Genomic DNA, 71,909 nt, shown 5'->3' with positions numbered 1-71,909 from the left:
TAAATCAATCTAAGTAAATCTACTGTAATCTATCCTAACAAAAATTCACTAATCAAAGTTTTAATATAAGAAGTCTATTTTGTTTGACATATAACTATTTTCACACCTTAAAATCACACATATCATTTGCAACATCCGAATAATTTTATTTTCCTTAAATCAAACATAGTTATAGCTATATTATACATAAACATTGTTTTCTTGTCACGTGCCATATCGACAATTTTATAACAAGAAAGGTACGCGATGCCTAAAGATAAAATTTAACAGACAATTTTTAATAAAATATGATGGATTGAGTGATAGTAACATCGAGAAGGCGGATCATAACTTGGAAGAAGAGATGGACAATAATCATTCATGTTGGTATAAGGTTTTGTTTTTCCCCTAAATATACTTTAATACTTTAAATTTAAAACATAATTTATTGTATAATTCTTAAGTTAGTTCCAATGATTGGGTATTAAAATGTTGACTTTTAGGATTTAAAGGGTATGCAATATTAGTGTATTGAAAGAGTGGTATGACATAGAAAGAAATGGGGGATTCCTTCATTGAGTGTCTGTTAAAATAATTTTATTTTATAAAATGAACACATTGTATATAAATTTTATTTGGGTAGATAAACGAAATGACATTATCCATTGAAAAACAAACGTACAACTGTAATAGTTGGAGTTCAAATCACAAAATTTAAAAAAATTTACCGGTTGAGTTAAGATTTGTAGATAAATACACAACTTTTAAATGCATGAAAAAATGATTAAAAAAATCTTATAATAAAAACAAACAAAGCTAGTAATAATAAGGTGAAATTTGAGAAAACCACCAGCCACACGGACTTATCCAACAAATTACAATCATTAACCTAGCAACAAGCTAAAGCACGAAAGATTTAATATATTCTACAATAGATTTAGGGTTTAGGGTTTAGGAAAACTTAGTAATTCAATTCACTCGTTGCATTTGATACTTTGCCTTATTTCGACTTCAAAGTGTCTGTTGCACCTCGTCCTCTATTTGAGAAAAAGCATGCAGGATGGTGTACTGTTCGTTAACATCAAAGCCTGGAGATCACATCACGATTTTTGAATTTTGAGGTTGACGAAAACATATATTAATTCTCTTTCACTTGTATTGATCACATCACAATCCAGTGATACAACGATACATCATGTTCCATCCAGGAACAATAATAAAGAAAACATATACTAATTCTCTGTAACTTGAAATAATCAATTACGGATTGATAATAATCAATTATTAGTATAAGTTAATATTATATTATATTTATGGTCTATTGTGTTAAGCACTAATTAACTAATTAGTTGATGAATATGTGTGATTGTGTCATTCTTTTTAAATGGACCACCGTGATGGGTTGGACCATTTAGCTAAACCCAATGAGAGGTCACTGCGCTCAGCCGTTTAGCTATTTCAACGTCATCCCATCAGACGGTTAAGCATTCTGAACAGTACACCTATCGCTAAACGGAATGAGGGTAACTATTCCTCTTTGTTAATGATGATGGCGGTCGTTCGTGAACCAAAACATACAAGATACACAATTTCTTAATCCTTCTTTGTTAATGATGATATGATATAATTTGTATCCAATGATCCTAAGTAAATACTAAATTTTTTTATCAATTGGTACTATCCCTTTGTTATGTGAGTGACGGACATATCCTATCGGTGTGACGTTACTTAACATAATCATTCTGTGATAGAAAAATAGTTGAATATTTATTTAAAATATCTTCATACTTTTGATTCAGCTATCATAATTTATTCTCTATCAAGTGGGAGAATCCTCGCTATGTATTGTGTAACGTGATGGACATACCCTATCGGTATGACATTACTTAACATAATCATCATTTCATAGGTAAGAAAAATACATTATTAGTTTAACTACCATTCTCCACCAAGTGAAAAAAAATATTATTCTTTAACAAGCGAGAACAAATTCTACATGCCAATTAACTATATCTTATAAACAAATATATTATTTGTTTCATAACTCTAAATATAAAATTATTGTAGAGACTTATATTGAGGATATTAATTATAGTCTTTTCTCATAAATTATTATACACTTCCATATCCTTTTATATTACTGTAAACTTATTTTGTAAAAGCAATATGTTAAAATCCTAAAATTCTTAACAACTTTGTTGAGAAAAATTTATTTATACCACTATTCTAAATAATTATAAATGGTATATTTGACATATTTTATTTTACCGTTTTACTATATTTAGACATATCTTATATTATTGCTATTCTTTAATACTTATGGAAGTTTATGACTATTTTCTCTTATATCCTCAATAATAATATAATATATAAGTCTCGTGTATTTCCGCTGCATGTAACCTAATCTTTTCTCAAATGTGTGTGATTATAATTGTAGCATTTGAGTTTTGAGAGGGTTACTAAAATTATGAATAGAGTCACATATCTTATTTTATAATACTAGAGACTTATCTCACTCATATGATGATAAACCTTTTATGTAATCATCATACTTTGTCATATAAAAGTTACTGTATTTATAAAATTCTTTGAAATTTTAATCGTAAAAAGGAGATCTTGTGTTATAAAATTCTTAAATGAAAATTTACATTCTCCTTAATTCTAAATGCCGAATATGTGATTAACTATGAAACTCCACTCTTAATAATCTCTGCCATTGATAAAAGATACATACATGGGGTTTCATAATATTATTGAGTTACCACTTATCTTAATAATTCTGTTATACTGATGTGCAAAATATGTGGTTGAGTTCATGAAACTCTACTAGTTAAAATTACCTAACCACTTATATATATGTGGGATCAGCGGGAGTGTGTACACAACACTATATACTATGAGCTCAAATAAAAAATTTCACTTTATATATATATATATATATATATATATATATATATATATATATATATATATATGAGGTTTGCTAAAACACACCTTAATAAAAACTAGTGGATGTATCATAGCAAACCCCATATATATATATACATGGGGTTTCATAATATTATTGAGTTACCACTTATCTTAATAATTCTGTTATACTGATGTGCAAAATATGTGGTTGAGTTCATGTAAAATATGTTGGAATATGCACAATAACTTCTTAGCATGCAAATATATATTGTGCTTCTCTTTTACCAACATTCTACATTTTGAGGTCATAAATAATAAGTACAATGTACAACATTAATACTTCTATCGAGTATGATATTGTGTTCTTTAAGTACTTATAAACTGAGATAATCATAAATGTTTATTCATTATAGACATTCTAGTGGCCACATTAATCCACATTTTGGTTTATTTAAACTGAGTGTCTATGTTGATCCAATTTGGAGATTGAATTTCCTATTTTCTTATGGATTTTCATACTCAAATTTTTTTTTCTTCTAAAACTTGGATTAATTGAATGTCGTAGAACATTTATTGATTTTGACTAAATATAATTACACTCTTTTAATAGGCTATCCCCGTAAGTAATTACTATTATTATATCTATGTGGATATATGTTTTCTATAAAATTGAAGTTCATTGGCAGAACTACTAACCACAGACTTATATGAGTATTGTAACTCATAATGATTTGATTAAGTCTATGATATTTTGGATTAGTGGGAGTTTGTTATAGCATTTTTAAAATGATTGGGACATTCTTTAATGACACATTCCTTTTAATTCAAATGTGTCACAATAGATTTATCATTTGTTAGAAAAGTGAGTCTTTGATCTGTATGATTTGTTTTCCCTATCGGATTCAATTTCTGCAGCATTAAATCTTACTTCTCTTTTGAATGATTAGTGTTTTGACCATACATATAATTTTTAAAATTTAAATTCTTTATGACACGTGAAATTTTATATTCTTTTAGTAATTGAGTATTGTCATCCAAGTGGGAGATTGTTAGATTAATTATTTAATTAATCAAATATGGATTGACAATAATCAATTATTATAAGTTAATATTATATTATATTTATGGGTTTATTGTGTTAAGCACTACTAATTAGTTGATGAATATGTGTGATTGGGCCATTCTTTCTAAATGGACCGTGATGGGTTGGACTATTTAGCTAAGCCCAATGAGAGGTCCCTGCTCTCAACAGTTTAGCTATTTAAACGTTATCGCGTCAGACGGTTAAACATTCTGGACAGTACACCTATCGCTAAACGGAATGAGGGTTGTTATTCCTCTTTGTTAGTGATGATGGCGGTCGTTCGTGAACCAAAACATACAAGGTACACAATTTCTTAATCCTTATTTGTTAATGATGATATGCTATAATTTGTATCTAATAATCCTAGCTAAATACTAAATTTTTTTTATCATTCTTTCCCTATGTTACTCTTAATGAGTTGTAGATAATTTACTCAACAACCAATAAAAATTAGTCACATAGACAAATTTATAAGTGAAATAAAAACTAGTTTATGGGTAGCACTTACAAATTTACGTATCGATCTAATTTTGAATGGATGTTGGGTTAGTTATCCATTTCTTCAAGTGTAGCTTAGGTCTCACCATCAATTTAATGTTATTATTAATCTCATATACCTCTTTTGGTACAAAAGAGGGAAAAACCCGAGGAAAAAAGAAACAAATTAAGATGACGTTTTTAGACATGTAAGCCCTGAAAAGATCAACAAATAAAAGACTCTGAAGTTCATAAGGAGGAGGCTCCAAAAGATTAAAATTCATAGAATCCATCGAAATGCTAAAATTAGCAAGTCAAACTACACTTCTGTTGCCCTCACGCAATGTATGGTTAATTTGGACAGTCCAACTCAAGTTTAAAAACTTCTGAATACGCCGAACCAACATAGAAATATTCCCACTAAACTCACAATTATCAGTATTCATGTCTACAAAGAATCTTCAAGTCATTTTCTACTATAAGTTGAGCTATATTCCTCCTCCAAGTCATATCCAAACTCAAATACACACTTCATAATTTAACATGAAAAGCATCACACGATTCAATCTTTTCGGTGTAGCCTTTGATCCATCTTCCGTCGGAGTTCCGAAGGAGACCTCTACACCTTGCAAGTGTATCACATATCTTCCATGTTCCATCAATTTTGAGTTTAAACCAACCAATTTGAGTTCGGTCCCATCCAATATATATGGTCTTTTTTTTTTTTTTTTTTTTTTAAATCTTCTACGCATATGATATAGGGTAATATCTTATATATCTTTAATGAATCTATGAATTACCAAAGTTGTGTTGCTTGGTTTTTGAAAATCTGCTTCGAAAATATATTTGTTCCCAGAGGCTGAGCCCTTCATGGGCTGGGGTGGGCCACAACCCACTTGAAAAAGTTGCAAAATTAACGATTATAGATCTATTTTGCGAGATTTTATACAATTTAGTGTCAGTTTTAGGTTTTAGTTGATCTAAATTTTCACAAAGTGGTGATTGTAGGTCTATTTTGCGAGACTTTAAACAATTTTTTTAACAATTTTAATTTTCAGCGGTTTCAAAAGTGACATACGTGATTTATGTGATGCATATATATGGCATGTTAGCGGATGCTTATAAACCTTCAAATTTACACGGGTTTCAAATCTTCCGCATAATGTTCTGTCAACTGAAAATTCTCACAGTTAACAGTTGTATTGTACCAAAAAAGTTTCATAATTTATAGTAGTTGTAAAATATGTAATTATTTAAGTATTGATCTTAGTTTTTTTAGTCAAACACCGTCATTTCAACTTCGTGCTTAATGCTTATTACAACTTTAATTTGTGTTTATGTATTACAATTTATTTTAGTGGCCCACCCGAACTTTTTTTTTTCTGGCTCTGCCACTGTTTGTTCCGCCACACACTCAAGTACCAATATGTCGTCATGAAAGTAGTCTGCCAAATAATTGAGTTATCTCCAATACCTTTTTTATTGAGGCTATTGAAGATCCACTCCATGCATTCAAAAGAGGAAAAGTGAGTTACATAATTAGATGGGAGAAGTTTGAGCCATACCAGAGTGTCATACAAGCATGTTAAGAGTCCCACATCGGACATGACATGGTCTGACAATGTGTTTATAAGTGGGGGCAATCCTCACCTCACAAGCCGGTTTTGTGGGATTGTGTAGGCCCAACCACGAGAATGAATTCTAAGATGATATAAGAGCCTCTTCAAATCCATTGGGCCACCTGCTATCAGGTATCCGCTATCGGGCCACCCACCATTTATGTCCACGAACCAAGCCCAATAGTGATGGTCGTGAGTGGGTGTGTTAAAAGTCTCACATCGGACAGGACATGACCTGACAATGTGTTTATAAATGGGAAGAATCCTCACCGCACAAGCCGGTTTTGTGGAATTGTGTCAGGCCCAACCACAATTTCTAAGGAAATAGTCACATAGTACGTGAACTTATAAGAAAATATGGACAATGTTTGAATAGACACATGTACTCTCATCTATCATTGTTATAAGGAAGAACTCATTTTTTAAATTTATTGGGTTTTTTTTTTTTTTTTTTTTTTTGTCTAGTAGCCTAGTGGCTGGAGCTCACACATTTAAATGTGGAGAAGTAGGCGTCTGAGGTTCGAACTCTGGCCTCTGTATAAATTATGCAATGTCCCTCCCAATTGAGCTATGCTCATGGGGACTTTTAAATTTATTGTTAATTATTCAAATAGTAACATTTTAACAAATTTATTCCCTTTTAACTTTGTTAATTATTGTAATTAATTCTATGGAGTAAATAGGCATGGAGTCATAATGTTAATTAATAAAGGACCAAATGCAACCAATGGTGAGACATAATACAGGGGTTGGACTTTGAAATCTTCAGCACTTTGCGTATTTATATGTCGATGACGTAAGAAAATATTTATAGCTTCGGTTCACAATAATAATATGACCGTGGCTACTGCTCCATTAACGCGTTCCATGTTAAAGTTATTCCTCCCGCGTAATTTCTTCCTCCGATGGAGGAACCTTCCAACCCCATTTCCTCAACGTATCCACACACTCAACCTTGGAAGATGCATTTATGCAACTACTCTTTTTGATCATATTTATAAATAAATATTATTTTTTAGATTTATTGAATAATTTATATATGTTGATTATAATATAATTTAGATATATCGGTAATTTAATAAATTTGAAAAAGAAATTTTTGTTTATTTATGCAAACAAAAAGAGTATATATACAACAATTTTTAAATTTCTAAAATCGTAATACGAATTCAATATTTATCATCACACTTCATGCAAATTTTTAGTCAAATTCTCACATTATCATCTTTGATTCGACTCTTATTATATCATGTTAAATAACTTTTAATTTTGATGTAATATTAAAAGCTAACACATATTATTAAAGTACACATCCAACAAATAGAAAACTTTGACAATGTTGAATTTTAATACTTCATCCGTCGTTAAATATAAACAACTTTTGCAAATTTTACTTTTATTAAGAAAATTTTATAGTATAGTTATTGTGTCTATTTTATATATACAGATGGATGTCCCTAAATATCCCTTGAATATGTATATAGTTTATTCTTGTTTTTCATATTAATTAGAGGTTTATTTGAAAAAGAATAGTTAAATGTATCTTATCATTTAATTATAATTAAAATAAAAAGTTTATATTTAAAGACAATTTTTTTTAACTTATAACTAGTGACTACCTACTTCAAAACATTTATTGGTACCACCTTCTACTTTATAAAATACTCCAATCACTAACAAACAATCACAATTCACACACCCCCAAAATAAAAGACAAAATATACAATAAAATAAAATACAATGCCAAGACATATTCCAAAGTTTCTGCTCAGTTCCTCGGTCACTAGATTTTTATCATTATATTTTTCTAACTAAAGATATATTTTTTTAAAGACTTTTAACTAAAGATATTATTTTTCACATTTATACCGACATATGCCACTTCTACGTCCTCACACCTCACACAAGACAACACCATTTTTTTCTCTAATTTTTAAATTTAATACAGTTTTTTTTTTTTTGAAGGAAAATTTAATACAGCTTAATTACCATTATTATAAAATTAATTGCTTTTTATTTTTTGGATTAGAGCTTAATTAATCATTAATCTTCCTTTCTGACATTTTTTGCCACTTTCTGAAAATTTCTCACTTTTACTATCACCGCAACACGACCTCGTTTCGAATCATTTCTGATTCCTCTCTCTTTCTCTCTCTATAAATAAATAAACCACTTTTCTTTCTAAGTCTGTTAATTCAGTTTATTTACCATGGCAATTTCCGATACACCGGAAACCACTGCAACCGCCACAGCCACCGTAACAACCATCGAAACCGACACAGATCTCAAACGCTCTTCACTCCGACGACGACCGAGCGCCACATCAACCGCCGGTGGTCTCTTCGACGCGGAAAGTGCAGCTGCAGATGCCGTTCGAGATTCAGGCTCCGATGATTCGTTGAACGGTAAGATCAACAACGAAGAAGAGGTTAAAGATCGAAAAACGGATCATGCAGAAGGAATTGTTGACGATGATGATGATAATGCGGTTAAGAAGAATGGTGGTAATGACGTCATCAATGATCGTGAAAATGTTGCTGTCGATTTCAAATTCACTTATCGTCCTTCAGTTCCCGCTCACCGGAGAAGCAAAGAAAGTCCTCTTAGCTCCGGCAATATTTTTAGACAGGTTGGTTTTGAAGTTCTTGTTGTTGTTGATTTCAGTTTTGCATGGCTCGTTTCGTGATTCGTAATCCACTTGATTAACGATAAACCAAATTTGTTAATGTAACTAATCCAGTTTTGTTGCTGATATTAACCGTTTTTAATACATTTTTTAAATATAAATAATAAATGATAATAGTATTAAAAGTTATAGTGTCAACACGACATTTGTGATTGCATTCAATTACGTCATTTTGTGAAATTATTATCGATGTCGATGTATTAGTGTCATGTTCGGTGTTTGCATCTCGGTCCGTGTTTCATAACTCATTAGAAGTATCATTAAGTTGGCATGGTTTTGGAATTGATAAAATTATAAGCTATTTTTTATTTTTTTAGTAAAAGATTATAAGCTATTTTTATTATATTATAAAATAAAATGTAATTTTAAATCATAAGTATTTTATATTATCCATCAAAAATATTTTATTTTATTTTATTTTATATATATTTTTGTTTCACTCTTGAATGTATGCTACATGTTTCTTTTATTGTACAGTATGCTGCTGTTTCATTTCTTGATTAATTTACACTTGAGGTGCTAGCTCAGTAGTAATAGCTTAGCCTCATGAATCATGACCTTACGGTACACAGTTGTAAAATGGTAAAATTTCTTAATTCTTGAAAACATAAAAATTTGTTGATTAACTTCTGTGTTTAATTAAATGAAATGGTACTTTTGAGTTTGTCAAAACTATATATTTTTTTCTCTTATAGGGGATTTTTTAGTTGTTTTGGCAGCTTCTGTTTTTGTTGTTTTATGAATAACTAGTTATCACTAATTTATTAATCAATGAATTACAGAGTCATGCAGGACTGTTCAATCTCTGTATTGTGGTGCTTGTTGCAGTGAATAGTAGGCTTATTATTGAAAATCTGATGAAGGTTTGTCCATCTATCTGCAAAATTTGAATTTCCAACTTGTAAAAAAATGCATTTTTATCTGTTTAAGCAGTTTTGATTTTCTAAAATTTTCATTTTTATATGTAATTATATGTTTTGCAGTATGGATGGTTGATTCGATCTGGCTTTTGGTTTAGTTCAAAATCGCTTAGAGATTGGCCCCTCTTCATGTGTTGGTAATGGGTTTGATGATCCTCTTTAATAGATTTTTACTGTTATTTGACATTCTGTAACAACGTTTATGATTATTTCAGTCTTAGTCTTGCAATATTTCCACTTGCTGCCTTTGTAGTCGAAAAGTTGGCCCAACAAAAACGTATTTCTGAACCAGTAAGTGATTTCCCAAGTAAGCTTTTATTATATTTCATTTCATGGGGAAAATAAGTGTCTTGTAATCACTTCTGTTCCTTGATTGTTGTGCAAGTAACAACAGTTTTAGAGCATAATTAATTGCGGTGTGATATTTTTAGTCATGTGATTTTCAATATTTGACATACATTGGAATATTGATTTGAATGTTGCAGGTTATTGTTCTCCTTCATATTGTAATTACAACTGTTGCGATCATCTATCCAGTTTTAGTTATCCTCTGGTCAGTATAGCCTTAAAAGTCGACTCCTCGACTTCTATCTAGACTAATTCAGACAATTATTCATTCACGTATCATATATAAGCTTCATTTGATGATTGTGTTTTAGTCATGAAATTATGTCATTATCTAGGAAGGAATGTTTGAACATTATTTTTGCATCATGTTAGAAAAGTTCCAAAGCTGTTTGAGGAACCTCATTTTAGTGTTTGGTTGGTATAATGTAGAAGTTAAATTATATTTGAAATTAATATAATTAGAAACACAGAAGGTAATGTCTAGGGAACAAACAATTGGGAACAATTTTGTTACTTCTTCATAGATATTCATATCATGTGATGAAGGCATTTGACAGACATTCATGAAACACTTGCAAGCTCTTAACTGGTTATTTGATCAAAGTAAATAGAGTGTTTCTTGAGCATAAAAGTTGACCACATCTGTGGCATTTATTTTAAACATTGATTTGCCTTATGATGGATATAATATCTATAATAAAAGTTTCTTCTTGGTCATTTCATGGGAATTGGTATAGTGAAGATATCTTATGGATCCATGGCCTTGCTGTGCAGGTGCGATTCTGCTTTTTTATCTGGTTCCACGTTAATGCTATTGACTTGCATAGTGTGGTTAAAATTGGTGTCATATGCACATACAACCTATGATATGAGAGCGCTTGCTGTTTCAAATGAAAAGGTAGTGACTACTATTTTGGTAAATATAAGAGGTAAATATAAGAGGTTACGCTATACGTTCTATGTGTTTAGTTTTTGAACAATAAAGTCCTGCATGATTACACTGTAGTCTGTGATTCTAGTATTCTAATTGTTATAGTAAAATCCATTCTGCTTCCACTTCCAATCCTCTGTTCATGGCTTCTTGCTGGATGGTGATATTAAGCTATAATCTGTTCAAACGAGTGTCTGATAAAAGTTATGTTTTTTCCCCTTATTCAATCATGTTACCTGTGGTATAGGGAGAAACAATGCCCGATACTTTCAATATGGAGGAGTACCCACACAATGTGAGCTTCCAGAGTTTAGCATACTTCATGGTTGCTCCTACATTATGCTACCAGGTAAAATGTTTTTAACTTAAGTGTTGATATATGTAATCTATGAAGCACGAATACGGACACTGACATATAATTTAAGAAAATCACATAATTCAGTGTAATCATATGTCGGGCACCGACGCATGCCCGAGTTCTCCCAAGTTCTCTCTTCATCAGTAGATTTTTTCTGTCCTCCTTTTGGTCATCTTCTTAGCTTTTATTGCCCCTGTTGGCTTTTACAACCCTTACTTCTATCTCAAATGTAATTGGTCTCATTTTATTTGCATAAACAATTTGGCTCCATCTCTTGTGCTAAACGTGGTCTCTCCCTAGCTCTTATCTCTTTTGCCATACGTGATCAAGTTTTACTCTTCTCTGAAGCGGTTCGGGCCGAACTTTGTCTATGTTGACTTCCAAATGGTGTTATGTGAGGACATACATATTTTCCTCTTTAAGAAGATTTTCCTTGTAGCAAGCTTGAAGATTAGTATGCTTTCACTTGAGGTCAAGTGCTGGAATACCTCCAAAATATCTCATCAAATCATCACTCTATCATAAAATATTTAAGAATATCTCACAAGCATTACATTGGTTTTAAAATTTAATTATTTTCATGATTTGTTCTTCATTTAATTAGGATTAGAGTTTTTTTGTTTGTTACAAGAATAGGATTACAGTTCTAGTATAAATATGGGTTATTGTTTTATCTTGTGCTAAGAGTCCCACATTGGATGATATGAGGTCTGAAAATGTGTTTATAAGTGGTGGGTAGTACTAACCTTACAATTTCACCAAAATAAAAAGTCCTAACCATACAAGCCTGTTTTTTCTAAGATGGTATCAAAGCCTATCCAAGATCCGTTGGACCATCTGCTATCAGGTTACCTCTATTGGACCGCTCAGGTCACGCCCCAAATGACCAGTCCTGGGTGTGAGTAAGCGTGTTAAGAGCCCCACATTGGATGAAAGTGGTGGGTAGTCCTCACCTTACCAGCCGGTTTTGTAAAGGACAAATTCTAAGATTTTGTAACATATTTACATCATTTATTAATATAATTTTATTATTCCGAGTATTTCTTTTCTTCCCTCTATACATGGAAGACAAAAACCCAATAACTTCAACAAGTGATTGGTGATAAATTTGTTCTGAGATAAAATTATGATATTGATTTTACTCGTGTAATTTTCCCTTCTGTTTCTCATGTGATGAATTAATGTTATAGCCAAGCTATCCTCGCACACCTTCGGTTCGAAAGGGTTGGGTCTGTCGACAACTTCTCAAGCTGGTCATATTTACAGGAGTTATGGGATTTATAATAGAACAAGTAAGAGGTAGCTGTTAATAAATGTAATTGTAATTTTGATCCTTTTTCCCTTGAATTTTTTATTCAGCTATCTGCAGTTATTCTGAGTGATGACATTATTTTATTTAAATAATTTTTGCAGTATATGAATCCTATTGTCCAGAATTCACAACATCCATTGAAGGGAAACCTTCTATATGCCATTGAGAGAGTTCTGAAGCTTTCTGTTCCAAATGTTTATGTGTGGCTGTGCATGTTCTATTGCTTTTTCCATCTTTGGTATGTATTTCCTCTTTGTTTTGGTTCAACATATATATAACTTTCTTTTAAAAACATATTAGAATGAAATTGCCATAGTTTGTTGTGTTCATTGCCTTGAAGATTGTTCCATGTCAGCACTAATAGACACCAAAACTAGCTGCTTCCCTGGCAATGTCCTAGGATTGTGCCTTTATGTGTCTGTTATTGCTTGATTTTTCTATTATATTGAGGAGTTTGAGTATTTTTGCCGTGAGCTATGAGGATATCGTGTTCTCTTTTTTCTTGTTTCTTGAAATCTATAAAATTATCTGCTGTGAAATAGTTTAGAGTTGCATTCATGCACAAGGGCTATCTATTATGTTTTGATCTCTGTCTTATTTATATATATTATTATTAAAAGTAAAGCTTTTCTTTGATAGTTTTTTCATACTAATGCTTACAACATTTGATCCTTAAAGCCACTGTTGTAATATAGGTTAAATATACTTGCGGAGCTTCTCCGGTTTGGTGATCGTGAGTTCTACAAAGATTGGTGGAATGCCCAAACGGTTGAAGAGGTAGGCTCTTTGTCCTGGTGTGTTCTTTGGTGATTTTAGTTATAATATATCCATGAAGTAAATCCATGACTCATTTTTGTTGAATGCATTTATGCTGCTGCTGTCATCAGTATTGGAGGATGTGGAATATGGTATGTTTCCTTTTCAGTCTTGCTTCTACAAAAATGATATGCTGCTCTAATTTTTTGGATGAAATTATTGTGCACATATTTCATAATTGGGTATCAACCTGAGATTTGAGAGAAATTTTTACTTTATGAATAATTTGTGAGGTTACAATACATGAGTTGCAGCTTGCCTTGCAAGCCACTAGCAAGCCTTGATAGAATTGTAACTCCTAATGATCTGACATTATTTAACAGGAATCACAACAGAGTTGGAATATTCTACAAACTAACATGATTAGAATATTTTAGAAACTCTACACAAGGCATAGTCTTACCCACACAATACTCTATACTCAGTACTCTATCAAAGGATGATATCTAGGCTGATTAACCTGTTATCTAAGCCAGAAAGTAAGTTTCTTTTTTCATCTATGACTTTCTGGCTTACCTTTCCCGCATTTACTGAGTATATGGTTCCGGAATCGGATTTAGAACATATTAGAAATTTTAAAAATATTGTGTAGATCCATTACTATTCAACTGAGTGGATTCTTTCATGTTTCAGCCTGTGCACAAATGGATGGTTCGTCACGTGTATTTTCCCTGCATAAGGTTTGGTATACCCAAGGTAATCAAGCACCCTCCTATTTTGCCGAGTGTACTCTGCATTACTTTCAAAGCATATTTAGACACAACACAAATGAAAAGTTTGTCTTCAGAGTAATTCCATGCGTTACTTTTATAATTTGACATTTTTGAGTAGGAATAATAATGTTACATAAATTGTAAAAATAATAATGTTACATAAATAGTAAAAGTAAATTATCTTTTCATGCATTACTTGTGTAATTTGACATTTTTGGAGTAAGAATGAACTTGTTTGGAAAATGCTTTTCACATCAACCAATTTAATGTTTTCCATTGGTTACATCAATCAATAAAATGTGCAATTTTGTGGAAACTTATGCCCTATTTCATCCAATTTTCTTGTTCATTTACTTTTACCTCAGCTGAATTGTTCATCCCTTATTGAAGGCTTTGTTATCGGTGTAAAGTTTTCAACTGATACACTATTCAAATTTTGCATTTTCCTTCAGATGGTTTTGGAATCTGTACCAGCATGCATTTGCATGTAGATTGACATGATTTAACAAGAAAGTGGTGCTCACTTTATGCCTAGTGTGCTAACCTTGTTGTCCTTCAATTTTTGGCTCTTTGCGTTAAGCTACCTGTCAATAACATTATTGTTTCTCATTTATTTGGATTGGATTATCATGTGTTATAGATAGATCTCTTGTCTTTTCTTAGTTCTGTGTGTATGTGATTGTGATTTTGATCCTATACAGGGTGCTGCTGCTTTGACTGCTTTCCTGGTTTCTGCTGTGTTCCATGAGGTGCATGGTTCATCTCTTTGTCTATATCATCCCCTTTTGCTTTTATTTTTGTTTGATTGTTTAAAAGTTTGCTCATAAATTTTCTTTCATTTGAGTGTAGTTATGCATTGCTGTTCCTTGCCGCATGTTCAAGTTGTGGGCTTTTATTGGAATTATGTTCCAGGTAAAGGCTTAGTGCCATATTCTTCTACAGCCAACTGAATGAACTTTCACCCTTGCAGGAAATGAAAATCTGAAGTGATTGTTTCTATTCTTCTATAGCCAACTGAATGAAAATGTTTACTAGACAACTTGTCCAGTCTCAGTTGTTGAGAAATGTGATATAATCTGTATTTTAGATTCAGTTGACATGATAATGATGAATATTTTTGCGCTCTTTATAGGTTCCTTTGGTCTTGATCACCAATTACCTGAAAAATAAATACAGAAACTCAATGGTATGTCTTTAAATTGTCCTATTTAAGAATTTAGTTCATTAATAGTCTATTACACATTTACTATCTTTTAAGTTGATTTATTGGTTTTCTTAAAAAAAAAAAAGTTGATTTATTGGTTTTTAATTCTTATTTTCTTCATGCCAGGTTGGAAATATGATTTTTTGGTTCATATTTTGTATTCTTGGTCAACCTATGTGTGTACTACTATACTATCATGACTTGATGAATAGGAAAGGTGAAATTGACTGAGGTAGCATTACATCATTACAGTTATGTGGATGAGCTTTTACTTTTGCAGAGCTAAATCGATGTACATATGTTGCTCAATGTTATCTCCAGTGACTATCATCTGCTATGACGGTGGTTCATATGGGTTAAGCATTTCCATGTGATTTGCTTCGTCTTTTTGAAGTTAGTTATCTATGTATTTATTTAACTGAATTGCTTTGGCACTTCAGCAATATGCAGACAATTTTGAAAGCACATGAACAATGTTATGCGCTAAAGTAAAAACCAACAGGTTTCAGATAATTGAGGCATAAGCTGTAAGTGCCTAAATGATTTAGCTGTAGATGATTTATGGAAGTTTTAAATTTGAATAATGATGGCTAGTATTGGTTGAAACTTAAATTTTCTGCAATCATGTTTAAAATTTCATAAATGATTACTTAGATAAGGGTACCACACTTGCTTATCCTTGTGGAAAACATATTTCGAATTGCACAAATATGCACATCTAGTTTAGTTGATCATTGAAACATAACTAGATGGCGCTCCCGTGCTTCGCGTGGGTCAATTTTGAGCACGGTATATGAGCACAATAGATTAAAAGCAGGTTAAACTTGAGACATTGCCATTTTTCTAACTAAAGTCAAAGTCTATGTCTAAAAGTAGCCTTTATGTATTGGGTGACAACAGAATCATTGTTTTCTTATCTAGGCTAACAAAATCTTTTTATGGTTGCTTAAGAATGCATCGAAGATTTGAACAATAATAAGATTTGCGTAATGGTTTTCATAGAATAAACTTTGATACAAATGACATGGTTTGATTGCAACTTCTATGTCTAGATCTAGATGTATAGCCTTTTTTGTAAACTTCAAATATTTTCATTTTTCTAACTAATGTCAAAATCTTACATGTATTCTTTAAATTTTAAATATGTAGTTATAATATTTTTAAAATTAAAAATATATTAATCATAAACATTAATTTTACCATTTTCTCGTATATTTCAACATTTCAAAGTCTTACTTTTCCTTCCCTTCCAAACTCCCATGGCTGCAACGTTTCTTCTTGTTTTCTTTTTCTTCCCAATCTTGCTTCTCGACTGTTACTTTTATCTTCCTTTTTTTTTTCAACCCGATCATGATCTTCTTCTTTTTCTATGCCCCCTATTTTCTTTCATCGTGCTTCCACACAGCTGCTATCAAGCAGTAGATTTCAGAATTTTTTTTTTTACAATTTTTTCCCAATCTGACTTAACAGCAACACACGTAATTTTAATCAAAGGATGTTAATTTTAATCTGCACATGAGTTTAGATGGATTCAATATTTTTTTTTCTTCTGTAAATGTTAATCAACATACTTTATTTCTAATTTCTATTATACTATTATTATTATTACACTTGTGTTATTTCTTTTATTTCATAGTCAAAATTACAATATATTATTATTTTTTACAAAGTAAATATTTTTTTTACTCAAACATTCGTATATATGAGGACCTCTTTGATAGATGATATGTAGGTATATGTATAAACGTTCTTTGAACTTGAGGTTTGCCATGACATTGGTGAACATGTTCAAGAACCTATTTAAAAAAATTCAAATAGTTTACGGGCCTATAGACTTAAAACAAAGTCACCAACTACATAACTAACTATTGATAAAAAAGATAATATTGATAAAAAAAAACTACATTACTACTATTAATAAGAGATAATAAAAGTTGATTCAATTATTATGGTGTTTGATTCATATCCGACAAGGATGTGTTCAACTCCGAATATAGATTAAAAACCTCTTTGATGGACTCATCACTCTTCGAGTTATGAGATATGTCTTGAGCGGTTAACCCTAAGAGTGAAATATACATAAGTGTAAGGTAAATAATGCAAAAATTGTAGGCAAGACCAATCGAAACACATGTTTTTCCGTAAAATAAATAACTATTCCCTAATCCTTTAAAACAAAGGCGTATAATAATTTGTGAAGAACCTTCCTACAACGAAGCACTCCCTAAGATCTTAAATATCCTAAAATATTAAATATAAGAAGAAAAAAAGTACATGTACTATTTCCTAATATTTAAGACCGAAGAACATAGTTTTGAAAACCGGACCGGCCGGTTGAACCGGTCCGACCAGATCGGTTCGAGTTGATAAACGGATCGGTCATGTAATCAAACCGGACTGAACCGGCGTGACTCGGTTAAACTCGGGAAAAACCGGTGAACCGGCGGGTTTGACAAACCGGACCGGTTTGAAGTAAAGCAGAAATTAATTGAATTAATTAAGCCAAAAAATGGCAGCGCTGGGTGTTGTTCACCCGCGTCCCCCAGCTTGCAAGGCAATCACTTATCCACTGCAACATGAACCTCTTTTGTTTTAAAATTACTTCTTATTATTTATATATAATAACTGAACAGTTTTTTTTAGGGGAACGAAGTACACTCTATTTTTTTTTTAAGTAACCAAGCACACTCTTATCATTTAAATATTATTTTCCGACATCTCAAGTATTTTAATAAACATTTTTTTTACAATATTTTTTTTGAAAGAATTTTTTTATTTTACTATATTTATTTGAATATGTATTACTCTCTTCGTCCATATATTTAAACACCCATTTGATTTTATTTTTGTCTTTAAATGTAAACCTTTTTTAAATTACAACACTCATTAATTATTTTAGTTTCTAAAGTGACCGAGTCACCGATTCAATCCGAGTTAATCCGGTTAAATAACTATATAAATTTAATCTAAGGACCGAGTTATCTAACCGAGTCATCCGAGTGGTTCCGATTTAGTCATGCAGTTCGACCAATGACTCAGTGGTTCGACCATTGACCCATTGACCCAGTACCCCCGCCGAGTCGATGACCGAGCCGAGTTTTAAAACTATGCCGAAGAAAGTGCTTCTCATGATAAAATTTATTAATAACTTTATTGAAAAATTTGACTAATAACTATATTAGTCAATTTCTTTGTAAGTAACAGTCAACTATATACATAAATTGCAAACATATAAATAAAATGAAAAACTTCTACCAGTACATTAAAATATAAATGATACACTTTTATTGTGACATAAAACAAAAACTAAATAAAAATAATATAATTTGTGTAATATTAAAAGAAAAAGAAAGAGTATAATGACTAAGTTACAATTTTTGCTTGTATTTGATGGTGCGTTTAAATGTGATAAAATGAGTAAAAACAAATGTGATTAAAAAAACTATGATCAACATGACACTAGAAGCATCTAGTAATAGTTGCTCACAGAAAAAAAAAAGTTAAAAATTTAAGGTTCCCGCCAAAAAATAAGTGTGCCAAAGTAGACCTAAGTTTTACATCAACAATCTCTAATTTAAGTTATTTCATTCTCATTCATTCCCTTATCGGCTTTATCATCATGAGAAGATGAGTCGACAATAGAAGCCGAAAGTTATGCGCTCCGACTCGCGTCTCTTTCGCAGGTCACTAGCAACTGTTGCAGTGCATGTTAACCCAAATTTTATATGTACAAGATAAAATGGGAAGAAATTATTGATGGGAATCAACATTTTTTAATTTCAAACCCTCCATGCTCTTGAGTGCAGTTTCATAATTATTGATATGAGAACTATTTCTAGAAGATGTTACTCTCCTTGGATCTAAAGGTCCACTTTGTGAAATTCTTTGTCCACTTGAATTTATGGCTTTTCCATTGATATCTTCAGTAGCACGAGCACGAAAATTTGAATCAGCGCCACCATATGCATTGCGGCTACTACTACCATGAAGCCGCCTTGATCCACTCGACTCGCCCAAGACATTTGCACTTGATAACTGCATGATTTGACAAAACACATTACAAAATAAACAATGGATTTTATTTTTTTTAAAAGGAAACCAAAGGAAATTAGGGACTTGCAAAAAATCTTACCATAACATCCCTACTAATAGCAGCATCACCAGGGCCTGGGTTTCTCTGGTTTGAAATATTTACAGAATTTAATATGGGTCCAGACATTCTTCGCCTTGAAGAATTTACTGAAACCATACCAGAATGACGCCCTTCTTCCCTTCCTGCGAGATAGTGGGAAGAAAAAAAAAGTAGAACCAGAAAGTCCAAAAGCTCAATATGGTGAAAAATACATAAAAGCTATTAGAAAGACTGTTTAGCTTCTAAGAATATTTTCAGTATTCATTTCAAATAGTCTAACAAGGAGATGGAAGACTCTTATAGTGAATAATGGTGACAAAAAAGGTGGAAGACAAGCATTTTCAAGAACAATGAAAACAATGTTCTAAAAATGCTAAATCTGTTTTCAAATATTGTAAAAGAAAATGCCGGAGGCAACTCCAGGCGAATATTAAGCGCATGGATATAAGTTATTCCAGTAAAATGTTGGATCTATATTATTTTATGTTTATCAGTTGAAGTGAAAATGAAAACATAAAATGGAAAGTAAATGGCTATGAAAAATAAAGACAATATCAAAGCAATAGCAACAAATAGGAGACAAAAAATTAAGCCCCTTTTACTTTCTAATAATATTTTAAGTTTTCATTTTTTAAATTTATGTTCATTTTAAATATCAAACAAGAAGTTGAAAGACAAATGTATGTTGATTTTTTAAAATGTATGTTCATTTTAAAAATCAAGCTAGAAATAATGCATTTTGAGAAATAATGAAAAAAATGTTGACATTTTCAAAGTTTTGAAATATGCTAGATCTTTTTAAAAAATTGTAGTAGAAAACTGAGGAAATTGGAAAGAGAAAAAAAAAAAAAAAGAGCCCTTAGTTATTCTTCCCAAATAAATTGAATAAAGCTAAATAATATTGGTGCATGCAACAGAGAGACAGAAGGTTTAAATGCACTAAGAACAGTAAGCTAAACATAAAATGACTTAAATTTTCTAAGGAAAGCATCCACACACGTATTGTACTAAATTGAATACCAAAAGGAAACAGAAACAACAAAGAAATTACCTGTGTGTCTATTAGCACTAGCCATAGCAGGAGGGATTCCAGAACTGGTTCCAGCATTAAGCCCCTAAAATACAAGCATAAGAATTATATCGATTGCTAATGGAAAAGATCCCAAATGAGAGAAAAATAGAGAGAGAACCACTTACAATAGCACGTGCTGGAGGAGTGATTAGCTGTGCTTGCTGATACTTCAAGATAGTCCAATCAAAGATGTAATCAGACTGGAACCCTGTTCAAATGCCAATATAATAATGAATCAATTTGCAGCAATAGATTGAAGAGCAAATCCTGCAAGCATATATAAAATAAACTTGAAGATTCACACCAAAGGGGTGTTTTTATTTTTTATGAGAATAGTTTCAAACCTTCACGAATAAACAGGTCACGAAATATTCTTTTGAGGTAAGCATAATCTGGCCTATCATCAAACCTTAATGACCGGCAATAATGGAAGTATGATGCAAACTCTGTTGGATAACCTCGACACAAGGCCTGGAATACACAACAAGGCATTGGTACAATTTAAGATATAGTGCATATTATGTATTCAAAGGCCAATTATATCAAACCTACCCACCTCAATCGAGGTAGAAACCTTCTTTTCACTGATCTTCTCGTACTTTTCTCTCTTGGTTCGTGCTTGAAGCCCTTGCCAAGGAAGACTGCATATAAAATGAGAATCAAGCCAATGGGTTTCAACAAAGCACTAGCAGAAAACAAAGCAAGGTAGACAGTAATAATCACCTTCCCCTCAGGAAGTACATCAAGACATAACCAACTGACTCTAAATCATCTCTTCGACTTTGCTCTATAGTAGTGATCATAAAAACAGTACCAAGCAATATAAATTTGTTAGATAATACCACTTTGCTGCACATTAAAATGTTAAGTAAGTATTAAGAGATCGTATATACCAATGCCAAGGTGGGTATTCATGCTAGCATATCTTGCAGTTCCAGTCAAATTCTTATTTTCCCTGTTGTTTCAAAATGAAATATTTTTTTTTAGACGTCATATTCACAATAGATAATACTAAAACAACAGCAGCTAAAGTAGGCTATATAAAATTAGAGTCTAAATATGGATGAAATATCACTGAAAAGAATCACAATTTATCCTGAAAAACAAAGGTTTGATGAAATATAAATGCTGTAAATATGCTATGTACACATAGTTAATTTTGATATAGTTCTTATATCACATTGCCCTTTTTATTGGTGTTCAATTTTATACTTGCTTGGAATAGTAATCATTAGGGTATTGATTAAGAATTAAATATATTGCAAACTAATGTTTTTAATTTCATGGAATTGAACTCAAATAGCAATACCCAATGTGGTTCTAATCGCATCAATCGTGTGATTCGATACCAAACCATGAGAAATCGAAACGAATTGCATAAAGAATTGTTTTCATCATGAATCTTGTTAATTGTGCATGAATCTGATGAATTGCAATTCAGCTCTGAATCGTGTGATTATGAGCCTGAGTTGCGCACAATGAAAGAGTCAGGCGCCTGACTAGGTGCCAAAACAAACGCTTTAGGAGAAGGGGTGTCGGAATATTCCCCCTCCAAAGAACCCCAACTGAGAACAATGAAGAAAAGAACCACGTTTCATCCCCACTCTCCTTTGGATACATTTTTTCTGCTGTGAGCTTTGTGCCTCCAAAAAATGTTTGGATTCGATTAGATGGTTTGGTTTTTATACTAAAATAAATAAAATGTAAAAAACTAAATAAGATTAACATATACAAAACCAGCTTGTAAGGTGAGGAGTGCCTCCTCTTTATAAACTCTTCTCAAGGGTGCTATCTATCTGATGTGGGGCTAAATCCACCCCCTCAAAGCCAACACAATGAAGGTGTTGGAGGCTGCAATGAAGGCTAACCAAAGGTCGCAATTAAGGCGACGAGGGGCGGACTGCAATTAAGGCGGAATTTCCAACAAAACCCTCACGCTTCAGCCCAACCCAATGGGCCTGAAGCGTGGACAATGTGGAAAGCCCAACGATAGATCTAGGATAGGCTCTGATACCATGTGAAAATTGAATATTATATTTCAGAAATAAATAATGTACAACCACTAATGTGTTTATATAGGCTATTCGAACCTAATAGGCCTGACTAATGACTAATGGGCCAATTACAAATTACTAATAATAATAGTAAAACTTCACTATTTACAACAAAATCGAATGGATTATTTAATTTTTACACTACAACAACTGAAATGCAAGTGTAAATAACAATAGTAATATATAACATTCAACATACCCTCTCAAAAAAAAAAAAATCAGCATGTTGCTGTCAAAAACACTATGAAGTAACAAGTATTCCTTACATCTCAAAATAAGTGTCACTTGAGTTTTTTTTACATAAAATAGCAAAATCAAACGATAAATGAGTGTAATAATTTTACAAAATTAGCCTTATTAACTGTTGAGTATTAATCATTGCGATAAATAGCAACTATTTCTGTGCTAAACCGATAGTTATTTTGAGACAGGGAGTATGATGAACCAAAACAACTTGCCAAAAATCATTTGATTTTGATAATAAAATAATCAAAACCAATTTAAAATACTTAGTTATTGAAACCGATCAAATTTGCAAAGATTAAAGAAAATCGTTTTCTAGTTGGAAAGGCTTGGCGGTTGTTTTAAGAAACTAGTTTAAACTTAACCAGCTCTGGAACTGGACCAGGTTTTAAAGCTTCCATCAAATCTCTAGCCATTCCAACTGCCAGCCTCCAATCCCTTCTAAAGTATAGTCTAATGAATAGACCGACATTCGGAGCATCATCATACAAGTCAAAGACAGACAGTGGGTGGGCGTTCAAAACAATATTAGACAAGCAAAGCATGATTGGTTTATCTAGTTATGATAATACTGACACAAAAATGTTTTATAATGCAAACTTTTAATTGCATAATAATGAAAAAATCATACATATAAACCCTCCCTCATGCAATTACATTGCTTAGATTTTTCCGATATGAAGATTAAAATAAAATAAAAGTATTATGATAAATTAAAATGTTACAGCTATATTGGACGAAATTATTTCAAATTGAGTCATGTCAATTCCACTATGCCATTGAGGTCTAACAATTAGGAATAGCCTAGTTTACTAAAGCATTCACAAACCAACTAAAGCATCGTACCTGTAAGGAATGTGTTGATGGGTCGTACTATCTCTATATTTCTTCGCTAAACCAAAATCAATACAGTAAACCTACATATAAACCAATATATAATAAATACCTGATATATGAACATGAATATACAATACATTAGAAGGCCATGTAAACAACTTAGCCACCTGATTTTCCCGCTTTCCCAAGCCCATGAGAAAATTATCTGGTTTAATATCCCGGTGGAGAAGCGATTTAGAATGAACAAACTCAACACGTTTGATCTGGCATAGAAAAAAAACAGAAGGACAAAAGTTTTTTAAAGGATTACGAAATACTACCAACAAAAAAAGAGTCAACCACAGTGATAACAATTGTAATTGTTAATCGTAGTTACTAACTTACTATTAGTTCATTAGTAAGCAGAGTATTTAGCAAGAAAAAAAAAATATTTGTATAAATACGACCCACCATTTGCTCAGCAAGCATGAGAACTGTCTTTAGTGAGAGCTTTCTGCTACAGAAGTTAAACATCTCTTCAAGACTAGGTCCAAGCAGATCCATTACTAGAACATTGTAATCTCCCTCGACTCCAAACCATTTAATATTTGGAATCCCGGCTGCCAAGATAAAACTCGAGTTAGAGCCATTTATAAATTACAAATAAGATCAATTATTCAAAAGCAGGGTTTGTTGCAAAAAGTGGAATTGAAAATAAATAATAAAAATATATATGCTTATGAGAACAGCCATTACGCTCTCCCTGCAGCATTCTGTACAACTTGGACTCATACAGCAGCTGAGGATTCTTTGTCCTGACATTTTCCTAAATAAATAGCGCAGCGAGCAACAAAGAACAGAAAGAAAAAAGTAAGAAAGTCAGATCTAGAGCACCCAGAATGTAGTAATTAGTTAAAGAAAAACAATGCTCAAAATTACAAGCAAAGTTCGAGTGTAGAGGTCATATCAGGAATGAAGTTCAGCCACATTAGAATGTTACTCTATTTTAATAACTTAGCGGAGAAACAAGTATTTGATTTGACAGATAGTGCATTTCACATATAAGGATCTTTTCACAAACTAGCATTTCAGTCTAATCATCAAATTTTCCAATGAAGCATACGTTATTTTGTTAGGAACTGGTTCTGCTACAGCTATTACTGGCAACTGATGACCGCTTCGTTTTGAACTATAAAAACTAGTTATTTTCATGTCTACTTTCGACACACATGGTAAACCATTTAGTGATTAACTAATGAATAAATTAGAGAAACTTGGGTCACATGTTAACAACGGTTCATTTTCTTTGGTTCTGGCAGGGAGGAAAGATTATTAATTACAAGATTAAATAATCATGTCATTTCTTCCAATCCAGTACCCAGCCATAGATTCTGAGATTAATGAATGAGAATTTTGAATAGAAAAGAATATGCCAAGAAATTTCTGAGGAGATTGATTGATAGTATCATGCAAGGTATGTTTCACAAAAATAATAACAATTCATTAACTGGATAGAAAACATTATGCACAAAAATACTTGTTTTTGTCAGGCAGCAGGGTGTTAGGAACAATTCAACAAATATGAAGAATTTCCATTCCAATGCCACATAAAATTTACACTAGTCCACTTCATTTTACAGTCAAAAGGAATTGAACTTAGATTCAACTAGCACTGAAATGTTAAAACAAGAAGAACAATACCAGTACCACAAAGTGGCAGTTCTGTTTTTTTAACAATAGCATACAAACACATCATTAATCATTTCAAACCTACTGCTACTACATAACCAGAAAATCCTTACTCACACCAAAAGGGTTTGGGGAGTGCTAAGAACACTATCTTTTCAACACTCTCTCAAACACTCATTCTCTAATTGAATGAAATCAATGTGGATCCCGCCACTTTTTGGGGGACCTATTTCCGAAGTGTGTCACACATGAATTTTACTCGATAAGAGATTGAGTGTTACAGAGAGTGATGGAAAGAGACTGTTGCTAGCATTCCTCAAAGGGTTTTCAAAAGAAACATCCTTTTTTCTTAATGCTTGAAAATATTGGTCAGAAATATGTATAACCCTGTCACATTTCCCAAAAGATAAGAAAAAGCAACAAGCTCAGTGAACAGTGAAGACATGGTCAAAGATGGCAAGAATAGAAAATCACGACATTCTAGAGCTATGAAGCACTAATACAGGAATCGTACACGACACCAACACAACACGCCGACACTGTAATTGTTTGAGAAAATGACAAAATTGCTCGTGAATCAGATGCGTCAGTTTTGGACACGGAACACGCCTTCAATCAGAAGTGTCGGCGCTATCAATGCTACCAATGGCTGATGGTGGAAAGCCAAAAATCCAACATACTGGACGATATATGGCGCCACCATATCCGAGTATGGCGCCGTGACATCGCCATCCTTCATAAATTGGTCATACCAGTTTTCCAAAAATCTTCCACCGATATCTGCCATTTGACAACACAGGGTGCTACAGCGTTCTTGAGATATAAAATTGGTTTTGTCATGTTTTGATGTTCTTGAGTAGAATTGATTTTGCCTCTAAAATTGATAACTTGAAGCTAGAATCTGTAGTTTTTATCGCTAAACGTGATTTTTACACTCAAATTGTTTGTTCAACTCACTTTTACGTTAACTTATTGAAACATAAACCACTCTACCTCTGAAACACTAGGACAAAATGCAGCACAAATCCAAATCTCACTTCACATTTAACCCAATGTTGTCAATTGCATATCGCAGAAAATAGTTGTTTGTTCAAATTCCGCTACACAACAGTGTTATAGTGCTGCTATTTCACAATATTTTGCACTAAATTGCATATCACAGAACAATAATGATCTGTTCAAATTCCGTTGTGCAATAGTGCTGCTGTTTAACAACATTGATTTAATCACTGTTCCGGAATGGGTCTCAGCCCATGTCGCCGACCCAATACATACGGACCAATAACCCATAATTCCTCGCCACTTGAGGCAAGACAGAAGACTTCATGTGCTCCTTACCACACAAGAGCACAGCTCCATCAAACAGGACCGTTGGTATGATCTCTAACAAACTCTCACCTTCCCCGCCAAGTTTGACGGAGTTAGTTACAGCTGGATCCTCTATATAAAGGTCCATTTTCACCACTTTTCCAGCGATGAGCCTACCCTATACTTTCACCGGAGAACATGCTCAACCGTGAATGAGAATAGTTCCTCCGAGTCGGAAAGCTTCTTGTATACACTACATTGATTGAATGTACATCAATTTGGTTTACACCAGATCAACCACCTTTCCTAAACCCTGATTCTCATCCACCATAGCTAAACAATAAACAACTAAAGCCAATACAAAAATCTAACAAATTACCCTATTCTTCATAATTCAAGTTCAACAAACAAATAAAGCATAATAAAAAAAATTACATAAAAATAAAATTAAATATGATTAAAAAAGAATCAATATCACTTACAAGCTTAATTGCAACATCTTCATTAGTTACAATGTTAGTACCTGCAATTCAAAACAAAAACAAAAAACACCAACATGATCAATAAAACAAGAAACATAAAAATAAAACAAAAAACCAAACAAAATCATAAGAGAGAGAAAAACAGAGCAACCTAAATAGATCTCTCCGAATGAGCCACTACCGATCTTACGACCAACACGAAACTTATTCCCAACGCGACGTTCCATTCAAAATTCAAACCCTTACGCTAATTTCAACGCTTAATTCCAAATACAAGAGAAATTTAATGCTAAAATTTATTCACATTTCACACCAAGAAAACATGTTCATTGATCGGATTATAAATAAAAAAATGTATTGAAAATGTTAAGAATTTAAAGAAAAAGGAGCTGAAAAAATGGAAGAAAAATTTAATCTTTGAAAAAAAACGAAGATGAATAGTATTTTTGACGTGGCGTGAGATATAGGTAATTTTGTTGGAAAGGAAAATATAGGTTAGTTAAGGTTAATTAGGTTAAAAGGGAAATGTAATGATGGTTATGGATATGGCCAACAATATAGTTTGAAACTCACTTGCCAATTAACTTGTTTATTTTTTTTATTTTATTTTTTAATATTTAAATGGGTTGGGTTTTGAAAGCTAACTAGGATTAGGATTTCTTTAAAAAAAAATTAAGGTATGTTTCAAGACTCGAGAGCGCTTCCTTACAGAAGAACTTACATATTACCTAATAACAAAAATTGCATGCAGACGATGGGATTTAAACCACATTTTTATGTGGGATAAGGTTTCAACTCTTTATCAACTGAACAAACTTTTATTGGTTAGCTCGTTGAACTTGGTTCATTAAACAAATGAATCGAATTTGAGTTGAAAATTAAGTTTGTTAACTAAAAGTAAACCATTAAAAAGGGGGAGAATTTAGTTGCTCCTTCAATTGTTTAGTTTAGATTTTGATAATGATGTTTGTTAGGTTGATGTTATGTGTTGTGTTGTGTTGTTTTGTTTTTGTTTAATTGCTTAGTTGAAATTGTGAAAACATCCTAGTTAGTCTCTTTCTTAAAATCGTCTACAATGGTGTCTTATGAGCCATTGCATTGATATTAATTTAGGTGTTTATTGTTATTCAAGTTTTCTCAAGATTTTATGTTTTTAGTGATTTGATTTGATTCAAATATTGCATTGCATCTTTTGAATCAAAACATTCAAGTTCTCGGGTATTTGGCTTATGAAAATTTGTTCAAAATCTATTTTGTAATGATTTAATTCGATTTATATATTGTATTGTATATTTTGAATCGAATCATTCAAGCTCTGAATTGATTCAAATTATCTTGAATAGATTCAAATCTGTTATGAAAAGTTTTTATTCCATTCAAAGTTTCTTTGATTTTATTCAATCTTCATGTCAACTCTGATTTCATATTTTACATTATTGAATCGATTCAATGTGTCTCTGATTCGACTCAAATTCATTTTTTTTTCAGTGTTATTTTGGATCCAACTTACTTCTATCTCACTTACCTATATATAATTTCATCAACTTTGCAAGATCACTATAAAGTCTTCAACCTCTCTTTCAACAAACTTCTTCATATTAAACCTTTTTTCTAAAAGCTATTGTAGGATTTGAGATCTAGATTGTTAGGGTGTTATAGGATAACTATAAGTGTGGTTTCTTTCAAGGATCTTGGTGGAGCATCAAGGATCTAAAGGAAAAGTAGGTTCATTTCACCTCTAAAGGTAACTGTGATGGTTGTTTCTCAAACATTCAAGGTTCAGGGAGATTGAAGCGGAGGTATAGTAAAGAAGATTTATCATAGTAGAAGATCAAAGAATTGCATGCAAGCTTGAGGTTCAAAGACCTTATGGATTGTTCAATTTCAAGAGAGCTTGAAGATTAGATTCCATGTGTGATTGCTAAGCATTGAATATTGAGAATCGAAGGAATCTTTCTAATCGTACTCTTAAACAAAAAATTTCAATATTGTAACTCCATAGAAGAGCCATTTTCTTCTACGAAGAGTGGATGTACCCTTAGTGAAGATATTTTTTTTACCGTTACAATTGTTACATTTTTTTTTGCGGAACTATTTCAATATTTAATGTCACTTTTTTTTTTTTTTTTTGCGAAATGACACGTTATTTTTGTGTGATATATTAGAATTGGAGAGAATAAGAACAAGGACAATAATTTTCTCCAACAAAAAAAAAATAAGAACGTTACGTTTACCTTCACTATATATATTTGTATAAACTATATTTTATTTATTGTTACGTTTAATATCTAATTTTTTTAGGCAAATGAAAATAAATATAAATTAACATTTAGGAATTAAAAATTAATTTAATAAAAATATTAAATTAACAATTTTTAATTTTTAAATACTTTAAACATTAATTGATATAAACTTTATTATGAATTAAAAATGTCTTTTTATGTAATTTTACAACTATCAGCTAATTGAACCACTAATTTTACTAAACACTTCAAGTAATTTATCAGGTACTAGTCATCAGCTATAAGTCATAAGCTATCAGCCATCAGTTAGTTTATCAATCATCTGCTATTTTTACCAAACAGAATCGTGGTTTCAACACAATCTTGTTCAGTTAGCTGCGTCCATAACATTCATGGCTACAATCATCATACATATTACTGATTAAACTACTTACAAAAACATCCAAATAATAATTGACTTTTTGAAAAGGAATACAAATAATAATCAATTAGAAAGTGAAATTGTTATGGGAATATTAATTGATTAGCTAGGGGTTGAAGTAAGAAGTGCCACACATGCATTTCCAACCTTCAGGCTCATAATTAGCATACTGAACACCAATAAGATGTTTGTTGGTTGGCTTCTGAGTTGGGTTACAAGGAATGCATCCTCCACATTTGTGTTCACATCTTGGTGGGGTTGACCCAATCCTACTACCAACTCCCCTCAATGCTTCTTCATATTCCATCATCACCTTTTCTCCCTTGAATTAAATTAAATTAAATAAATTAAAAGTACATATAAAATTATGTAGTGTTACTTATTTATATTGTAAAATTACATGCATATATAAAATATGAGATATAATATTTAATTTAAAATATTATACAATCATATTCTGTCAACTATCTCAAATTGGGTTTCATTCTCTTTATTTATTTTTCTTTATTATTTTTAACCATTAAAAAGAGTGAAAAATATCTAAAAAATTATCAGAAAATGGATTATAAAAATATCATTACACTAAAAATATATGGAAAAACAAACATTTTGGTTCTTTGAAATTGTATTTGTCAGTCAATTTAGTCCCTCGAATTTGTGAAATAGGAGTAGTAATTTAATTTGGATATAAATAATCGTTTGTTGCATCAAAACAAGCATATATAACATTTAAAATTGTGGTACAAAATTTAAGAAAATGAATTGATTGATATTTTTTTAACTCAAGAGACTAAAAATTACTATTTTGCAAATTTGAGGGATTAAATTGACCAAATTTTACAATTTCAATATAAATACTAGTATTTTTTTTTTTTTACAACAATATAAATACTATATAAGAGGTATAAACCTGTGTAGAGTCAAAAGGTCTTTGAACATCTTGTATTCTATTTGTTGAATCAACTTTGAAGAATGCTGCTGGTAAATGTAAAAAAACAAAAAAAAGTGAAAGCAAAATGTTATAATGTTTCAAATAAAACATGTTTTGAGCCCAAAGAAAAACCTAATTAAGCATAGGCATGTTGATTTAGAGTGAGGTGAAAGTGTAAAGTTTACTAACCTTGTTGATTTGCAGCAGCAGAGAGCAACAAAGGCTTGCTTATTACACAAACCAAACTCCAAAGTAGAGTTGAAAATGTTAAGATTGGAATGTAGCACATTGTTCTCTTCATACTTGTAAATGTTAACAATGATGACAAGCTTTATATTAGAGATAGAGAGGTAGATATGCAATAAGAACTAACTGAGTTTGATAAATAGGAATAAATAGCTGACAGATAGATATGCCAGAAATCTAGCCATTTGGTTCTGTTGCATATTCCTTTTACCAAAGAGAGGCCTTTTATTTTTATTTTTATTTTTTTGCTTTCTTAATTTTATGCTTTTCCCAACATATTGACTTGGTAGAATTTAATATAGGACAAAGCTTACAATTATTCAGATGTTTTTTCATGGTTCTCAACTATATATATATATATATATATATATATATATTTTAAATATAACAAACTTTGAAAAAATAAAGGATTTGAGAAGATTACCGTGAATTTAGTTAAGAACCATACGAAAAACACATAAGAAATTGTATTCAAGTTTTTTCCTTTAATATATCAAGCGGATAAAATGTCACTTTCCAGTTTCCACCAAAAATGGAAAATTATTTAATAAATTTTTAAAATAATTTCATTATCTACTTTATTTATGTAAAAGAAAAATTTAGATGAGTTAAATTTCAGGATCTCAATAGAATTATTAGGACTGAATTAGGATAAACCGATCATAAGATTTTAAAAAATATTGATAGATGTTATATGTGCCAAAATGAACTTCAATCAGACGTTGAAACACATTTTAAACCAAATAACTTTTAGATAAACTTACAATTACAATGTTATATTGACAGGCTTATTTACAAATCACTCATCAACACAATTCTTACAAAGACTGCATGACACACCCTTAAGAGATGAGTTAATTTTTTTCATCAACTTAATCAATTTCTCTTGGCGATCACTTTATATAATTTTATCGATCTTAAATCTTTACATGCCAAAATAGTTTTGAAACAACATTAAGATTGTTGTTTTTGACGGGACATTAGACCATCTACAATGGAGTATCCATTTTAGATCCTTAAATGGGTCATGTATGTATACATCATACATTTTACACATTATAATGTTAATACTGAATAAACATTCAATCTCTCAAATCTAGCACCTCAAAAAAAATTACTCAATTGATCCGACCATTAACAATAAATCATTAAATTTCAATAAAAGTCTTTTATATTAGTACTATTTATTTAGGGGGGTCTCAAAAAATTGGAAAAAGGGGTATCAAAAAATTGGAAAAAATAGAGGGTGTTACCATAGTCCCCTTTCTCTACAAACAACATATTTAGTTACTTTACAATTGAGGTGTCTATTCAACAAGGTGTTGAATATCTGTCATCGTAGATGATCTACAAATTGTTGTTTCAGTTATTATAATTTCTTTTTTGAAACAAGTTATTATAATTTTTTTTTTTTTTGGTCAAGTAGCCTAGTGGCTAGAGCTCACACAATTTAATTGTGGAGAAGTGGAGTGTCCGAGGTTCGAACCCCGGCTCCTTATAACGCAACTAAAACAATTTAAAAGGAATCAACTGTTACATTTTTTTACATAAAGAATTTATTGTTAGATACTTCTTTATCAATTAGGTATCATTTATTGGAATTTCACTTTCAAAGAGAGAAATACAAATACTTTTAAAATAATAATTTTTTACTTCCCTTTTATTTGAAAAATGAATTTACTTACTATTACGGGTCATATTAATCGGTATTTTCATAAGATGACATTTAAAAAATATTAGTAACTTAAAACTGACACGTTTTAGATTTTTAAAATATTAGCTGAACAATTTTTAAATACTAAATTCCTAGAAGTGCTCGGTTATAATTTTTAAATACTTATTAAGCGAAATTGAAAATTGATTACTGCAATGTCCCTCTGGACTGGGGTACTTGTGCAGGTCATAGCTACTAGCTAGTATGCATTGACTGCAGAGCCCTTTCTTTCATAACTTTTGATTTCAACTGTTTCTCGATTGACTTTTAATTTGGATAACTCAAGTTTCACAGTTAAAATTTAAAATATAACTTTTTAATCTTTTTTTTTTTTTTTTTTATTTCTTAATCACAAGATAACAAAACTTTACATTTGAAATATCTCTTCAAATGGTACTAGACACTAGTAGTATATATTGTGTAAGTAAGGAATCTAAAAAAATATATATCTTAAAAATACAGGTCATAATGCTTGTTAAAGTTATATTTACTCATTTTTCTATTTTAAACAATATTCTAAGAATACATGTTAGTAGTATTTTGCTTTGAAATGTTAATGAGACATTAATTATTTTTTTGTATTATTTTTATGAATCTCTTTAAATTTCCATCTGGCATCTACTAACATTTGAATCTCCAAGACCAACGTCCAACAGTGTTATAAGTCAAAGATGGGTTGGAGCTGCAGTCTGACTGAGTGAGATTGATTCATGATGTTGATTTAAGATCTAAGCCATTTTTTGCTCACTGACTCAATTGTACTCTAATTCACCATTTTAAGTTTAATTAATTAATCAGTTATTAAATCAAGGGTACGTTGGAAGCAACCAAAGAAAAATCTTGCTTTGATTTTGATTGGACATAAACACCATGGTGGGGCCTGCCATGCAACTATCAGAAAAGTCCATGCATCATTTTAGAATATTTGTTTATTCTAAAAATAATTTGTACTACGTGAATTTTCTACGTACTGAAAAGAAAATACTAGTATATGTACATTGTACAAGGTACAAGGCTATGTCATTATTTTTCATTTGGCAAAGTTATCGATGAAAAGGGAAATAAAGAGGTATTTTGCCTTGTAGAAGTACAGAAAAAGCAGGTTTGAAAAGTAATATAACACAACACAACACAGTGGAAAAATGGAAAGTATTACTGATGAGAGATAGATTTTGCAGTGTACTAAAAAATATTTTGATAGTGATGGTTGATGAGTTTGAGTACTATAGGAAGAAAGATCAGATCGGAGTCCTTCTCCTCTGCAGCTCAATTGCTGCCTATAGTATTTCACTTTCACACTGCACTATGCATGAAATCAGTACAAAAAGCTGAAAGGGGATATTGCCCTAAAATTATGTTAAGACTTAATATGATTTGATGATTCACTCACTTTCTCAAATTAATAATATTCAATAAAGTCAAAGATCAACTAGAAATGAAATGTCTTCTTTATTTATTTCACCAAACCATGATACTACCAAAATCGTGTTTGCAATTTGTATAAAAGTTTGATGTTCTTTAAAAAAAAAAAAAGTTTGATATTATAATTTCATGAGATGGAGTATAATGCAACAAAAGAAAGAATTTTTTTTTTTTATTACCCTTATGAAATTGTGTTTTTCTTTTAATATCATCTTCTAAACAAAATTCAAATTATCTTACATTTTAAGTTTAATTTCTATGTGTTGTCAATGTAAGACGATGTGCACGTTTGGGGAGTGGTTAAAGTTAAGTGGAATGGTCTCTTGACTTACTTTCAGGATGATTTTTGGGTAAGAGATGTTTCATTTAGGGTGAGAAGCTCGAGGTTGTTTCGGACCTCGGTCCATCAATCCTTGTCGATTGGTACAATGAGTTTTTGGGTCAATGGTGTGTGAGAGTGAGATTTTAGGTGGAGACATAGGTTGTTTGTTTGGAAGCAGTTGTTAGTGGTTGAGTTATTGGTTGTGGCGGATGGGAGGCAGTTGTCGAAAGGAGTGGATTCTTGGTCTTGGAATCTCCCTTCAGACGGGGTGTATTCAGTTCAGTATGCGTATGGTTCTCTCTCAAATGATACTTTGGGGGAATGTGGCAGAGTGTCGGAGTTATCCCATCTATTGGTGTGAGTTTGGAGGAGTTAAGCTCCTTCTAAAATCTAGGTTTTCTTTGTTGAACCAAAATGAATTTTGTACAATGTTTTTGAAATTTTGATGATAACAAGGTTAAAAGAACAATTGAACATGTTAATGTGTGTTCAAGTATGCATGACTATAGAATTAAATTCTAACTCTTAAGTCATATTCTGATCCTGAAATATGAAGACCTTGAATGCATAAAGTAGCATCTGAAGCAAAGGATAAGCTTATATGACTTTGAACAAGATCTGAATAAAGGTCAACTAGAAAGGCAAAATTCTGATCATAAGAGGAATTTCGTTTAGAAGCATCTGAAGGAGGTGCCGTTTAGTTTGGACATGTCTAAGTATTGGTCCATAATGGACCAAAATTTACGGCCATTGAATTAATTTGTAATCAAAATTCTTCAGATTGTAGACTCTAAAGAATGGAGCCTCTGAGGTGACGTCAGAAGTTGAAGACTATGAACAATTTTGTCGTCTTCTGAAGGATTGTCACTATCAAACTCAAAGTAGTACAATTTGTCTAAGTTTCACTACCATAAACTCTTTTAATTGCTTTTATAAACAAAATAAATTTCGTCAATTTCTAAGTTGAACAGCGATCTATGTGAAGACTATAACTTACTACTATATTACTTGTTCCGATTTGGTGCACTTGTCAATTCATCCATTAGTCACTAATGAACCAGATTACCTTTAAGTTTCATTTACCCTATTGCATACCGCAACATTGAAATATTTTTCAGTATAATGTGTGATAGGTATGATACCTTTGCACATGTTACTTACTTCCAACATATAATTTTGATTGGATATGACTTAATCTTGTTTTTTGATTCCATATATGAGTTAATTTGTTGTATATTTTTTAGCAACATTAGATCCACACACATTTACCGACAACGATAAATATGTTACCATGATGAATATTAGGTACACAATATATCATATTGAATTTGATATCAATGACATAAGTTTCAGACAAGAATTGCTATAGTTATCTTTTAAACTTTGATAAGTTCTCTGCATATAAAATCATTGACGAACTTTTTAGACATTGATTCAAAATATTTTATGGTTATCAATTTGAAAATCCTTCAATAATTCAACGTTAATTTGTCTAATGCCTTGATCATTTTTTGTTTTTTATTTTGCCTTGTGTGATCCACGTCATGATTTTTTTTATAGTTTCTAAAAAACTGGGTTTTGTTATTCTGGATCATGTTGTTTCTGTTTGTCTATCATATGCTTTAGGTATATTGCTGCTTTGATCATTCATTGTCTGCATGCTAGTTAATATTAAAATAACAATGCTAAATAATGTAATTTTGTCTAAGACTTTAAATTTAATTTTTGTCATGATAAAAGCTTCTCTATTTATAGTAAAATAAATAAATATAAAATTAGACGGACGTTGTTCGTCAACGTCCATCTGAGTACTAATACAATATAATACCATAATTTTTGTACTCAAGTTACAATAAAGAATTGTCTTGGTATCCTTCGAAAACCCTAGGGCCATGAATCATTTTTGGGTGAATGATTCATTGTGTCTTAGTAAAAGGCTGATATCATGTTTTATTTCCTTCAAAAAGGTTCCATAAGAACTACAAGAGAATAGGTCCTCTTAAAAAAAAAAAAACTACAATAATAGGTAGATTTTGTCTAAACATGTGTTCCAAAACACAAACAAATATCTATGAGAAACCAAAACCCCTAAAAGAATAAAGGAATAATCAAATTGCAAAACCCAAAAATAAAATAATAAATAGTTAGTCTATATATTTTCATAACAAATTTACTAGTTGTGTTATCTTCAATTCAAGTGCCACCTTAGGTGACAATTTTTGTCAGGAATCCTCTCCCACTTCAGTAGTCAAAGGTCATCCGTTGAATTCATCTAATAGTTAAGAGATCAATGCTATTAGACACTCAATGAATCCAAAGTTTGATCTCTGATCGAGGAGAATCTAGTGCATGAGATCGTTGACCTTAGTTCCATCGATACTCGCCTCAAACAGGAATCGGGGTTCTTGGGCTAGGTAACCCCATGTATGCAAGCCTAGGAGAAATCCTAACTTTTGGGCTTGGCCTTGGAGAAGGTATTGGGCCATAGCTATATGGTCTTGCAGAAGCAGGTCTAGGTGACAAACTAACTTGCTCCAATGCCCTTGATTGAAGGTGTTCAGGATAGTCACGTACACACCCAATACGAGGTCCAGCTCCTGTAGACCACTTGCATGATAATCTCTTGGAAAAGTCAAATACTGGGACCTCAAATTTCTTGGCATTAACCTCTGTTGCATTATTAATTTTGATTCCTTTGTTGCTCACATTATTGGTAGATATTGATTGAGAAGTTTGAGTAGGGTCCATAGTTTGTTGTGATTCATTAGTTTCAATAAATGGATTGGTCCCAATGAATGAAGGAGCATCATCATCTATAGCATATCTCTGAAAAAGGGTAAAAAAGCAAGTAAGATAATTTATTCCACATCCAATTTACTTTTTTTACTAGTATTAGTTAGATGAAAATTCACCTTGACATTAGAGAGGTCTACTTTGTGCTCCTCAAGAAAACTAACAAATTCTCTGAAGTTCTCTTCAGTTGGGTGATAATGACCACTATAAGGCCAAATAGCCTGCAAAGTTTATACAATAAACACTATTTGTAAGCAAAATTGCTTATGCAAAATTATATAGTCATGAGTTTCAATAGTTGCGAATCTGGACCTTCAGATGAAGGTCGGATAATTTTTGTATTTATGTTGTTAGGTTTGATTTAAAATACAAGTCAAAAATACAAATCATCCGATCGTCATCCAACGATAAAGATTTACAACTACAACGAATTCAGATCGATTAAAAAAATAGGGTTACGTGTTTTTACCTCGAGTACACCTTGTTGTGCCACTAATCTTCCAGCAGCTGTGGTTGCAGCCCCAGATAGAAAGCTAGAGTGTTGAAAAGCACCCTTTTGTTTCCTTCCAACATACAAAGCCCTAGTGGTGCTAAGAACAAATATCCATTTGGACTTTTCATCGGTCTCCACAAATTTCCCATCTTTTCTATACACCAACTTTCCCTTTTCAACAATTACTTCATATTCTTCCCTTTCTTTCTGCAATTATAACATCAAACATACGCGTTAGATTATATACTATCATCGGGGTCTAATGCATGTGGTTGATGCGCAATGCATGTGAATATTATAAACCCTGAAGTACCGAGTTCGATGTATACCTAAAAATTTATTATCATAATTTTGATTACAAATGTGATATAATCTATTGATAACTTACTGGTCCAAGATATTTAATGCACTGGCGTTGAAGGGTGGCCCTTGGACATTTCTCAAGATTAATTTCTTTACCATCTCCAACATCCAACCTACAAAAAATTTACCATCAAGATTATCAGCTCCAATAGTTTTTACTAGCTTCATATAATTATTACAATCAATAAGATATAAATGATTAGGTACCATAGGATAAAAAGCTTACCAATAGAAAAATGGTTGAGTACTTTGGCTATCAAACCAAATATCATAATATAAGTGCAAATTGTGTCCATAGCGATGACGTGGGTCAATCTGTGGGGAAAAAAAAATTGTTAATACTATAAGATTAGATTAGATATGTAATATTATTTTAATGTTTGTTAATTAATTTATAATATTATATTAAGATAAATAACTTACAGCTTCAAGCCAATGTTGGAGGGCTAATTTTTGTGCTTTGTCATCCTTGGACAAACCTTTCCCAACCTGTATGAAAAATAAAAATAAGCAAAGACACCTTAAAAATGAAATGAAAAATATGAATAAATTTAGTTTAATTTTTAGAAATTAAATTGAATTTCAAATGGAGTATACCTTAGCTGCTCTAGTTCTTGCCCTTCCCCACCTTGATACTGCAGTTTCTTGTTTATGTTCATCAAAAAATGAAACAGAACTTCTTCTAAGAGCAGCAAAATCCAATGCTTTCCACCTTCATATCATTTAAAAAACATCCATTTAATAACATACAAAAAACATCAGGCTAAGAAGTTAATACTCTATACCAATTTAATATCTTAAATTATAATCTTGAAATTAAGGAAATTTCAAAATCATTACAAAAATTGAAAATTTTCTATCACATAAGTTTTTTAGGACAATATTAAAGACTAAATTGACCGATGATTGAAAATTTTCAATTTCATGAATAGTTTTCAAAGTATTGTTAAATTCAGCGACTAGAATCAAATATAAAAATTCGTATAATTTCAATGACTAAATTGACTAACCATAGTTCCTCAACAACAACGGCACAATCAGCAAGATTTCTTCTAGTTCTATAACTCTTATAAACTTTCTGAACCTTAGTTGCTGCAGCATCAAGCTCAAAAACAGGTTTTGGAGAAGAGAAAACAACTTCTTTAGGCAAAGAAAGCAAAGGCACTGCCTTATGTTTCAAGTTTTCATCAACATTTGTGTCAAGGTTCACATGTTCTGGTCTATAATCCTCTAACCTAGTTGAACTTTTTGTTGTTGAAGTTTCTGATTCTCTTTTGTTGAAACTTGTTCTCAAAATCATAGCACCATCTTTGGAACCAAAACTATAGTGGAATTGAAGACCAAAGAGTGAATGCCTAACAATTTCTTCCCAAGCTGATGATAGTAAAGAAAGTGATAATCCCATAGAGATGTAGATTCACACCAATTTCAATTTGTTTGATGAAAATTCAATACTATACTTTCTTGAATCCTGTTCAAATTACATATAAACCATCATTAATCAAACCATACATAAGTCGAATTTTTTGAGTATCATTTGTGCACAACTGTGAAAAATATTTTAAATCACTTATGAGATAGGACAATTGGATCAACACCTTAATATTTTTTTTTGTTCAAATTTAATAAAAAAATTTATATAGATGATGAATATATTTATATAAGAAAAAACTTATGTAACCAAAAAAAATATAAGAAAATATTTCATTGAAAGCAAAGGGTAAGAAATTCAAACCTTTGTTGTTGAGCTTATGAAGAAGTATATATCTTAAGTTATGAATTGAAGTGTGACTTAGAACAAGAGATTATAGAACTCAAATTGAATGAATGAATAAAGATGAGTCTATCTCAATGGTTTATATATAAGTATGGTATTCAACAAATACGTGTCAAAGCTAAAGAAAGAGAGAGAAAGTAAAAGGGTAGTGTTTGAATTCCACAAGGAATTTTCTCAACACGTTCGATTGTGGAAAAAAAGGTGTGTAAATTATAAAGTTCCAATTTTACTTGTGTGTGAAGACCTTACAAAAAAAAAAAAAGTCCAATCCACGTGTTTGTTAGAGTTGTTGAAAACGTTTTTTGGTTTGTAATAAGGAGGAGACATAACATAACCCCTTATAAAGGATATATGACTATAAATTATAAAGTATAGTTGCATTTGTTTTCTTCTTATAAAGTATATATGACTATAAATTATAAAGTATGGTCGTACTTGTTTTCTTCTTATTCTAGGTCCATAAAACGATGGAACCATAGAACAACAGGAAAAAACAGGTGAGTATGGCTGCCAGTCAAAGAAAGTAAGCTTCTGCGATATTCCATGAAATGGAAAATATTTTTTATCGACTAAATAAACATTTTAGTCTTAAAATTGTAGCAATTTAATTCCTATAATTAAATTGAAACAATATCAATTAATTTACTTCTTTTTTACAATTTTCCACCAATTTTTTTTTAAAATATTTGTTTTGACGCATGAAAATATTATTTAAGTCACAATGTACGTCTTTTATGGGTTTGGAAGGATGTTTACTAAAGGAGTATTTTAACAGAGGGATTAAATTGATCACATTTTTTTAAAATGTAATGGGTTATATTGGCATTTTATAATTTTAAGAGATTAAATTGATTGACCCTTATAATTTAAAAATAAAATAAATAAATCTCCATTTAGGGTATGTTTGGCAAGATATGTGTTGAATTTGACTTCAAATTGTGAATATGTGAAAGCTCAAAATCGCGACGTGATTTTGATTGTGTAACGCGATTTTCTTGGCAAAATGATTGGTTCCTTATGGTGTCAAAATCATAACGCGATTTGTGGATAATGTTTTGTACTTTGGGTGGTACGTTACAATCGTAATGCGATTCTAACAACCACGATTTTGTTTGTTCATGTGCACTATATAAGCTTTACAATTCAGTTTTTTGGGGAGAGCTTCACTAGAGAAAAACTTGAAAATACAAAGGAAGTAACTTTAAGGTTGATTGTATTTATAGTAAGGTTCTCTTGAGTTGGAAAACATTGCAAACACAGTGGGTGGGTGAAAATCATTGAATGTCTTGTTCATTGTTGAGATTGGAAAATGGTAGAAATTTTATTCTTTGTGAGCTTGTTGAAGCTAATTTCTTGTAACTCTTTTGTAACTCTTTGTAAGAACTCATTGATAGTGGATTGTAGAGATCAATCTCTCCCCTAGAGTAGGTCAATTTGGACCGAACTGGGTAAACATTTCTTAATATGTTTGTTTCTCTTCTCTCTTTATCATTTGCTTGTGGTTTTGAGTTGTTTTCACTTAATCCCTAAATTAAATCTAGGTTTATTATTGTTGTTTGTGGTTACTTTGATATTGGTTACTATTTTCTCTTGCTCCACACACATCATAGTTTTATTGGTGCAATTTTGAGTCCGAATTCACAACAGTGTGTTTTTGAGCTTATAGCTTATATCTTATAAGCTCATTTGACTAAAAGATATATATATATATATATATATATATATATATATATATATATATATATATATATATATATATATATATATATATATTTTGTTAAAAAAGAAAGACAAGTAGTTTATGAAGTAGATAAAATAGTCACAAGGAAGGGGGGGGGTTTGAATTGTGACCCTTTTAAAAATAATCCTGAAACTTAAAAATGATTCTCAAGTTGTTTACTTGGAATTATGTTAACTTTCTGACTTCAGAATGTTCTGAAGTTCATAAACAAAATTGTTTACTAAGTATACGTATAAGTGTGTGTTGTGTATACTGTAAATAAAAGAGTATAGAGAAGAAAGAAAGAACACACAAAGAGTTATAGTGGTTCACCCAATGTGGGCTAGTCCACTCCCCACAATCCTGTGAGAGTTTCCACTAAGATGCTTGAGATAACCTCTCAAGTCCTGCACCTTACAATCTTGTTCACCTGAACAATTACAATCCTATATTCTCTAAGCCTCAGCAGGCTTGCACCTTCTTGCTAAGTTAACCACTTAGACTTTTACAACCTTTTCTCAACCTAACACTTTAGGACCTCTAAAAGCTAGATGAGACTTTGTTACAATTTGTATGGAAGTTGGGTGTTTGTAAAACAAACAATGGAAGAAGAAGAAGAGGTTATCCTACAGATAACAAGAGTATTGATTTGCACTAAGTTGATGAAAGACTTAGAGATTGATCAATTTCAGTTTGCAAAAGCTTCAAACAAAATCAGAGTTGTTTTCTTGTATGCTTTGCAATGGTGCAAGTTTTGCTAAGGCCAAGCCCTCTATTTATAGAGTCTTTGGGCTCATATAGCCGTTGTAGGGTGTCCAATGGTGTTATGCCATGTGTCCTGGGTCCCACAAGCTTTAACTTGAAAATCTGGGCAAACATTCTGATCTCTGATGAACATCAGAATGTTGTTGTGTTTATGATGATCTTCATCTGGGTTCATCATGTTCTTCATCTGGGTTCATCATGTATGAATGAACACATGAAGTTCTGGGCTATGCATATGCTTTTCATATGAATTTCTGGACAATAACCAATGTATGGACTTTTCTTCATACATCAGAATGTTCCTTTCCCAGATTTTGTCTTGGAACCGGTGCAGGAGGATTTAGTGGGATTCTGCATCTTCATGCCCATGCTTTGAGAGATTGTGTTGTCCTTGTTCAGTACCAACTCTCAGACGTGTCTATCTCTTGTTGAGGATGACAGATTTGCTTTGCTTTTGCTTTTTGCTTTTCACCTACTATACTGTTCATAAAGTAAGCATGAGCTGAGCTTGAACATTCTGATCGTCAGAATGTTCCATCTGTTTCACTTAGGATGATTTGTAAGACTATCATTTGATGTAATCAAATCCTAATAGTGAAACAATAATGAAGAGCAGTGATAATAACATCTAGGATGATATTTCTTTGTGAAATATTCCTAGTACATCAATGTTCATAGTCTTAAATGAACATTGAATGCCTTCTTTGACATAACCCTTGTATATGCCTTTATTGCTTGATTGATCCATGCAAATGTACTCTTCTGGACGTATACCCATGTCACATGTGCCTTGCATGACCTTTGATCAAAATTCTTGAGACTCTTGGCTTGTTTAAGAACAACCTTCTGATCTCTGCTTGAACATTCTGATCTTCAAGCAACGTTCTGATCTAACTTTCTGACCTCAGTGTTAGATCATGAATTCAAATGTCCTTTGATTTCTTGATTCTTGGTATGATTTAAACCTTGTTCCTGTCTTAGTAAAACACTCAAGAGCACAAGTTAAATACCAAGGAGTTAATCAAAGTCCATTAATTCTTTAATCATATTGGTTTATTATCTTTAAAATTAATTAGGGATTTTGCCTCAACAGTTTATAGCTTAAACATTATAATTTATCACTTTTTATCTCAATTTTACCATGCAATCTTAATTAAAAAAATAAATATTAATTAAATGCATATTTATAAACTAATTTTTTTTATGTCATTTCATATTTATAAACCATTTCAACCGCTAATTTTATTTTATAAAATACTATAAATTTAATCCGTTAATTTTTTTTGTGGTCAAGTAGCCTAATGACTAGAACTCACTCAATTTAATTGTGGAGAAGTGAAGTGTCCGGGGTTCGAACCCCAGCCACTGCATATAATATGCAATATCCCTACCAACTGAGCTAAGTTCACGGAGATTTAATCCGTTAATTTATCCATTATAGACTAACTCTGTCTGTTTTTTTTTTTTTTTTTTTTACCAAATAGAATCTTGTTTTTTCCTTTTTAAATGTTCATTGCAATTCAAATCAAGTGGTATTAGATATAAAAAAAAATAAATGAAATTTATTAATGCTTATACTCTCAATACTCAAATTTGAGATATCAATTTAAAGATTTGAGTTTTTTTTTTTATTGACAAAAAAGTATTGAAAATTTAACAAGATTAGTTGAGTGGTGCGTTAGTAATTTTCAATTAATTGTGAATTAGTATAGGAGTATTCAAATAATATTTTGTTCAATTAATCTTGTTAAAATGATAATCATATGTGTCCAATATATATTTGACGAGATCCATATGAATTTCAACCAATAAAAACGAGTGTGTTGAAATATGTGTGTTAGAGCGTGTATTCTTAATCCACCTCCTATTTATTTTTGGGTTAATTAAGTAAATGATCCTTATAAAATATTCAAACTTTTGTTTTTAATAGCTACAGAAGAAAATCACACTTTTTATTTTTAGCCCCTGTAAAATTTTACATCAGTATTTTTAGACCCTGAAAGAAAATTTGTCAGCATTTTTTGTCCCTAAAAATGGTAAAAGAAAATATTACAAAGACTAAGAAGTGCGGTTTTTTTATAATGACTAAAAATAAAATTCTAAATATTTATAGGTCTCATTTAACTAATTAACTCTTAATATTTTGGTTAACGCAGTGGTACATTTGAAATTTAGTTGAGCTTGAATTCATCATTCAATGACATATTATATTTTTATATTAATTTATTTAAAAATAAAATCAAACATTAAATGAGTTTTACCTACATAATACATGTATATACCAATCAAACTTTGAGTTACTTAAGAATTATTATTTTTTAAATCATTCATCAAAATAATGAAATATCCGTATATTATTTTTTAATACTTTTATACTTGATTTAGTGTGTGATTGAATATACTTAGATTGTGAAAAATAACTTTTTGTGAGATTACATGTCTATGATATGAAATAAATATTCCTATTTTTCTGTTTTATTTAGCAATAAATTGATGTTGAATTCGTGAATCTATACTTGTGTTACGACACAATTTGCTAAGACCACCCTCAATGGCTTGTTGAAAGCAATTTTTAATATGTTGAAATGATTGGAGAAGGGTATTGAAAATGAGGGAAGAGGAGAGAGGTGATGGAAGGATTAAGTATGTTGAAAGTCTGACGCAGGGGACACGTGGCGCGACGCCGTTCGCCAAGTTGGGCGCGTGTGGGACACGCGCCGACAAGGCCCGTTGCTGGCGGGGGGGACGCGGAGAGAGAAAAAATTGTGGATAAAGTTGTGACACGTGGTTTGTTACAATTGGCTGCTTGAATTTTTATCTTCTTAATAATTTGGACTCAATTATTTCAGTGCAAATTAATTTTTTTTTTTTTACCAAAATTCGTGATTTTTTTTCTCTACAAATCAAATTTTTCACTCTCTTAATCTTAATATTAGCATTTCTTTTGAAGTTTTAGTCTTTGTTTAGTGAAATGGATCCCAATAATAATCAATTCAACACCCAAAATTCTTCTGAAATTTAATTTTATAATTTAATTGTTAATTGTATTATTTTAAAACCCAAAATTCTTCTGATCCAAAAAAACTAAAAAATAAATAGTTAATTGTATTATTTTAATTTAATTATAATCGATAATTTTAGGTAATAAAAAATTATCTAAAATTAAATAAGAATAAGAAATAAAAGGTGGTGAGGTATGATGTTGAATGAAAAAATCATTAGAGAGGTAAAAATTGAATGAGTGTTGAATTATGAGAGAGAAAATGATGTGGAGTGTTGGGAATTGAAAAAGTGGATGTTGAAGGGTATTGAAAATTTGTAAGCATTGCACATGGTCTAAGTTAAAATGTGTCTTGCGTGGGTCGTCCATTTAATTAGATCCGATATGCATTATTCACCCTAATTCACTTAGTATGACCTATCGCCCACACTAAACCTCAAATCAACTACATCCATTTTATTCATTTCTCTCCCTAATCTCTCTCAAACTCTAACCTCTCTTGATCGTTTTATTCATCTTTCTGCCAATCGAAGGTTGTTTTGCATTAAGGGCTACCACCAACATCAATAAAAAATCTAACCATCAGAATCAAAGTCAACACCTAACTTAAAGTCTAACCTCAACACCTAATAGTACACAAGAGACACACTTAGCTTGAGACGCAAGTTAAGGATTTTAATTGGTGTGGGAGGATCAGAGACAAGCTACAAACTAAAAATATCTTTGTATTTATGTTGAGGGGTCAACCTCTGTTTTGTTCAAGGTCAATCCCCGCGTTACGGTAGAAAATGAAATGCGTTGTTGACATCCTAAGCGAACTGACATTCGTGACTTTACTGTCTTGGTTTGCTAAAAAGAAAGTCTTACTTTTCCAACTGCATGCGTTTAGTTTTGGAGTTATGTAGTGGGTTAAGGCGGTTAGAAAATTGATGTGGTGCATTTAAAATTTACATTCACCCTGGATAACATATTAGATATTTTGAAACAATAGTTAATGTATGATAGGATGTCAGTCAAATACTACTCCATACAATAAATAAATAATTAATGAGTGTTGCTAACGAGTGCTTGTCAGTATTATTTAAACATTTTTAAATAAATAATTATTTTTTTAAACAATAAATATTTGATTTCAAATATATTAAATATACATATTTTCATAAATATTTATCACTTATGATCTTTAAAAAATGTCTCGGATGCACTTGTTTAGATTTCCCATAACTTATTTAGTTTATATTAGATCAAATGCATCTAAAGCTCCTTTAAGTTTTTCGTTTTTTTCAAAGTGGTCCTTTAAATTTCAAAAGTCCCAAACAAATCCTTTAAGTTTCAAAAGTCTCAAACAAGTCCTTTTAGTTTTTGAATCGTTTCAAACAATTCTGTTTAGAGGATGATGATGATGATTCAGATGATAGCAACAAAGAACATTATCCACCATTTTCCATGCTTAAAAAGATGACTAATTTTAAGTGGTTGTTAGGAGTCAAATTTGGTACCAAAGATGAGTTCAAAGAAGCAATTACCAACTATGCTATCTACAATAGGACTTGTTTGAAACGATTCAAAAACTAAAAGGACTTGTTTGGGACTTTTGAAACTTAAAGGACCACTTTGAGAAAAACGAAAAACTTAAAGAACCTTTAGATGCATTTGACCTTTATATTAAGAACTAAATACATCATTTGAATGAACTTAAAAATGAAATTTATCTTATAATAGAGATCGGAGGAGGATCTACATAGAATAAAAAGACTGCTAATATTAATTAAAAGAGTTATTACAAATTGTAGTAATGGATATCTCTCCATTTTCGATCCATCAGGGTCAATTAAAGAGTATTAGACGAACTTATGGGCGGCTTTATTGTTTGTTCTTTTGGTCCAAACAAACTTACAATAGACCCGTCCTTTTTCATGACGACCTATTTTAGCATGCTACACATTTTCACTTGAACCAAAAAGTCAATTTTTGCTTTTTGAAAAAAATTAATACATAGGGATAAAATTGTAATTTACTGATATATTAATTATGGAGGGGCCATCTCTTTCTCTCTCTCCCCCCCCATTAATTGCTAATTGTTACTTCCTCTGTTTGTCAATTATAAGTAAATTTTGATTTTTTAGGTACATTCAATTAACGATGTATATGATTTATATAATGGAGCAGACACATCATTAATTGAATGAACCTAAAATGTAAAAATAACGGAGGGATTACTTTGTTTAACAAAAATAACCTAATTATGAAAGAATGTCTTCCTCAACCAGCCTTACTATTGAACTAGCTAAATAGCGTTGGTGGTGTCTGTGACACCCTACAAGGCGGAAACTTTGAAATTGGAAAGTTGAATATGAAGCTTCACAGATAAATCGACCAATTTCACAAATGTCAAATCTCGAAATCAAGATTCCTCTATTTTCAAATAGAATGTCGTTGATCCATGACCCAAAATCAAGTTTAAATCCACTCAATTTCCTTTTGTTCTTATGAAATCATCAAGTGAGATTAAGTGATAGTGTAGAGTGGGAAATGGTGGATGGTGTTGGATGACTCCTACTGCTTGGAAAAAGTGGAGGTGAAGGAAAAGCTTGAGAGAGAAAAGAGACAACGAAGGAGATTAATGTTTGTCCTTAAAAAAATTAAGATTTTCCAGCACTTGTTTACCCCTAACTTTTTAGATCTTGTGATTTCGGCCCTTTATTAAAAAGATGACAAAAATGGTCCTTCATGTGTTAACCCCTTTTGCAAAAGTGGTTTCTTCCTTTTAATTTTAACCAAATCTATGCATATGTGACACCTCACTTAAGTGAGTAGGAAGACATGTATGTAATTTTTTTAATAAAAATACCACGTTTGTATTGATGAATAAAAAATAAATAAACAAAAAAGAAAGGAAAAAGGAAGGGACACTTGATGATGGTGAATTACAAAGGTGCATGAATGGTCTTGAACATTTAAAGGAAAAAGGAAGGGACATTTGTATTGCAAAGTGAAATGTTTGAGGGCTTTTTTGTTGTTCTTGGTTGGTGTTACCATTTAAATTACAGGGTGCACGAGTGGTCTTGGGGTGGGATGACATTGGCTTATCTCTACACCCCGCTTTCGGAGGCTTCGGTCGCTACGATTGGCTCCATTGCCGGATACATGTCTCTACTTGAGTTAGTAATTTAATCTTTTGTATAACATATTATAGATGTGTTAATATGATTGTATTTGTATATAGATCTGAAAATGAAATGTTTGTTTGTATTTGAAGGCATGGGCTCTAGAGCACTTCACCAAATTATATATGTGGAACCCTAATCCAAATTATGAACATGCCAAACGTTTTCTTCCGACAAGGGGCCATGTTTCAGCGAGTCACCACCGAGGCTACCTAGATCGGTTAGTGGTGGAGGATGTCATATTCATCCTGTATAGTGATAATCATGATGTTGTGCCTTTTCGTGATATATTTTGGTGCTCTAGTTGGATCATGGCCAACACTACGACAGAGTGCCGTCACTTGTCGGAGCGGGTGATGAGGCACTACATGTGTATGAAGAACGTGGCACCTCTTGACCCACCCGAGATAGCCCATACCTTCAAAAAATTTATGATTCATGTCATACACCTTATGCTGATCGGGGTTCGGTGGCAGGGGATGCATAGTGGACTAGAGGGAAGTACATATCTTGGTTCTACCATGTCTCTCATCCACTGATGAGTCATCCAACAAAGGTTGTTGAGGAGCCACCTCATAGGTCTCTTAATCGGGAGATCATTATTGATGAGGAGTATGTGAGAGAGTGTCTCAACCCACTCCAGGTTATATGGAACATCTACGACATTACGAAGAAGGTGTTATGTGAAGGCGAACCACATCCATACTATCACAGTATGTTTATGACGATCCATGATGAGAAGCACCTAGTGATTGAGCTACTGATTGTCGTGATGAGGATGAGGAAGGATAACAGGAGAGAGAGCTAGAGTACGAAGGAGGAGGGATAGTGGTCGATCGTTTTTTTAGGATTTTTTTATTGTATATTTCAGTTTTTTATGACATTTTGGCTACATTTTTTATGTTGATGTAAACTAATGAGATTTGGGTATTCACATTTTTATCTATGACATTTGTGTTATTTTGGAATTGATTTTGATTTTGATTAAATGATTGAAAGAATGAATGTGGTGAATGAATGTAGTGGTAGTCAATGATTGATATTATGAAAAATGTCAGTTATGTGTTTATGTGCTTAAAAAAACAGCAATTCTGTCAAGAATTGCTGTTCTGTTAGCAGACATAAAACGAGTGCAAGTTAATGTTAGAAATTTTTGGTCTTCCATTGATTTATAAAATTAAACATTGGTTGAATGGTATCTTCATGGTCTTGGAATATCTATATTGTGATCAATAGATATTAGACATCACATGGTAGGTGTACTTGAATAATGTAGCCTATAGTTGAATGAATCCATGATGGGTGGAACCATTCAACTCTTTATGAAAGGGTATCGTTTGATACCTTGTGACTATTCATGAAAGAATTGGTAGAACCATTGTAACCCTACATGAAAGGGTAGGTCCCCTCTCCACTTTCTCTATAAGTGTGCGTTTGGTTCAGCTTTGGATATAATTGATTCTGACATAATTGATTTTGAGAGAATTGATTTATGTTTGGATACAATAATGCAGAATTGATTAAACAAACTGAATGTTGTTTGGATAGTTTTTATCAAAATTGCTTTTGAATGTATAAGTACTAAAATGGACATAGTTAAATTCAAGTAAATGTGCTTAGTCTAATGTATATGTAGATAAATACTAATTGTAGATATATTATTTAATTTAAATAAATAAATTTTCTATATATTAATTTAAAACATAAAAAATACGATCGTTAAACTATTTTTTTTTTACAAATATTTGTTCATATATTTTATATTTTTTGATAAAATATATTTAAGTTAAATAATACTAGAGTTAGTTGCCAAAAATGATAAAATATAGCGTAAAAGAAATGTAAAAGAAAAAATACAGTAAATTTGAATGGGGACATCGTAAAGAAAAATTTAAAATTTGGTAAGTCATGATCATAAATATTTTTCGGGGGCTAATTTGGTTCATCAAATTAAATTACAAAGCAAAATGAAGGAGAATTGATAAAGGGCAATAAAGGAAAATAATAGGTTGTAATAATCAAAATAGAAAATTTAATGTAGAATTGATTCTAGAAAAGCTAGAAGCTAGGATTTGTAGCTTTAAAGATAATTGCTTTTGAAGGATAGAATCAATTCTTAAAAGCCAAACTAAACACCATTAAAAACTCAGTTTTTCACTTTTGAAGGTTGTAGAATCACTTCTTGGTGTTGAAAAGCCAAACCAAACAGACTCTAAATATGTCTTGGGGCATATGCAAAAGATTATCCATATTATTACATACTTACCCATCAAAATTTGGGAAAGAAGGAGAGGAAGATCCTATCCAAGATAATTGAAATTCAAGATCGTCAAAGAGCATGCATACACGTTGATAATCAATGGCTTCAAGAGGTAAGTTATAAACCCTCTTATTTAATTTTAATTGTGTCCTAATTCATGCAACTATGATCAAATTTTATTATACATGATGCAAAATTATATTTCATGATATGTGATGAATATTAACAGTTAATTCACGTTGAGATCAACATGAGTTAACTTCCGTTAAAGTTTAGTACAAGTTAACTCACGCAAAATACAAAATACCGAGCGAAAGTTAATTTGGGTTGAGATTATTTTTGTTGGTCAAAACCATTGGTTTATTTTTACCAAAAACCGTTGGTTATTATTACACGTGAGTGTGACTCGATGACAGGTTGGCATCTCAATCCGTCGTGTCGTATACTTTTGCGTGTCTCTTCTTGTTCTTCTTCCAACAACTGTAACAAACAAAACAACAAACGCATCAACAAAAAATCCACTCTGGTTACCATGACGAAAACAACAAATTCTCCATCAGGTATCAATTCTATAATCCTTTTCCTATTTATTTTCGACCATTCCTTCAATCAAATTTTATATGTTTTCTTCTTCTTACAATATCATGCTCATTGACTTTTATTTAATACTCTTATTGGCAGACCGTAAATTCGGATTATACGCATTTTGGTCGTTAAAATTGCATGTGTCTAGTCAATTAAACTGAACGTTATATGTAAGAGGATTGATTTTGCCATCCATAAAGATTAGCGGCGAGTTTTCCTTCCATTTATGTATAAATTATAAGTGAAATGTTAGAAGTTAAATTAGCCAAAAAAAACATAGTCCTTCAAATTTGCAAAATAATTCATATAAGAGTCAATAAAAGTTCATGTATCTCGCTTCTTAAAAAAAAATTGATGTATCTCGTCCAAATGTTTGTGAAAATCTATTAACATGGTCTTTTTCTTAAATTTTTCACCAAAATTTTTGAGATTCCTTGCTTGTTTTGATGCATGGGTTAAGAAAATGTCCAAGTTGAATGATATTTTTCAACTTAAATGACCAAGTTACTATTTCGCAAATTTGAGGGATTAAATTGACAAAAGTTTATAATTTCATTGACTACAATGGCTAAGTTTTTATTTTTTATGTGGTAGGGGGAAAATCGTATTTTCTATGAAACATTGACAAACGATACGTATAGAGCTTTGGTAATTTGAAAAATAGAACTGAAACCCATGTGTCGTTTTTGTGTCGATGCCAGACACCAAACACACCTTTAATCTAAAGTGTAGGTGCTACATATGTTTGCTTTTTGTAGTGTGTGTGTGTGTGTGTGGAAGTTATGGAAACTATGAGATGATTTTGTCATGATGTTTTATGCAATTAGTTAAAGAAGCAAGAGGACCCGATTTGGTTGAAAGAGCAAAGGAAGAATTTGAGGCTATATTGCATCCTCATAAGTCTTCAAGTCATCATCACAGGGAAACTCATGGTAGGAATAGTGACATAGATGAGAATACCTCGTTGGATGATGTTAAAGCTCCAAATGTGTTTGAACGAGCAAAGGAGGAGTTTGAAGCCATTGCTCAAGTGTTCCATCACAACAATGAGGCTTCAACTCACGACATAAGGTTGAAACCATAACTTCCTTATACCAAAATTTTATGAAAAAATTGACAAGCAAAAGTCGATAATTTTGTATACAATTTCTGATTTCTACTTGTTTTATGTTGTCACATAGGGATGAAAATCAAATGGCTGAGTTAAAACATAAACAAAATATCTCAAGCTCTTCATCAGGTATATCTTACTTTGTGGGAGTGCTTATTTTTCTTGGTCATTTTGAGATTGCGTTCATAAGAATATTGTGTTGATGCCTTCTTTAAAGTAACGTTCATCACTGGGCTTCGTCAATTTCGTGTATTGGTTCTTGGACTTGCATGTTGTTGTGGAATTCATTTATTTGTTTTAACAATGATTTGAGGAACTTGTGGTGGTTTTCTTTTTCGTCGATGCGTCCATTGCCTTGTATTCCTTGCTCTATATACAATATAATGTGAATGATAGTTCAGAGACATCATAATTTGTTGACTTTGATACATGACATTTTCTGTTGACAGAAACAAAAACAAAGAAAGTCAACATATTTGTGAAAGCTAAGGAAGAGATTAAATCCATCATACATCATGATAAGTCAAAACACCATCATCATGATAAAGAAACTCATGGAAGGAGTGATGATATTGATGAGAATACCCCTAGCAGTGAAGTTAAGGGACCAAATGTCTTTGAAAGAGTAAAAGAAGAATTTGAAGCTGTTATCGAAGCAATACATCCAAAGAAAGAAAAATGACCATTTTCATACCTTACAATGGAATGGTTGTTGAATTCAGTTTGATATGTATTGATGCGTTATGTACATTAGATAAACAGTAATCTTGCTTATACTTGGATTAGAATTTGTAGTGTTTGAGATGTTTTCTGTGGGAATGATAGTCTCCTTTAACATTGCACATATAGATTTGAGTGAAAATCACTAATGTGGTAACAATATTTACTTTTGAAATTGGATTGGACACATAAGATCAAGACATTATGTTTTACTGATGTGATGTTATTCATTTCGGCAATGACATTGTACAATTTGTTAATATTGTAGAGTGTGTAAAGGTTTTATCTCAGTCTTGGTTGTATCTTTAGGTTGTAAAAGGAACACCGTTCCTAATGTGTTTTTTTTATCTTAATAAATCTGCCACGTCGATTTTGTCAACCTTGCTTCCCAATGTCATTTGCATTGTGATATATTATGAAGCTGTATTCTGAACCGAAGCTTCTTCAGTTCTGTATAGAAAAGATGTGTTGTGGTGTACTTCAGTTTGGGAGATGCACACTTACTTTTTGAGATTCATTATCAGTTTTAGGTTGCTGTTTTTTTGTCAATTCGGATTTCTGTCATGATGATCATAGGTTATGATTTTGTAATGTTTCTATCACTATCAGTAGTTTCTACTCAAGCCTTTTTTTTTCTTCTTTCTTCCCATTGTTCTTTTTTGTTCAGTGAAGTTTTTGTATTTTGGAAGGTATAGTAGTAATTCTTGTTTTGATTTTTACAATTTTTGGCTTTGAATATATTGTTAAGTGGTTGCATTTTCTGCAATTGAGGTTACAAAGTCATCAAACTCTCACTATTGTGGTTTACTTTATTTTATTTTTTGAGTCCATTGTAAATTGTAATTCTGGGAGCAAATCAACATGCAAGTCTAACATGTTTACAAATAGCTTAAATTGTATAGAATTAATAATCAATTTTTGCTCGAATAGTTTAGTGACAAACCTTACTTTCTTGCTAACCAATTTCCTTCCTTACAAAGGAATGGTGTTGAATTCAGTTTGATATGGATGGATGTGTTATGCACATTAGATAAACAGTAAACATGCTTATACTCGTCTGTATTTTTGGGTTTTGCAAGTTCTTTGGGGAGTGCTCTGCCTATATACGGCTCCCGCCTTTCTTGTTCGTTGTTTTTTGCTAGCCTTGCGCTTCTTGTGCTGGCTATGCCTTAATAATATTGGCTTTTTTTTTTTAAAAAAAAAAACTCTGATTGCAATCTGTAATGCTTGAGTTGTTTGCGGGAATGATAGCCTCGATTAATATCACACCTATTCATTTGAGTGCGAATCCAAAATCGCCAATGTGGTAACAATATTTGCTTCTGAAATTGGATTGGACTCATAAGATATAAACATGATATTTCATTCTGCAGTGACTTGTACATTTCGTTAATATTGTAGTCTAACCGTGTGTTTAAGCTCATCCTACTGCAAGAACAAATACACGATATATAGAAAATATGAGTTGTGGTCTACTGCAATTCTGTATTTTAGCTTCTTCAGTTAGGGGGATGCACACTTGCTTTTGGTTGCTGTTCTTTTGTCAATTTAGAGTTCAGTCATCATGATGATTATCTGTTATGTTTTTTGTAATGGTTCTATGACTATAAGCTATTATTTTTACTAAAGTTTTTTTTTCTTTCTACTAACCTTAATTTTTTAGTGAAGTTTTTGTATTTTAAAATGTATTGTTTTTAGGCAATCTCATTGGATTGTGATCCTTATTTTGATTTTCACAATTTTCGTCTCTTAGTATACTATTAGGTTGCTGGATTTTCTGCAATTGATTACTGTTGAATTGTTTAAACATTTATTTTAATCAATATGCACAATTTGTGCATAAACATTGGTCAATCCTTATCAACAAATTGCTTTGTTTAAAAGAAACTTGTACTTCATTTATTTCCCACATTATTTTCGTACGGAAATGATTAAGGAAAATGGACAATTTAAAATGATTAATTCAATGGATATTTATAATCAAAGGTTGTTAAAACAACAACCAGTAAAAGAAGAATAAAGAAACGCAAATCGCAAACAATGGAACACAATTGTTTGTTTATGCTATTCAGTCAATAGTGTGTTTGGTCCATTTTTATCATGCTCCAATTCAATTCTAACATGATCTGATAGAAGCTAATAACCGAGCTTCACCTAGACGTGCGTGCTGCCAGTTTCACCTAGACGTGAGGTGCTGCCATGATTTTGTAGTTTTCCAAACATAGGCCAAATGTGCTGACCTCTATGATTACTGCGCAGTTGTAGTTCCGTATATTACTTGAGTGAATTGCGGTTTACAGTGTTACAAGATATATATGTACCACACAACTATCACACCCACGCCCCAAAACAAACAGTTGAGCCTGTAACGCATGTCTAGGCCAAACACAAGGGCAGGGGTGAAGGCAGCTTCACAATGCTGTGCTAGCTCAACTCCCTCGACTATTGACCCTCCTCTGTTCCTATGAGTCATACTCAACAAAGGTCAATGGTTTTGCCGACCTTCGAACATTACACGTAGGCTTTGTTACTATAAAAGTAAGCATGCATGTACATCTTCAATATATCACCACAACTATCTTCCACTTTACGTCATTATGAATGCAGTTTTTTGTGTTCAATTCACTCTCCATGTAAAACAAGTGTCTGAGTTATGATGTACAAAAACATTAATATATGCAACCAAAATGCAGCTTTTTTACGAGTAGAGGTACAAATATTAAAGAAGGAAACAAACCGGTGGTCATGGCCTTCGTCATCAGCTTCTACTAGCCTCATCCCCTGACTTTTGAATTTTGATAGCCATCTTTGTTCCAAAGCCATTAATTAATGCAACTCTAACTGCCTAACGTACCACGGAAGAATTCAGCTCTACACCAAAATAACACTTTTTTCTGGTACAATCCAAAACATCACTTTCTAATATGTGTCAAATCTCTTTATTCAAAAAATAAAATAAAATATGTGTCAAATCTCTAAATTGAAAAGTATGGGTGAGATTAAACCCACAAAAAGTTTGGGTGAGTGAGTCCCTCACCAAAGGTAGGAAACTGAACCTAGGGGTGTATATGGGTTGGGCAACCCAAAAAATTTACTCAAAAAAGGGGGTTGGATTGGGTGATTGGGTGAATATGGTTTTAAAAAATGAAAAAACCATAAAAAATAGAGCATTACTTTTCTCATCCTATGCCTTTCCTCGTGTGCTCTATTTTTTTTCTTCCAAAATTACCCTCGGAGCATTCCGGATTATATAATCCGGGGAATAATGTTTTCTTTTGTTAAAAGGTGAAAAAATGAGTAACGGATTTTTCCGGATTTTGTAATCCGGAAACTTTAAAAAATAGGGCGCGTTACATGATGTTTCCGGATTACATAATCCGGAAACCCCCTAAACACAATTTTTCAAGGTAAAACAGTTTGGATTATATAATCCGAACTGTATCAGCACAAATTTTAAACATGTTTGTAACATGGATAGTCATTTTAGAGACAATATTAATCTTCCTAACTCTCATAATTCTGTTATGCGGCATTGTTACCTGTTCTTCGTCAAAAATCGGGTTTTCATCGTTTAGACCCATGACTTCCCAGAAACTTCCCCAGAAAATCAGAAAAAATTCAAGGACCATGACTCCCTTAGAAGAAACTTCTTACGGGACTCCGCCCCTCAAAATCCAAAATTCCATCGTTTAGACCCATTTTTTTTTTTTTTTAATTTTTCATATTCTCAGAAAAATCTGAAAAAATTTGCATTAGTTTTATTTGATTTTTAGAATTTTTTGGTGCTATTTTTATGATTTTATTTGACAGGTTTTTAGAATTTTTTACTTAATTTTTTTTGTTTTGTTGTTTTTAAAAGCAAAACTCAAAACTGCTGAAATGTGAGAGAGTCTGATGGCTGATTATACACAAGAATTGTTCGGATTATAAAATCTGAAATAGTAAACATGAATCCGGATTTTAAAATCCGGAATACCCAAGGGCATTTTTGGAATTTTACAGGGCGCGGGAGAAGGCCATAGGGTGGGAAAAGTAATAGTCTAAAAAATAACAGGTGTTAGGTAAAACTAGACCCAAACCCAATAAACCCACTTACCCAATAATGTTCGTATTTTTTTATTATCATTTTCATAGGGAGGAAGGAGAATAACAAAGGTCTTGGTCATAAATCAAGTCTAATTTCTAAAATTGACACAAGACATCCTCTGTATTGAAAATCAAAACATGTTATAACTACAAATTATGATGTTGTTCTTTTAGTTATTTTGATGCTGAAACAATTTTACATCATCCAACTTTAGTTTGTTGCAAGTATTTTATGATGAAATTTGTTATTTAATACTATAATTTATTATTTTATGACGCTAAAATATATTGAAAATAGGTTATACAATTTTCTTAAGAAAATAAAAAATTGAGTAATTTTTATGATAAAAAAATATAAAAGCCTCCTCATTTAGTAATTTAATATTAAAAAAACAGAAAAATAATTTGGGTAACCCACTACCCAATCCAAACCAAACCGAAAATTAGTGAGTTTACCCAAACTCACCCATTAATATAACGGGTGGACATTACCTCACCGAAACCGGGGTACCTTATATGGTTTGAGTCTTGGGTTTGGCCAAACTCAGCCCAAATCGACCCACGTACACCCCTAACTATACCATATACCATAAAATACAACTCATTTGATTGGTCAGATGGTATTGGCTTGAGACATTTAAATGTACTCCTATCAAGATATCATATTTGATTCATGCTGGTATTAATTTTAGTGAGTTAGTTTGACTTAAAAAAAATACATCTTAAGTTGTGAAAATAGTTTTCTAAGAAAAAGGAAGTCATGAAATCTCCTAAAACGGAAATGATTATTATAGCAAAATGTTGCATTGCAACGGTTTCCGAATAACGTGGCAGTATGATATCCTTTGGATTTTTCATTTACGGGAGAGACCGCTTCTTTAAGAAAAAAAAAAAAAAATCAAAACAACACATCCAATGATTTTCGAAAATGGACAAATTTAATTGGCTCAATGATGTTTCGCGACTTCTTACCCTGTTTTTTTGAGTAATGATACATAGACACCCTTTATTCCCATACACCCTTGTACACCTCATGCATTAGGAAGAGAGAAGAGGAGAGAAAAGAGAAAGTGTGCTTGTGCGGGATCCACGTGACTACGTGTCAGATTTTTGTGTGGGTGTCAAAGGGTGTATTGCCATCTAAGGGTGTCTATGTATCATTACTCCTGTTTTTTACACAATAGGCTATTTCTAAGACCTGAACCCGTGACCTTTCAATCATTTGACAACAACTTTATTAGTTGCGTCAAGGTTACCCCTTTACACACATATGATATGAAAAAATTGTATCAAAACAAAAGTTGATTTATCCGAACTTTTGTTGACCAAACTTTATCTTTTATATAGAACCAGGAAAATACCAAATACTCCTCCAACTTATTTCTCTCTTCCAAACCAAATACAGCTTAAAAGATAACCAAAACAAGCGGCGGGAAGATCCATTCTAATGCGAAAAAGACACTTATCAACTGCATGAGTGCACGTACGTGCAAGTTCCAAAGCTATCGGTTGTGATCTAAGCAAAATGAATGATGAAATGCAAGTCAACAACAACACACAAACACACAAAATCCAAATCAAATGATGAATGATGATGACAGATTCACAGCAGCTATTAAAGGACAACAATCATCCATTCACTATATACCATTTTTCAGCTTCAAATCCTAACTCAAAACCACTTACTTAAGCACACAGACACTTCTCGCATTAAGCATGTCCCAATGTCAGACACCCATAGTACATCTCTCACGTGTCCACACACACACTCTCTCTCATCTAGTAGGAGTATATAATTAAAGACCCTTGCTCATTCCCTTAATACATACATACACTCACTCTTCTTTTTACAACACATCATCATATATCTCATAGTAGTATAATGATGTACTTGAGAAGTGGATTCTCTGAATATTCAAACGAAATCAGCAACAATACTAGCAGTGAGTTATGCTGCACAACAGCACCAAATTCAACCATTACTGCTTCACAAGATGTCATCACATTCACACAACCACTCAACCGTCTCTCAGACAATCTAGCTTCAATACTAGATGATACAGGGTTTGACTTCTTTTCCGACGCAAAGATCATCGCCAAAGATGGTCGAGAAGTTTCCGTGCACCGGTGCATTTTATCGGCGAGGAGTAGTTTCTTTAAGGATGTGTTTAAGGGAAAGAAAGAAACGACGCTGCAACTGAAGGAAGTTGCTAAGGATTATGATGTTGGGTTTGACGCGCTTAACGTTGTTCTGCGTTATTTGTATAGTGAGAGAGTTGAGGATCATCATTTGTCTGCTAAAGATGTTTGTGTTTGTGTGGATGATGATTGTTTACACTTTGGTTGTTGGCCAGTTGTTGATTTCATGCTTCAACTTCTCTATGCTTCCTTCACCTTTCAAATTTCTGAATTGCTTGCTCTTTACCAAGTAAGTATTAAGCACTTATAGATGGTATATGCTGTTAATAATAAAAGATGAAAGAAAGTTAAAGTAATTTCATAGGGGTAGTCCGGTGCACTAAAACTCCCGCATAGGCAGGGTCAGGGAAGGGGTCTCATCATTTTGGTATATTGTACGCAGTCTTATCCTGTTTTTTTACACAAGAGGCTGTTTCTGAGACTTGAACCTGTGACATTTCAGTTAAATTAATTTCATAGAATTTATTAAAATAATCTTAAGACAATTTCTTGACAGTTGATTTGATTACTTGCAGGATCATCTACTAGACATTCTTGACAAAATGGCGATAGATGACATGTTGGTGGTTCTTTCTATAGCAAACATTTGTGGTAAAACATGTGATAAACTACTAAAAAGATGTACAGATATAATAGTTGAATCCAATGTTGATATAACCACTCTTGAAAAATCACTGCCTCAATCTATAGTGAAACTAGTAACATACAAACGCAAACAACTAGGTTTAGACATGTATGAAACCGTAAATCTTCTAGACAAACATGTCACCAGAATACATAGAGCTTTAGATTCAGATGATGTAGAATTAGTAAGGTTGCTTTTGAAAGAAGGACACACTACTCTAGATGAGGCTCATGCACTTCACTATGCTGTTGCATATTGTGATGTCAAAACCACTACCGAGCTTCTTGATCTTGGACTTGCTGATGTAAATCATAAAAACCTTAGGGGATACAGCGTGCTACATGTTGCTGCTAAGAGAAAAGAACCGAAAATTATTGTATCTTTGTTAACGAAGGGAGCTCAACCTTCTGAACTCACTATGGATGGCAGAAAAGCTCTTCAGATTTCAAAACGTTGTACGAAAGCTGTGGATTATTATAAATCTACTGAGGAAGGAAAAGTTTCTTCGAATGATCGATTGTGCATAGAGATATTGGAGCAAGCTGAGAGAAGGGAGCCTTTACATGGGGAGGCATCTCTTTCTCTTGCTAAGGCAGGGGATGATTTGCGTATGAAATTGTTGTACCTGGAAAACCGAGGTACTTTCCTACATGTTTATATTTTTCGATTTATTTTCTTTTTGTCGAAATCTTTTGAATCAACATTTGTGTCGCCTTGACATATGTTACTCCCGAATTTCACGTATCTTCAAATATAAATTCTATTGTTGTGAGTCTCATATCGACAAGAAATATGATTTAGAGGTATTGCTTATAAAGCTTTGAACGTTTTCAACTTACAAGTCAATTGAAGTACATCTCCAAGTCAATTTAAATGCAAGAAATCTAAATACCTCGTTTTGAGTAGCATGTCATTTGTCAACTTTGAGTCTTGAATCAATTAATATTTAGGAAATACGAACTTGATGATCTTTGTTTTTAAACAACTTGTTGATCAACTGACGATTCATTGTTTTTCAGTTGGATTGGCAAAACTTTTGTTTCCCATGGAAGCAAAGGTTGTGATGGATATCACTCCAATTGATGGCACATCTGAATTTACTCCAAATTTGGGTGGTTACCAGAGGACAACTATGGACTTGAATGAGGCACCTTTTAAAATAAAAGAGGAGCATCTAATTCGGATGAAGGCATTGTCTAGAGCAGGTAATATATACATTTTTCACATCTTTCCTTTTATTTTTGAGTATTTTTCTAAAGGTTAGTAATTCTGAATTTATTTTTTCAATTTTGCAAATTGATTCTTATATTTTATTTTGATTTTTTGGTGATCTTGAGCAGTGGAGTTAGGGAAACGGTTCTTCCCTCGTTGCTCGGAAGTGTTGAACAAGATCATGGATGCCGATGACCTATCGCAGCTTGCATGCATGGGTCATGACAGTCCTGAAGATCGACAAGTGAAGCGCAGACGATACGCGGAGCTACAAGAAGTTCTTAATAAGGTCTTCCATGAGGACAAAGAGGAGTTTGATAAATCTGGCATGTCTTCATCATCCTCATCCACGTCAATAGGAATGCCAAGGGCTAATAATAGTATGATAGCCATGAATCATTGATGAAGATAATAATAATGTACTCTGAGGTGTATACTTTCTTTTATAGTGATTTCATTGGTCTTAAAAGGAATAAAGGTGTGAAAGTTTTTACATCATGGAATCATTGTTCTGTCAAAAAAAAGAATCATCGCTGTTAACTATATTTATTGAAGTGTGTCTTCACAGCCATTTGAGTCTTGAGATAATTAGCAGAATTTTAAACTAAGAACTAATTTCATTGGTCAAAACGTCGTCGGATAGGTGCATGAAACTTCGACTTCCACCCATCCTCTTACTAAGTTCATCAATCATAGTAACATAATTTGCTGGGGTGAGTAGAGAACGGTGAATTGGTTCATGTGAGTGACATTCATATCAATGTTGATGCCAATAAAAGCCACTTGGTACCTATCTTTGATGTGTTCCTTAATAAGCCTTTTAACTCTGCCAATAGAATCAGTCCCCAATAAGTTCGGAATCATATTTTTTTATTAAGAATATGGAGGTCACAGACCAAGGAAATTTGGTAGTGACTATCATATGATTCCCAGACCTTAAGATCAAACCTACACAAATTCTTTCCACAATTTCATACAGTGCTCCCTAGCATCTATATCATGTCTAAAATTGTATTGCTCTAACTTTGGACAAGATCCAGAAGAGATAAATGGAATTTCTATGGTCCCTTGTACTAGCTCTAATGTTGTTGACTCATTGGCCTAGAGTTTAAAATCCTGCAGGTATGACTGAAGCAGCAACTGTTTGATTTGCTATGTGGAGGGAAACTAATCCTCCAGCAACTGAAGAGCAAGGTTCGAGGATATCGAAGCATTGATCTCTTGTTGAAGTAGCTCGAGGATTCTTGCACGGTACTCTCTAATTACTCGTGCATGAGGTTCAATTCTCAGCCATAGACCACGAGGTTCACTCGAATTTAGTTCTCAACAGCAGCACCATGGAGAGAACTCTCAAATAGGACTTCTGTGACAATGAAATCACCAATATAAGAGGTGTTGATTTTAAAGAACACACAAGATATGCATGAATACTCTTGGAATTTCAAATAATACTCAATGCAACAATTAAAGTTGAAAATAGCATGAAATGCAATCCATTTCTTAGATCCTATGACATGAATTGTAAAGAATGAATCCAAGTACACTGGATTTAAGGGAAAACAATACAGAAAGCTTAAGACCATGTTTACTTTGTGAACATATATTTGTTTTCATTTTCTAAAATTTGTGCTAATTTTCCTCACTATCAAAGAGAAATATATTTGTTTCCCTTGCCACCACCATCTCTGTAGCACTGGCAAGCCGGGTCTTCTTGTCCAATAGATTGTTGTCCGTGGTGTGGACTCACTCTTCCAGTTTGACGGCGCAGGCTGTCAACTTCTCTTCATCAGTACTGAACTCTTGTTTCATATGTAGAAATTTGCAATGTAAACATCCAGATGAATTGTCAAGAAGATTGAACATAGGCCCACATTCTAAAAAAAGCCGAAAGGAGAATGATACAATGACATTCAAAAGTTGCTAATGTCAATGATGCCTATATTATGTATAAAGGCAACATCTTACAAACAAACCAAATATATATAATGGAATAATAAAGTTAGAACAACATATAGTAGCATCTTAAATCCCTAATTGGATACGCCATAAACAAATTCAAACAAAGTTTCCTAAATCACATAATTAAGAAAAGGGGTTAAAAACAACTCCTTACATGTAAATCCTTTGAGAAAACAATGAACGCAGCATTCGCAGCCCACATAAACGATTGGTATTCTACATCGAACAATCACTCTTCCACCACCATCTTGGATCCATCGTATTTTGTGTTCAAGAAATCCAGTCAACCGTCACTCCTCATTTTATTTTGCTTCATTATGTTGCCTCTGCTGCATCGAAGTTTCGGTCGCTTCCTGTTGGTGCTAAGCTTCGAACGATGCTTGCAAGCGAAATTGAAGAAAGGGAAAGACGATCATGAACTTCCTCGGTTATTGTTGTAATGGCGCATTGGAAACATTTTTAGCTTTAAATGTTGATGGAAACAATGATACATAGTAGGAGGGAATATCAGATTTTAATTTTGAAATGAAATGGAGGGAACTTAATGGGGTAAAACCGTCATTAGAAGTTAAGCGTAGGATAAGGGAAGGAAAAATTAGGTTTAGTTGTAGCTTTGTCTGACAGCGGTTTATAATAAGAGATGCCGAGAACCTATTTTAGAGTTTCCACTTTGTCGGACAAATTTGGTGATTTACTTGAGATTTTCTGATGTTTTTGTCTATAGACGAAGTGACAAACATGATTATGATCTCACACACAAAAAAGTGAAAGATTGTGAGTTTGAACTCGAAGCACCACAAAAAATATTCAATCTAACAATGTCAACATAACGGTTGTGTTAGATCTTACAGATAAGTTACCTAAAGTTTTCTAAATAATTATTTACCAAAAATTATAAAATATTAAATTTTAAAAAAATGAGCTTCATAAGAGTATAAAAGTAATAACAATTCACCCAAAAAAGTATACATATTTGAAGTTATTTTGTTAAGGAAAAAATTTGAAGTTTTTAATCAGTACTAATTTTTTATTCGAATGTCATAATGATTATGATTAGAATAGAGACATAAAATTGTAATGAACGACGTATAACTATTTCTCAAGATTGTTTTGTAAAAAAAAAAAAATTCTCAAGATTGTTTGTGAGTTTTGTGAATAAGTTTTTTTTTAAATGACAAAAAAGAAAAGAAAGAGGAGTCCCACATTTTTTTTGTAAAGAAGAATCCCCTGCTAATATATATAAAGAAAATGGTCACTCTTGACTCTGCACCTCGCTGTCACATAAGCCGCTGACTCAGGATTAAATACAAAGAAGTCTCTGACTCTGCACTTCCGTTATCACTTTAGTCTAAGACGTTAAATAATTCTGTTAAGTGATGATGTGACACATGTTTTAGGATGACAAGGCATATGAGGTGTCACACGCACTAAAGTGAAAGTAAAAAATGGTCAATTTGATCCCTAACCAAAAATTAATATCCCTAAATTAAATTTCAAATCCCTAAATGTCATCCCTATATATATCCCTTAAATTGAAAATCTCAAATCCCTAATTTATTATCTTATTTGACAATATTAATATAACATTTTTTTTTGTCAAAATATAGCGTTATTTTATTTAAAATTAAGAAATAGAGATTAATACTATCAACATTGTTTTTTTTTGTTACACAATTGGTTGTTTAATACTTTGGACAAAGTTTAACCGTTAAGCATAAAAAAAATACATAAAACCTTCAATACAATTTATATAACATACAATATTCACTATATTTGAAGAAAAAAAAGACTACAATATTTTAAAAAAAAAGTCACATTTTTTTTTTTCAAGAGAAAAAGTCACATATTAGTGTATATTTTTTTAGGGATTTAGGGATGACATTTAGAAATTTAAAATTCAAATTGGAGATATTAATTTTTAGTTTAGGAACCAAAGTGATCATTTTCTACTTTTACTTTAATCCATGTGACACCTCATATGCCATGTCATTGTAAAACCAGTGTTACATCATCACTTAACATAATTGTTTCACGTCAGGGACTAAAGTGAAAACGGAAGTGCAGAGTCAGAGATATCTTTGTATTTAATCCTGAGTCAAGAACCTATATATAGTGAGATTCATTTTTTATTTTTGCTCAATATATATATTTTTTATTTTTATCAAATAGTCTAATGACCGAAATTCATTTTAATGTGAATAAGTGAGATGTCCAAAGTTGGAACACCGACCTCTATATATAATAATGAATCATCTTTATCAATTGAGCTTGATACTGACAAATAAAATGACGTTTTAACCCTTCTATCTCTCCATATCTTTATCAATTGAGCTATATTTACGGGACCACCTGAATTTATTTTAACACATAAATTCTTTCATTTATTATGGAAACCAGCTTGATCCTACACAACAAACAAAATGACGTTTTAGCCCTACAATCTCTCCATTTATTTGTTGTCCTTTTCGCACAAACTTGTTGAGTAAGGAGTCTAGTTACAAAACACTACTCATACTTGTTACCATTCTTATTTTCCACTATTACTCTCTTCTCTTTTCTTCTTTTCATCTCTCAACTCAACAACAATGATGAATGATCTTCCAGATTGGGTCCAAAAGTTGTTGGTGCTGGCTCTGGCTCAACCCATCATCTGGTTGGTCGAGCACTCGGCACTTGGGGATGCTACTCCAGAATGGATCAAGATAATATCTGTGACGGTTATACCCATCATCTTCCTCTATATTGGCCTCGCTTTGAAGCAAGTACTTGACCCAAAGATTGCCAAAAACATAATCCGATTGGTGCTGCTGATAACTCTACCCTTCTTAGCTTTGCAAGGGTTGTCGCTGTTGACATTACCCTATCCTGGTGTTGTCAACCACGTCCCGGAGAGAATTCTTAAGCCCATCCGCCCACATTTGGAATATATGAAAGCACTGAAAGAAATGGAGAGAGCTGCTAAGAAGCCCTAGACTATTGTGTTGTTATCTATCTATCTATCTATCTATTTATTTACCATTTCTTCAAGGAGTTGGTTAGTTCAACTCCATCCATTGCTATTATTTCCCTTTTTAATTTCTGTTGAAAAAATCTCCGACTCTGTAGCTGGTTTATGTATTTGGATCTATTAAATATTATATTTATTAATATTAGTTGTAGTTCAAGGATTTAATTTGTGCTTGAACATTGGTCGATCCTTATCAACGAATTGCTTTGTTTAAAAGCAACTTGCACTTCATCTATTAAAGACAATATTTTAATTAGGAAATGATTAGTTCAATGGACGATTTAAAATTTATTCTCCATACTTAAAAGGCCAAATAAATTTCAAAATAGAATTATATTTAGATAGGGTGAATAAAGAGGAGTGTTATGGACATTCTTTTTCTAACACTCTCTCTAACATTCATTCTCTTGTTTGGTGAAATTCATGTGTACCACGCTTTATAAATGGATCCCACATAAAGTGTTAGATATACACGCGTTTCACATAATATAAAATTGAGTGTTCGAAAGACCGCATTCATAACATTTCCTAGAAACTCAAATTACAAACAATGGAACACAATTATTTGTTCACGCAGTTGGATCAAGTGTGCTTACCTCTATGAGTATTGAGTAGTCGTAGTTCCATATACTACTTGAATGAATTGAGGTTTATGATGTTACAAGATCATATGTATAATACTACCGTTATACATCTAAACTGTACCGCAGGGGACTATCGCCCTCGCATCACAGCCGCCTCCCAAACAATTAGACCTAACACCACGGGCGAACCCATTAGTGGGCGTTGCTAAAGCCACACATGCAATTCTCCAATTTTTTTTTATTATTTTTTGTATAAAAATATAACACAATTTGTGACTCTTTCTTTTCGGGCGCAAATTTTTTTATTACCATCTATTTTTTTCAATTTTCCTAGTCTTCCTTTTCATATCAATTGTAAATATATAAAATTAATGAAAATTGATTTTATAAAATAAAATGTAATTTTAGGCTAGACAATGTCAATATTATTAGACTAAACATCTTCACCGAGTTTATACTTAAATACTTGATATCGAATTCGGTTCCACAGGAGAAACAATCCTCTTTCACCCTAAAATTTTCTACTGATAAAAACTATTCCCCTGAATCCTGATGATACCATTACAAACTAGGAAAAATAATGATTTGGAACAAAATAAATGTTTGTTGATTACTCTGATTTCAATAAATTGACATGGACTGGTATAGAGTACATGGTAGAATTGGAATGTTGGATGCCGTGAGCCTGAAGAAAGGCCACAACCTGTGTTGGACTTGGCATGTGAGTGTCATCCATATCAAAAAGTTCACTCACTATTGATTTCCTTTTCATATATTTATACAAATGAAGTAAAACCCCTTTTGCCAAATGAAGTATGAGTTATGCTAAAATTTGATCTATTTTTTTATATAGGGTTTGGTAAATAGAAAAATGGCAGCATGGAGCTCAGATGGTCCTGAAGGACTTCCACAAAAAGTATCTGTTGGTGAAAACATATGTCAAAGACGCATTGAGGTTGATATGATCAAGTTGCATGAACATGTTAAGGAACTAAATGCTAAGCTTCTCTTGTTGAAATTTCAGGCCATTATGATGATCATTCTACTTTTGTTGAGTTTCATTGCAATGTTATTTTACATATTTTGGTAAAGTTTACCTCACACAGTTGTTCATCAACTTAAAATATAAAGGGTAAATACCTCTTTTCGCCCCTGTAATATTAGCGAATTCCGGTTTTAGTCCCTGTAAAAAAAAAGATTTAGATTTTGTCCCTGTAATTGCATATTCTTCCACTTTTGATCCCTCATTCCACCATGTAAGCAGAATCTGCATACATGGCATGTAAAATGAGGGACCAAAATTAGAGGAATCTAAAATTACAGGGACCAAAAGTGGGAGGAATCTGAAATTACAGGGACGTAATTTATGCAGATTCTGTTGACTTGATGAAATGAGGGACCAAAAGTGGGAGAACCTGAAATTACAGGGACAAAATCTAATTTTTTTTTTTACAGCGACTAAAACCGGAATTCGCTAATATTATAGGGACGAAAAGAACTATTTACCCAAATATAAATATGGGATGAATTGTGAGACTTCCTTTTTTTTTTTTTATCGATGAATTGTGAGACTTATTTTCATATATATGACATAAATTATGAGTTTTAATAGAGTTAATTACTTGAGTAAAAAGTAAATGTATTGTTTTAATGGGATGTGATACAACAAGAGAATATTAGAGTCACGTTAGATAGGTCTTGATTAAAAAACTATGAGTTGTATACTAATCGCCCTGCTTGATGTGAACCGAGTATCCTCTAGATCGTTGCGCAATTTCAAAGACTAAGCTCTCGAGCTGGACCAGACCATAATGGACGGCAAAGTTCTCCCTTGTTGTGAATTCGTTGAGAAAACCACACCAATAAAAACTTGATGTGTGGAGCAAATTAATACCGAGTAATCAAATCAAGCGGGTAGCAATTAATCCACACAAAACAGCAAGAAATAAAAGAGAGAGAGAGAGAGAAAGAACACAAGATATTTGTTTACCCAGTTCGGTCTAATGATGACCTAGTCTGGGGGAGAGAGCAGCTCTCCGATCCACTATAATGAATGAGTTTCTTTACAAAGAGATAAGGAGTTTCAAGAATCAGTCTTCAAACCTAATTCTACCCAAGTCCCAGCCTCTTCCCGTGACCAAGAGACTCAATCCTAATAGTGTTTTGTTCAAGGTGAATCAAAACAATCCCAACCCTAGAGTTGTTGCCAAGAGAGATTCTCTATAAACCCTAGTTTGTTTGTTGGTCTAAACCTTGTTTTTCTACACACTTTTATCATCTGATACAAGGCTGTATTTATAGTGGAAAGTAAACCCTTATAAAACTGAAACAAATCTAACTGAAAAATACGTTTTATTTTTATCTTCAGCGCGACCATCGTGGCGCGATGAGTCTTCATCGTGGCACGAAATTTCCAGTGTCTGACCAGGAATCTTGCTTCATCCATCGTGGCGCGATGCTTCTCCATCGTGGCACGATGCTCCAGATTTCTGATTTTAAGTTAACTCTCACATCCCTCATGACTGGATTTGGACGAAGACGCAGTTTGAGTTAGTAAATATTACAATTGTTGTTTTGAAACAATGAAATAAGATGTCTCAGCTTGCAAAGTCGATACATTTTAGTTAAACTGCAAATTCAGCGTGAACTATGCATTATATCAAACTCGTAACTGTATTAAAATATTCAATTGGAATTCAAACTCGTAACTGTTTTACAAGTATCCATTTTATGGAATGCTTGCATGAGAAAAGAAAATGAGTAATATACTAATATGCATTTACAACTCCACCTACTCAAATTTGTATACTTAACACTACGAATTAGATCAAACAAATAGAACCTCAATCAGAACAAAAAACATTGATATTAGTTGAGTAAGTCAATCAGATGTCTCAAGAACAGCATTGTTGAGCTCTCCATCACTTGACCTTGGTCATTGGTTGGTCCATTTGACCTTGGAAAGGTTTTAGCTCTGATCTATTTTTCTCCTTAACTTCCAACAGAAAACTTCCTTCGTTCCATACTGATACAGCAAGCTTAATTATTTGGAAGAAAGCATGCAATTTATATGAGAAGAATATGGGGACAGTCAGTGCCATGGTTGCAATGGTAAATATGCTTTGAAGAACGATGTACATCAGCAAGCGATTTTGATCCCCAAGCAACCCACTTAAGCGCCACCATACATTGTTTGCTTTCTTAGCTTTTTTTGAGAGTTCCCTGTAAAAGGTTGAAATCAACAATGTGAAAGAAAAGTGAATTTGATGTTTTAACCCTCATCAGAAATTCTACTGAAATAGTAGCATATATGATTATGGACTCTCAGAAAGGGATAACATCTATAATTAATCAGTATGCTTTATTTGCTACTATTTTACCATTAATGCTGTTGTCGTAATGATATTAGTATTCAACTAGTTTGTCAAAGACATGTATTAAGATACCCATACAACGATTGTTTTTCTTCAACAGGTCAAAACTTTCATTCTCATTATACCAAATGCAAACTAAATTAATCATAATCTTGTTTTTTGCTTTGCCGGTTTGAGTAGTGCTAATAACATTCTTTTTTAAATACTCTCTCTAATATTCACTCTCTTATTAATTTAAATTATTGTGTGTCTCTATATACAAGAAACTTATCCAATTTGGAAATAAATTGATCTCCACATAATTGATCTCCAAATTTTTTTTTGGAAATAAATGATCTCCACATTTAATCAACTAGTTTATCCAAGAAACTTATTAGTTATGCGCTAGCTCATCCTTTATCAGTAAGGTGTACCGGTTATTTTGGCTTATTTGATCCAATGGTCCTCTAATTAATTTCAAGTTTTCATTTTGATCCCACAATTAATAAAACGTACGTTTTGGTCCCTCAAATTTTCCTCCGTTTCCCAAATAAATCCCGACCGTTAACTTTAACTTTAAATGTCTATGGTGGACCAATCTTAAAAGTGGTCTATCGTAGACCTTATTAATTTTAACCATTCGATCTATTTATTATAAAAGGACCGTTAGATCTTCACCTTCTTCTTCTTGTTCATGATGATCTTCATAAAAAACAATTTGATTACCATACTGCCCTTGTCTTCATCTTGTTCATATGTTCATCTAAACCCATAATTTTTTTACAAACAAACCCAGAAAATGATTGAATCCAAGTTTTTTTTTCTCTCCAAATTCATCAAATTCTATAATTAAGAGTCCAAATTAAATGATTCTATAATTTTTTTTTATTTCATTCCACAATTCAATCGATTTTTTTTAATCAGCTTCACAAAATTCATCAGCTTCTTTGTTTTGCTTCTTTCCACCTTCACAAAATTGATCAGCTTCTTTTTTTCAATTGGTATTTTAAATACAACAACAACAGCACGACAACAACACAGTGTCCCTCCTCCTTCGTTCTCGTTTGCCGGCAATTTGGATGCGACCGCCGGAGGACAGTTCCAGTTTTAGTAACGCAGATCTGGTCGAGATCTAGTCTTATGGTAACCAACACATCAACATCAAAACAAAATCAATCAAAAACAGAACATTTCAGCAAAATCAAAGGATTTGGAACTCCAACCATCACGATTCCATTGACGAAATCCGACGTGCACACAATTTTCTTCTCTATCTGACTCCATTGTCGTTGATTTCGATTTTGTCGTCATCCTTTGCGCTCCATCTGCGTTTTCGCTGAGAAAATTCCCGTTGAACCTGCGTTTTTTGTTGTTAGGTTGTTTAAAATTCTCATTCTCATTCTTAAACCTTTTAGTTTGTTTACAGAGAAAATTCTCATTCTTAAACCGCGATTTTTGTTACTGATTTCTTGTTTGAAGTTTTGCATTGTGTTATTTGAATGAAAAAATTCAGATCTAATTTTTTTAGTAGCTTCTGAGAAAATAATCCACTCTCTTCCAAATTTATTTGATTAAATTATAAAATAATTATGTGTCTTTCAATTTGTTTAAATTTTTATTTGTTGATTTTTCTGGGGTTATTTGATGGAATTGTATAAATATCATTGATGAAGATAA

At 32.2% G+C, this 71,909-nt stretch overlaps 6 protein-coding genes across 8 annotated transcripts; 3 read left to right on the top strand and 3 right to left on the bottom strand.

Moving 5' to 3' along the window:
• Positions 1–8,136: 8,136 nt before the first annotated feature.
• On the top strand, positions 8,137–15,979 carry LOC11443662 (diacylglycerol O-acyltransferase 1C). Of its 2 annotated transcripts, XR_003009624.2 has the most exons (17): positions 8,137–8,698; positions 9,538–9,618; positions 9,739–9,812; positions 9,891–9,966; positions 10,161–10,228; positions 10,798–10,921; positions 11,202–11,303; positions 12,503–12,604; positions 12,726–12,862; positions 13,320–13,401; positions 13,512–13,532; positions 13,764–13,919; positions 14,074–14,136; positions 14,855–14,902; positions 15,003–15,065; positions 15,286–15,339; positions 15,484–15,969. XR_003009624.2 is itself a non-coding variant. In XM_003595183.4 (16 exons), the coding sequence occupies exons 1-16, from the start codon at positions 8,279–8,281 to the stop codon at positions 15,586–15,588; spliced, it is 1,620 nt and encodes a 539-aa protein (XP_003595231.2). In that variant the 5' UTR covers positions 8,144–8,278; the 3' UTR covers positions 15,589–15,979. The 2 variants fall into 2 exon arrangements, 1 of the variants encoding a protein (XP_003595231.2); XM_003595183.4 differs by lacking the exon at positions 13,764–13,919 and having other exon boundaries at positions 8,144–8,698; positions 15,484–15,979.
• Positions 15,980–18,790: 2,811 nt separating this feature from the next.
• LOC11442850 (casein kinase 1-like protein 1) lies at positions 18,791–27,666 on the bottom strand. Its single transcript, XM_003595182.4, has 14 exons — positions 27,305–27,666; positions 27,154–27,194; positions 24,431–24,500; positions 24,146–24,294; positions 23,863–23,958; positions 23,705–23,775; positions 21,455–21,516; positions 21,285–21,348; positions 21,118–21,202; positions 20,906–21,032; positions 20,687–20,769; positions 20,541–20,604; positions 19,490–19,632; positions 18,791–19,392 (listed from the first exon to the last, which is right to left on the bottom strand). The coding sequence occupies exons 1-14, from the start codon at positions 27,378–27,380 to the stop codon at positions 19,108–19,110; spliced, it is 1,416 nt and encodes a 471-aa protein (XP_003595230.1). The 5' UTR covers positions 27,381–27,666; the 3' UTR covers positions 18,791–19,107.
• Positions 27,667–29,767: 2,101 nt separating this feature from the next.
• Positions 29,768–31,175, bottom strand: LOC120578036 (EPIDERMAL PATTERNING FACTOR-like protein 5). Of its 2 annotated transcripts, none has more exons than XM_039830111.1 (3): positions 30,938–31,175; positions 30,728–30,795; positions 29,768–30,139 (listed from the first exon to the last, which is right to left on the bottom strand). In XM_039830111.1, the coding sequence occupies exons 1-3, from the start codon at positions 31,047–31,049 to the stop codon at positions 29,924–29,926; spliced, it is 396 nt and encodes a 131-aa protein (XP_039686045.1). In that variant the 5' UTR covers positions 31,050–31,175; the 3' UTR covers positions 29,768–29,923. The 2 variants fall into 2 exon arrangements, with proteins under 2 accessions (XP_039686045.1, XP_039686046.1); XM_039830112.1 differs by having other exon boundaries at positions 30,728–30,792.
• A 5,102-nt stretch (positions 31,176–36,277) lies between these two features.
• LOC11439711 (IQ domain-containing protein IQM1) lies at positions 36,278–40,034 on the bottom strand. Its single transcript, XM_003595179.4, has 9 exons — positions 39,837–40,034; positions 39,112–39,572; positions 38,699–38,813; positions 38,525–38,590; positions 38,328–38,416; positions 38,127–38,214; positions 37,715–37,945; positions 37,365–37,466; positions 36,278–37,278 (listed from the first exon to the last, which is right to left on the bottom strand). The coding sequence occupies exons 2-9, from the start codon at positions 39,504–39,506 to the stop codon at positions 36,838–36,840; spliced, it is 1,527 nt and encodes a 508-aa protein (XP_003595227.1). The 5' UTR covers positions 39,507–39,572; positions 39,837–40,034; the 3' UTR covers positions 36,278–36,837.
• Positions 40,035–51,185: 11,151 nt separating this feature from the next.
• Positions 51,186–53,586, top strand: LOC11438774 (uncharacterized). The gene is made up of 4 exons (XM_003595178.4): positions 51,186–51,351; positions 52,204–52,447; positions 52,558–52,616; positions 52,937–53,586. Exons 1-4 carry the CDS (start codon positions 51,201–51,203, stop codon positions 53,167–53,169), a joined length of 687 nt encoding a protein of 228 aa, XP_003595226.3. The 5' UTR covers positions 51,186–51,200; the 3' UTR covers positions 53,170–53,586.
• A 5,357-nt stretch (positions 53,587–58,943) lies between these two features.
• On the top strand, positions 58,944–61,900 carry LOC11439710 (BTB/POZ domain and ankyrin repeat-containing protein NPR1). Its single transcript, XM_003595177.4, has 4 exons — positions 58,944–59,721; positions 60,008–60,755; positions 61,137–61,322; positions 61,458–61,900. Exons 1-4 carry the CDS (start codon positions 59,176–59,178, stop codon positions 61,730–61,732), a joined length of 1,755 nt encoding a protein of 584 aa, XP_003595225.2. The 5' UTR covers positions 58,944–59,175; the 3' UTR covers positions 61,733–61,900.
• Positions 61,901–71,909: the final 10,009 nt, after the last annotated feature.

This window comes from Medicago truncatula, chromosome 2, assembly GCF_003473485.1.
Source record: "Medicago truncatula cultivar Jemalong A17 chromosome 2, MtrunA17r5.0-ANR, whole genome shotgun sequence".
Classification (NCBI taxonomy): domain Eukaryota; kingdom Viridiplantae; phylum Streptophyta; class Magnoliopsida; order Fabales; family Fabaceae; genus Medicago; species Medicago truncatula.
Note: the sequence above shows the minus strand (reverse complement) of the source record. Positions and strands in the feature narration are given on the sequence as shown.

Coding starts and splice junctions, on each gene's coding strand:
- LOC11443662 (XM_003595183.4), top strand. CDS start 8,279: ATGGCAATTTCCGATACACCGGAAACCACTGCAACCGCCACAGCCACC. Junction 9,967..10,160: donor AAAAACGTATTTCTGAACCA/GTAAGTGATTTC, acceptor TGAATGTTGCAG/GTTATTGTTCTCCTTCATAT. Junction 14,137..14,854: donor TAAGGTTTGGTATACCCAAG/GTAATCAAGCAC, acceptor GATCCTATACAG/GGTGCTGCTGCTTTGACTGC.
- LOC11442850 (XM_003595182.4), bottom strand. CDS start 27,380: ATGGAACGTCGCGTTGGGAATAAGTTTCGTGTTGGTCGTAAGATCGGT. Junction 21,033..21,117: donor AGGTTTCTACCTCGATTGAG/GTGGGTAGGTTT, acceptor TGTGTATTCCAG/GCCTTGTGTCGAGGTTATCC. Junction 20,770..20,905: donor TGACCTGTTTATTCGTGAAG/GTTTGAAACTAT, acceptor GCATTTGAACAG/GGTTCCAGTCTGATTACATC.
- LOC120578036 (XM_039830111.1), bottom strand. CDS start 31,049: ATGAAGAGAACAATGTGCTACATTCCAATCTTAACATTTTCAACTCTA. Junction 30,796..30,937: donor TGCTGCTGCAAATCAACAAG/GTTAGTAAACTT, acceptor TACATTTACCAG/CAGCATTCTTCAAAGTTGAT. Junction 30,140..30,727: donor GACCTTTTGACTCTACACAG/GTTTATACCTCT, acceptor ATTTAATTCAAG/GGAGAAAAGGTGATGATGGA.
- LOC11439711 (XM_003595179.4), bottom strand. CDS start 39,506: ATGGGATTATCACTTTCTTTACTATCATCAGCTTGGGAAGAAATTGTT. Junction 38,591..38,698: donor CAAGAACTAGAGCAGCTAAG/GTATACTCCATT, acceptor TTTTTCATACAG/GTTGGGAAAGGTTTGTCCAA. Junction 38,417..38,524: donor TCCAACATTGGCTTGAAGCT/GTAAGTTATTTA, acceptor TTTTCCCCACAG/ATTGACCCACGTCATCGCTA.
- LOC11438774 (XM_003595178.4), top strand. CDS start 51,201: ATGACAGGTTGGCATCTCAATCCGTCGTGTCGTATACTTTTGCGTGTC. Junction 51,352..52,203: donor AACAACAAATTCTCCATCAG/GTATCAATTCTA, acceptor TTATGCAATTAG/TTAAAGAAGCAAGAGGACCC. Junction 52,617..52,936: donor TATCTCAAGCTCTTCATCAG/GTATATCTTACT, acceptor TTCTGTTGACAG/AAACAAAAACAAAGAAAGTC.
- LOC11439710 (XM_003595177.4), top strand. CDS start 59,176: ATGATGTACTTGAGAAGTGGATTCTCTGAATATTCAAACGAAATCAGC. Junction 59,722..60,007: donor AATTGCTTGCTCTTTACCAA/GTAAGTATTAAG, acceptor GATTACTTGCAG/GATCATCTACTAGACATTCT. Junction 61,323..61,457: donor GAAGGCATTGTCTAGAGCAG/GTAATATATACA, acceptor GATCTTGAGCAG/TGGAGTTAGGGAAACGGTTC.